At 34.4% G+C, this 52,118-nt stretch overlaps 20 protein-coding genes across 23 annotated transcripts; 8 read left to right on the top strand and 12 right to left on the bottom strand.

The window, feature by feature from the left end:
• Positions 1-5,281: 5,281 nt before the first annotated feature.
• On the bottom strand, positions 5,282-6,054 carry LOC137830333 (SAUR-like auxin-responsive protein family). The gene has a single exon (XM_068637613.1). The coding sequence runs from the start codon at positions 5,962-5,964 to the stop codon at positions 5,650-5,652; it is 315 nt and encodes a 104-aa protein (XP_068493714.1). The 5' UTR covers positions 5,965-6,054; the 3' UTR covers positions 5,282-5,649.
• Positions 6,055-12,142: 6,088 nt separating this feature from the next.
• LOC137825093 (transcription initiation factor TFIID subunit 14b) lies at positions 12,143-15,607 on the bottom strand. Of its 4 annotated transcripts, none has more exons than XR_016517532.1 (6): positions 15,375-15,607; positions 14,970-15,058; positions 14,646-14,867; positions 13,946-14,149; positions 13,745-13,866; positions 12,143-12,468 (listed from the first exon to the last, which is right to left on the bottom strand). XR_016517532.1 is itself a non-coding variant. In XM_068630771.2 (6 exons), the coding sequence occupies exons 1-6, from the start codon at positions 15,486-15,488 to the stop codon at positions 12,379-12,381; spliced, it is 825 nt and encodes a 274-aa protein (XP_068486872.1). In that variant the 5' UTR covers positions 15,489-15,607; the 3' UTR covers positions 12,143-12,378. The 4 variants fall into 4 exon arrangements, 3 of the variants coding, with proteins under 3 accessions (XP_068486872.1, XP_090153626.1, XP_090153627.1); XM_068630771.2 differs by having other exon boundaries at positions 13,946-14,133; XM_090297500.1 differs by lacking the exon at positions 15,375-15,607 and adding an exon at positions 15,148-15,350 and having other exon boundaries at positions 13,946-14,133.
• A 4,065-nt stretch (positions 15,608-19,672) lies between these two features.
• Positions 19,673-20,270, bottom strand: LOC150022998 (auxin-induced protein 10A5-like). Its single transcript, XM_090297567.1, has one exon. The coding sequence runs from the start codon at positions 20,150-20,152 to the stop codon at positions 19,871-19,873; it is 282 nt and encodes a 93-aa protein (XP_090153693.1). The 5' UTR covers positions 20,153-20,270; the 3' UTR covers positions 19,673-19,870.
• Positions 20,271-20,924: 654 nt separating this feature from the next.
• Positions 20,925-21,565, top strand: LOC137829691 (auxin-induced protein 6B). Its single transcript, XM_068636572.2, has one exon. The coding sequence runs from the start codon at positions 21,124-21,126 to the stop codon at positions 21,400-21,402; it is 279 nt and encodes a 92-aa protein (XP_068492673.1). The 5' UTR covers positions 20,925-21,123; the 3' UTR covers positions 21,403-21,565.
• Positions 21,566-22,467: 902 nt separating this feature from the next.
• On the bottom strand, positions 22,468-23,023 carry LOC150022997 (auxin-induced protein 10A5-like). The gene has a single exon (XM_090297448.1). It carries the CDS (start codon positions 22,897-22,899, stop codon positions 22,636-22,638), a length of 264 nt encoding a protein of 87 aa, XP_090153574.1. The 5' UTR covers positions 22,900-23,023; the 3' UTR covers positions 22,468-22,635.
• Positions 23,024-23,538: 515 nt separating this feature from the next.
• On the top strand, positions 23,539-24,309 carry LOC137820839 (auxin-induced protein 6B). Its single transcript, XM_068625124.2, has one exon. The coding sequence runs from the start codon at positions 23,871-23,873 to the stop codon at positions 24,147-24,149; it is 279 nt and encodes a 92-aa protein (XP_068481225.1). The 5' UTR covers positions 23,539-23,870; the 3' UTR covers positions 24,150-24,309.
• A 247-nt stretch (positions 24,310-24,556) lies between these two features.
• Positions 24,557-25,050, bottom strand: LOC150022996 (auxin-induced protein 15A-like). The gene has a single exon (XM_090297601.1). It carries the CDS (start codon positions 24,915-24,917, stop codon positions 24,639-24,641), a length of 279 nt encoding a protein of 92 aa, XP_090153727.1. The 5' UTR covers positions 24,918-25,050; the 3' UTR covers positions 24,557-24,638.
• Positions 25,051-25,561: 511 nt separating this feature from the next.
• LOC150022995 (auxin-induced protein 15A-like) lies at positions 25,562-26,085 on the top strand. Its single transcript, XM_090297600.1, has one exon. The coding sequence runs from the start codon at positions 25,697-25,699 to the stop codon at positions 25,973-25,975; it is 279 nt and encodes a 92-aa protein (XP_090153726.1). The 5' UTR covers positions 25,562-25,696; the 3' UTR covers positions 25,976-26,085.
• Positions 26,086-27,931: 1,846 nt separating this feature from the next.
• LOC150022994 (auxin-induced protein 15A-like) lies at positions 27,932-28,501 on the bottom strand. Its single transcript, XM_090297384.1, has one exon. The coding sequence runs from the start codon at positions 28,376-28,378 to the stop codon at positions 28,100-28,102; it is 279 nt and encodes a 92-aa protein (XP_090153510.1). The 5' UTR covers positions 28,379-28,501; the 3' UTR covers positions 27,932-28,099.
• A 417-nt stretch (positions 28,502-28,918) lies between these two features.
• LOC150022993 (auxin-induced protein 6B-like) lies at positions 28,919-29,778 on the top strand. The gene has a single exon (XM_090297599.1). The coding sequence runs from the start codon at positions 29,122-29,124 to the stop codon at positions 29,398-29,400; it is 279 nt and encodes a 92-aa protein (XP_090153725.1). The 5' UTR covers positions 28,919-29,121; the 3' UTR covers positions 29,401-29,778.
• A 1,121-nt stretch (positions 29,779-30,899) lies between these two features.
• On the bottom strand, positions 30,900-31,782 carry LOC150022992 (auxin-induced protein 15A-like). The gene has a single exon (XM_090297239.1). It carries the CDS (start codon positions 31,324-31,326, stop codon positions 31,048-31,050), a length of 279 nt encoding a protein of 92 aa, XP_090153365.1. The 5' UTR covers positions 31,327-31,782; the 3' UTR covers positions 30,900-31,047.
• A 150-nt stretch (positions 31,783-31,932) lies between these two features.
• Positions 31,933-32,511, top strand: LOC150022991 (auxin-induced protein 6B-like). Its single transcript, XM_090297238.1, has one exon. The coding sequence runs from the start codon at positions 32,108-32,110 to the stop codon at positions 32,384-32,386; it is 279 nt and encodes a 92-aa protein (XP_090153364.1). The 5' UTR covers positions 31,933-32,107; the 3' UTR covers positions 32,387-32,511.
• Positions 32,512-34,500: 1,989 nt separating this feature from the next.
• LOC150022990 (auxin-induced protein X10A-like) lies at positions 34,501-34,929 on the bottom strand. Its single transcript, XM_090297233.1, has one exon. The coding sequence runs from the start codon at positions 34,927-34,929 to the stop codon at positions 34,651-34,653; it is 279 nt and encodes a 92-aa protein (XP_090153359.1). The 3' UTR covers positions 34,501-34,650.
• A 250-nt stretch (positions 34,930-35,179) lies between these two features.
• LOC150022989 (auxin-induced protein 15A-like) lies at positions 35,180-36,122 on the top strand. The gene has a single exon (XM_090297232.1). It carries the CDS (start codon positions 35,711-35,713, stop codon positions 35,987-35,989), a length of 279 nt encoding a protein of 92 aa, XP_090153358.1. The 5' UTR covers positions 35,180-35,710; the 3' UTR covers positions 35,990-36,122.
• Positions 36,123-38,237: 2,115 nt separating this feature from the next.
• Positions 38,238-38,742, bottom strand: LOC150022988 (auxin-induced protein 15A-like). The gene has a single exon (XM_090297235.1). It carries the CDS (start codon positions 38,658-38,660, stop codon positions 38,382-38,384), a length of 279 nt encoding a protein of 92 aa, XP_090153361.1. The 5' UTR covers positions 38,661-38,742; the 3' UTR covers positions 38,238-38,381.
• Positions 38,743-39,296: 554 nt separating this feature from the next.
• LOC150022987 (auxin-induced protein 15A-like) lies at positions 39,297-39,851 on the top strand. The gene has a single exon (XM_090297234.1). The coding sequence runs from the start codon at positions 39,442-39,444 to the stop codon at positions 39,718-39,720; it is 279 nt and encodes a 92-aa protein (XP_090153360.1). The 5' UTR covers positions 39,297-39,441; the 3' UTR covers positions 39,721-39,851.
• Positions 39,852-41,080: 1,229 nt separating this feature from the next.
• Positions 41,081-41,627, bottom strand: LOC150022986 (auxin-induced protein X10A-like). Its single transcript, XM_090297231.1, has one exon. The coding sequence runs from the start codon at positions 41,503-41,505 to the stop codon at positions 41,215-41,217; it is 291 nt and encodes a 96-aa protein (XP_090153357.1). The 5' UTR covers positions 41,506-41,627; the 3' UTR covers positions 41,081-41,214.
• A 4,251-nt stretch (positions 41,628-45,878) lies between these two features.
• Positions 45,879-46,338, bottom strand: LOC150022985 (auxin-induced protein 15A-like). Its single transcript, XM_090297237.1, has one exon. The coding sequence runs from the start codon at positions 46,236-46,238 to the stop codon at positions 45,960-45,962; it is 279 nt and encodes a 92-aa protein (XP_090153363.1). The 5' UTR covers positions 46,239-46,338; the 3' UTR covers positions 45,879-45,959.
• Positions 46,339-46,851: 513 nt separating this feature from the next.
• Positions 46,852-47,290, top strand: LOC150022984 (auxin-induced protein 15A-like). The gene has a single exon (XM_090297236.1). It carries the CDS (start codon positions 46,919-46,921, stop codon positions 47,195-47,197), a length of 279 nt encoding a protein of 92 aa, XP_090153362.1. The 5' UTR covers positions 46,852-46,918; the 3' UTR covers positions 47,198-47,290.
• A 1,245-nt stretch (positions 47,291-48,535) lies between these two features.
• LOC150022983 (auxin-induced protein X10A-like) lies at positions 48,536-49,014 on the bottom strand. Its single transcript, XM_090297575.1, has one exon. The coding sequence runs from the start codon at positions 48,906-48,908 to the stop codon at positions 48,651-48,653; it is 258 nt and encodes an 85-aa protein (XP_090153701.1). The 5' UTR covers positions 48,909-49,014; the 3' UTR covers positions 48,536-48,650.
• Positions 49,015-52,118: the final 3,104 nt, after the last annotated feature.

The following is a 52,118-nucleotide window of genomic DNA, read 5'->3' as shown; positions in this document are numbered from 1 at the left end:
GATGTACTGAGGTCATACATATTAGATCTGGACTATATACATTTTCCCTTCCTCTCTTAAATTCAAAAGTTATTTTGTATTATTGTCTTTTCTGTTGGACTAAACCAAGTATTAAAGACTTTATCTTTTCTAAAAAAACCAGGAACATGTATCTATCCAGAAAACTATTCTTAACTTAATTGTTTTCATTAAAATTTGAAAATATAAGAATATTATAGAAACCAACACAACACAAGAGAAGTATTATTATTATTTGATTAATAAAAAAAGATAGAGTTGTTCATGCATTCTACGTATACGATGATTGGTGTTTGATTTGTGAATGAAGAAGTATGATGATCATGTGATGGAAGGATGATGAAGAGTTTTTGTGGTGATGCCCTCCCTTGTGTTGTGGGGGCGCCAATCACGTGCTGCTCATACCTACCAAATTACGGTGGGGTCCATCACTGTGCGCACTTCGATCACAGCAACATTCGGTGGAGTCACAATCAGCGTTTTAGTTTTTCTTTCTTCGATAGGTGAGTGACGGCGGGTGAGATTACAGTTCCCCAAACCTTGTTGGACCCGATATGGGATTCGTACTTTTGATATGAGAAGACAATTTTGTCCCTTCCTTCTTCCCAACAATAATACTAACACCTGAGACCAAATGGGAAATTCCAGACCCAAAGACATCAATAACGGAATATTCCCTAGCTTTTGATAAGACATGCCACCTTCACAATAATTCTCTTTTAAGCATCTCATCACTGCATAATTATCCTATCTTCTTCAATAAACATTCATCTTAAAATAATACTTTTTTAATTTCATTTTCTAAATGCAACATTATAAAATACTAACAACACAAATCATTATAGTTAACCCGATAAACCAAGATATCAAAAAGTATTTAATATTATGTTCCTTATTTAATCTGATAAATGTTTTGATTAAACAAAATTATGACAGCCCAAATGACAGATAACATGATATTTATAATGAATCATGATATATACTCATCTAACACCTTAGTAAATTATTACTTTTAATTTTATTATATCTATATATATATATAAATAAAAAGATTTTTTCTTTATAATATTTTTGGTGTAAATAATTTTCTTTTTCAATTTTATCTTAATATATCTCATTTTATTATTTTATCTTTTAAATTTTAAAATTATGTGAAAAACATTTCATTATTTCATATAAATCACTTGAAAATCATTTTTTTTAAAATTAATGTTAACCAAAATTCTTCTTTTAATTATTTATTTTAAGATCTAAAGCATAATCTTTATGGAAAGAGTTTTTTTGAAGAAAAAGAAAAAGATAACAACAGTAAAAAAAAAGAAAGAAAAAACACAAAATTTCCAAAGTAAATTTCATTATTAGTGAGTCTTTCGTCTCTCTTTGTTATATTCCACTTCAAACAACTATTTTTTTATAAAATCATCATTATTTCGTATTTATCATCGAGTAAATCTCAATCTTAATCTGAACCCCATTATATTTTCTAATCCCAAAATCACTAGCAGAAAAAAAATAGTAAAAGTCTAAAGAAAAAAAAAGTCCAATAAAAATAATAATTGATTAATCAATTCATAACCTTTTTTTTTTCTTTTCAAATTCGGTTGAATAAAATTAATATTGGGATGTGTGTTTCCCAGTTATTATAATGAATTATGAAATGAATGTTTTTACTTTTTGAATGTGAAAGTATTTGTTTTTCTATTTATGATATAGCAGGCCATGCCGCAAATGGTGGCGATACTGTCTTAATTGGTGGCATGGCTATCTCTCTCAAATTTGTCTCAGCAGCCCAACACGCTTTCTCTATACTTACATTACACCCCACATTCCATCTCTTTCTCACAGTCATTTTCACTGTCTTTAGCTCAACCACAATAGTCATCACAATAAATAAAAACATCAAATGTAAAACAAACAAACAAAGTCTTCACCAATTCATCACCACTAGGGCTGTTTCAACTGGTTTTAGATATAAAAAACTTCACTTTTACAGCAAAAGTAAACCATTATACATTCTGATGCAATGACAAATGTACCCTGTTCCTCAGATGTTATGACACTGAGACCTAGCTAAGGGAAATGGTGTAGGGTGGTCAGTGGGAAAGGTTTGTATTTATGTTTTTATACACATGCACATGCAAGGTCTATAGACCACTGTGCACCAGTACACAAAATAAGCCCTTATGCAGGGAAAAGTCCACTTTATTGTACATATTACCATAAATAATTAAAACAATGACTTTGGTTCAACATGTCTCATTGTTCTAAAAAACTTTTTCTCCCACACAACCCTCTTCCTTTTTCTCTTTCACCATTTTCTTTAGCAATTTCACTTCCCTTTACCTTTCTTCTTCTTAGATTTCTAGTGTACTCTCTATAGTACTACTAAATATTATGAAAAAGTAGTTTGTTCCAATGTTTAACTTTTCATAATTCTATTAACAAATTGTATTGCACGAGATACAAAATAACATTTGCAAAAACTAATAATACAACAAAAACTAGCCATGTAATAATATTTGGTATGAAAAAAAGTTTTTTTTTCATTTTAAGTAGTGATAAAAACAGTATATATTTTGATTTTTTATACTGGTTTAAAAAAGATATAAGAAATGATAAAAATATCATTTTTTTATTTACATATTTGCCTTTTATAATTATTTATAAAATAAAAAAAAGAAACCCTTTTCTTTTCTTACAAACCAAATTTTATTTGCATGAGATGTTAACTCAAAACAAAAAGGTAACACTGATTGGATATTACCAATCTGATTCTTAATCTGTTTAATAGTTGAAAATGGGAAGCTTCCACGAAATAGAGAGAACACATGGGTGGGACACTCTAGTCTCCGGGGACAAATTTCCAGCATAGAAATTGCATACAGTAGATCTCAAATATCCCAGTAAAGTGAAAGATAATAACAGCTACATTATTCCATTGGGAATTTGATGTATATCAGCAAGTTAACTGTGAAGTACAGGCAAAGTGCAAATGCATTATTGGAGATAGAAACTAATGGATATAACAGAAAGAAAAACTGCATGTATGTTTGAGTAATAGAGTTTGTAAGGATGCATTAGTGAATGCAAAGTTCTGTTTTTTTATTACTTCACTATGAGACTTGCAACATCAATATACCATAATGAAAAAAAAAGGATGTAGTTCCAAGTTGCATATATTTGTTTGAAGTTGAAGGTTGTATTGAGTTATTTAAATTATATACAATCTTTTATGGTCCAGACAAATCAAAACCTCACTAGTTGTGTGAAGGACGTATAGAGAGAGAAAGAGAGAAACCAAAGGCATGGACAAGAGAGTAATGGGAGGAGATATTTTCCTTCTTTTTTTTTCTCAAGAGGGACATTGAAAATTGGATTAGTGTAGGAAGGAGAAGACACATGATCGATGTTTTGGTGCTAAGGGAGTTGCCAAGTTGGTGATGGAGGAAGGCAGTTATAAGGGAGTTGTGAATGTCAGAGGTCAGAAGTCTTTTTGTGGCTGAAACCAAAAGAAAGAAAAAGAGGCATTAATAATGCAGAGGACCATCTAAGCACAGACACACTCCTATTTTCTCTGCTGGTCCTCCTGCAAAAGGAAAACCAGAACCACTTTCAAACTTATTTTTCAGCCTTGTGTTCAGATAAAGTTTGTTTGAGGTGGATCTTGGTAGTAGATAATTTTATCCAAGTCTTGGTGTAAGTAGAAAGACTTCCTTTTTTTAAGTATGTTGATAAACATACAAAAGTTAGATGCAGTTAGTAAATGCAAAACATATTGTTTTTAATCAACTTTTACTGTAAGTTATAATAAAGTTCTGCATTAAATGTGAAACTTCAATTCTATAGAATAACACAAAAATTGCAAGTGAATGTAATAAGTTATGTGAAAGAGATTTTTTTGTTCTTTTACTTATATTGAGTGAGAGAGGACTATAGGAAAAATAACAAAGTTGATAATATGATTTTAGTGCAACAAATAATTGAGGAGGAGTTTGAGTGTAAAGTGAAGCTATTAGTATTGTCATTAATTAAATAAATGTAATACAGTTAGGCAGTTTTTTGGTCTCTATCAACTTGCAAGGGCATGTAAAAAAGTGTATGAGCTTTTGGAAAAGAGAAAGGGTTGTAAGGGTAGTACTTGCAGGGTTATTAGCTAGGTCTGCTCATGGCCACAACCATCATTTATGTTCTGTCTTCATCATTAACAACCACTTTGCTCATATTGGCTTAAAACCATGGTCCTTTCCAATCCAACCCCTTTTCTGGTTTCTCTTTATACTATTAATTAACACAATTGCTTTAATCCTAAAATCCTTTTTATTTTTTTTTCTAAAATAAGGAATCATTTATTGGGATGATCATGAAAGTGAACTTAATAATAAAAAAAAACATATTGTAAATCCATAGAATGGACTTCAGCTTAAATTTTGAATAATTTTTCTTAAAAAATTCAGCCAAGATTTAGTGTAGGAATAAGTTATAAGGCTTGAGTCAGTTACATAGGATTATACCAGCACATTTCTCAGACATTTAAACCTTATTATCTGTTTTCTCAACCAAAACAGAACTTTACTATCAATAGATTCGAACTTTGCCATCAGCATTGTGCCAAAGACATTGGAAGTTCCACTGCTATAGCCATGGAACTTGTGGGATGTTTGATAGTTAATCTTCCTTAACATGTTCTACTTTTTATTTATTTAATGTCACATTCAAACTCAGACATTGATGGTTTTAAAAAAATATTTACAGGGTACAAAAGTGAGGAAACTTGACATGATTTTGGTTGTTATTCAATTCTACAGGTGAAAAATGATGAATTAATAATTCAACAACACTTGACATGTAAATATAGTAAATAATATTCGAGATAAAAAAATAAACATAAGAACATCAATAATAAAAAAGTGTCCATAATAATCACTGTAGAAAATCTTACACTGTGATTGCGTTGTTTCATTTGCTAGCAAGTTGGGAAAATTTAAAAGTTAAGCCAAGCCGTACCGTGTTAATCCGTACAACAATGGTACTGTCCATTAACTTTTTCTGAATAATACACAGTTTTCTAACAGAAAAAACTAAATTATTCTTAGAAAATTGTGGGGAGTTTAATACTTTGATTTTCTCACTGCAACAATGAATTATTTTTCACCTTCCTCGTAATCCTTCACCACACTTGATCTTGTTTTAGTTTAAGATTTTCCTTGTACTAATAATGTAGCAGATCTTGATGGTTTCAATTTGCATTAAATGGAAGCAGGAGTGAAGAACATACATGAAGTGGCTTTCATTGACATAAAACTTCTCTCACAGGGTATATTATTTCGAAACCTCTGCGAGGAAAACTTCAAACATTTGTACAATTTCTACCCATGAAATCTTTTCATGGAAACAAAGTTAGAGTCGCATAATTGACTTCATAACAGGTTGTTCCGACAAACCCACAAAAAAAGACAAGAAAAGAATGAGATGGATGTAGAAATAGCAAATGAAGAAGAATATGAATGAGAGGCCAATGAAAACGGCAATGACGAAGGGAGAAAAAAGAAGCAAAAGGTGGGGTGCTTCATCTTGGCCATCCTCTTCAGTCAGAACCATTGTGTGAATAAACCTCGTCCCTTGTTTGTTTTTTCATCTCAACGATGATGTTAGAGACCTGAAGACAACTTCTTCGCAAGGAATGGTGAGGCCCATCTCGTGATCGAAGCCAAATTCTTCTTCAGCTTGTCGAAGGAGGGATTGGAACTCAGGGTGAGCGAGGAATGAGATTGGCACAATGTACCTACTTCTGTTTTCACCCACATAAACAGCAAAATGGCCTTTTGGGACATCACCAGGGTGGCCATCATCCTCGTACCCGTTTTTCTTTCCTAGGCTTGAACACCTCTTCAGGATCTGCTTCAAGACTGCATGTTGTGGAAGCTTGTTTGATTTTCTGATGGCCATGTTAAGTGGTTGAGATGTGATGTGATGTGATGAGATGAGATGAGAAGAGAGAGTGAAGAAGATGTTGTGGTGGATGATGAGAAAGGAGGGTGATGAAGGGGTATTTATGGAGAGGGTGGAAAGGGTTGATGTGGAGGGATTGTGGGGCCTGAGGCAAATTAAAGGACAGACCACGGGTGTTTTGGGGTTTGTGTATTTGTGCAAGGACATGGTGGGAGCCAACCCCATTGGCTATACTATTCTATGTTGGTCCTCCTCACAGCAACATGGTCCCAGTTTCACTCTATTACACCTTCAATTCTCCCCCTACCTATCTGTCTGCTTTCAACCTTCTTATTCACCCCAACTCATTTCTCTCAAATCCTCACACCCTTTCTCTTCTTTCTTTTTTGACTCAATTCTTGGACAATACTATTCTGTACTCATATTTCTAACCCTTCCTCAATTCACAATCATGAAATTGGTTACTTTTAAATTGCATATTCACACTCAAAATGTTCATCTACCAGTTAAGGAAAAAACTGAGAAAGGAGATCCGTTAATAGCAGTCAACCAGGTTTCTTAATAAAGATTAATCATCAACAACAACAGATAAGTAATTGTGGTGATAAAAAGAAAAAAACAGAAAAGAATTAGTATCCGTGAAAAAAAGTTGTGTATCACAGTTTTAAGAAACGTACAATAGTTTGATTCCGTATGGGTACTGAAGATCTGGTTAGGAAAATGTGTGGCTTATATAGACTCTCAGGAATTTGGTACATGTAAGAAAGACCCTTTTTATTTTGATTTACAAGTCTCGCTCATGAATTGTATACATAAGATTTTTGATTTTTGATTTGGTGCTGCTAAATCCATTAACACAGAGTACGTAAACACTATTTGTTATTTTAGAGTGCAAATGTTGTGTGACTGAATGAAAAAGTGAAGGGAATTTGGAAGAATTTTTTGATGGAATCCTGCACAGTCTCAATGGAATCATTGGCACACCCTGGTCCTGGTGATGGTTTGGCCTTTCTGATTGTTCGGCTAGTGATACTGACGAGTGAGGAGTGATAAGTGACTCATGCAACCGAAACCCATGTGTATGTTGCAGTGTTGTTCATACTTTACAGGATTTGGACTCTCTACCTTCAAGTTCAAGTGCAACACTTGCCTCAGCAAACTACTGAAATATTTCAAAAAATATAAGCCTAAACACTCGGGGTCCTTTTCTCAACCATTTCATCCAATTCACATGATCACCACAGATTAGGTACTTTTGTATAATAGCTTAATGTAGTATTGTTTACCTAATAAAATTTTATCACACCATAAAAACTTGTTCTTAAAATTTATTTTTCAAATAACAAACAGAACTCAAAGAAAGCAACTGCAGAAGGGTAACATATTCTGTTTACACCAAATGAGATTTAGGAAGCAGTAAGAGTAATTTGTTTTCCTGGAAGATGCTTCATCCCCTTCCAATTTTGATGATCATATATACGTATATTCATTCGACTATAGTAGCCTAATTAATCTCTATCTACTATTCTGATTAATTTAAGATCCGAATTAATTTAGAAGAAATGATGCAGAAGCAGCAGGCTAAGCTGTCGATGGAAGGTGCAGTGGTCATGCTCAACAACGTGGTTGGTTGGTTAGTTCTTTTCAGGAAGACATTGGTATTTATTAGTGGAAAGACTATATAATGTGTAATAAGAAAAGTAATTGAAAACTCAATTGTGATTGTGAATGATGAAGGGTCTCATGCAAGTGGGGAAGAGTGGTGAATTTACTAAGGTTTTGGAGTCAGGATTTGGCATCAATCCCAGAATTATAGTATCATGTTGAACCCAGTGATAGAGATGTGGTAGTATTTAGATTCCTTTGGACCATGTAATATGATATAGAATGGTTATAGCACTCAGAAATCAGTGTCTCAACAATGCAGGGCTTCCCATGTGGTCCTGCCCAAGCCATGGCCACTAGATAACTTATAAGTGTAATAAGACATAAATTATATTGAATGCGCACCACTATTTAGGTTTAACCTGCACCACCTTGCTTCCTTACCTTAGCATGTTTCCCATGCCCACAATAATAAATTCATCTTATTAATAATAATCAGTCACTACTCATATCATATACGGTAGTGTCCTGCATTTTAGTCATATGTCCTACCCTTTGTGTCTCTCTCAATGCCAAATCCCATGCCAATTTGTAGGACATCAATCATATCCATTCACAAGCACAGATTCAACCACCTAAACCAAAACTCATCATACTTAAATTCAACTAAATTCTATGGTTAAACCAATACCAACACAACTCTGTTACCACCACTCCTACATCTACATGCATTAATTGAATTCATGATGAAACTATAAAACCATACAAATAAGATGGTTGATTTTATGGATTTGCTGCACTGTATGGAGAAATTTTGAGAGAGATGAATGATGGTAATGGATGTTATTGGAAAAGTAAGGTGGAGAGAGAAGAGAGGGAAAAAATGGGATAGTTGTGTCGGTTTGTTTGTAAGGAAGTACGTAGCATGATACTAGCACCATATGAAATGTGTATAAATAAATGTATTACGGTGTGAAGGTAAGGTGTAGATGGGAAACCAGGTAAACGGATGTCGCATTCCTTGGACAGACCCTTCATGTTCTGTGAATGAGATTAATTGGAGAAAGAGTTGGAATTAAAATTAGGAAGAGAATTGAAAGGCCCACCATTTTCACCAAAATGCGGTGCTCTGAGGAGCAAATCAACGAAGGGGATGTTCTTTTAAGTTGATGGAGACTTAACCTTTACTTTGGCACATGAAGGCCATGTTACTCTTGCCCCCAAAATCCACTTGCTAAGGCCCTGTTTCTCAGATCATTCCAACCACTTGAAATTGCCCATCTTTACTCATTTGCCTAACTTCTCATTTTTTTTACCTTCCAATGCAACCAACCTCACAACCCACAACACCCCTTTTCTTCTTCTTTTACTGTCACAACAACTCTTCTTACAGTTCTGTGAAATAGTACATTCTTCTTCTGAGTTTGAGTTTGAGTTACCTTCATCATCTTTATCTATGTCTACATTCATGGTTTCCCCACTAAACTATGAGTTTTTACAAGTAACAATGCATCTAAGATAGATGATTTCTTCTAAGTGAAACATCTAACTGTCTAATTCCCATTCCCAGATGTCCTCGTCTGACAACAAACATCAATCAGAAAGCATAAAAGTGCTAACAGATGAAGTTCATGTCTTTCTTCTTATGTGACCTCCAAATGTATATATATATCTAACAGACCCTTGGTTCAAATCTTCCTCCTTATGAGGGACCTGCAGAAAACATTTTGATGGTGATCAAGTTAAAGCAATTATGTTACTAGTTTATATGTTCAGTTTCTTTTGTATAGGTGGAGTGAGATCCCTTAAGATAATATCATCTAATCAAAAGTAGATAGTTCAAATATGATGACAGTATTAAATGTTCTTTATTATCTCTTAATCTTCATTCTCTTGTTGTCATGGTTTTTTATTCACTTAGCTTTTATTTTAATAAAGAAGTATTGATGATAAAGGATGCTAGTGACATGTCAAATCCATTGATAAAACTTGTTTGTTTCTACTAATTTAAGAGTCTTATCCTATCCAAAAAGACCAAAGCTTCTGTCAATCTTAAGGACATATTGAGCGAGTTCTTGGTCTGGTTTATGATAATGACAACAAATGTTTATTACGTATGCATGAAAATAGATTGAAATGTCCTTCACAGCTGGCACAACAAAAGCAAAGGCTATGTCCATGACCATGATAGTGCGAATTGAGGTCCAACTGTCATTTTTTTGTCTTCAAATTATTATCTGTACTAACCAATGTACCAAAGGCCATTCCTTGGGTAACAATAACATGCAATACAATGTTGTACCAATGTACCTGCAAACTACCTACTTGGTAATTTTTGGTCTGCTCATAGTACCTGCTAAAAAGAACATGAATGTGGGAACCTCACTTAGAATTACAAAACCCACCAAAATAAAACAGCTGGAAGTTGGATTTTCCCATTAACGGCAATCCCTAAGGTCTACTCCTACCATATTACCCACCAAACCCACTCAAATGTGTGTATGTAATGCCAGCCTTTGCAGGGACCCTACCCCTCCCTCACTTCAATGCACTACCAATTCAAAACAGTTAGTATAATGTTTTCCTCCCACAACTCAAAGCTACACTATTTTGATCATTCACACTTACTCAACTCCACCACCAATTTTTCACTCTTTATCATGTGCCTATTTGCACACCTTTTATACCTTCCAAAAAATAGGGTTCAAACACAAGTAGGGTTTGGGTAGGCTATCATGGAACTTGTCCTCATACTTCCAATTTTAAAAAAAGAAATGATATATTGGTAATTGCTCCACTAATTAATGATATAAAAAAGAGTATTTTTGTTATTTCATATAAAAATTAAAATTTTAGATAAAGAAAAAAAAGTTATATACTTAAAGTTAAAGCAAGGTTGTCAATGTATATTATTTTAAAAAAATAAAACTTGTATTTAAACACTTATATTCATGTACAATTTGTCCAAAAGAACTCATACATTTTACTTTGATTAATTATTTATTGAGATGACAAATGATTGATAAAGTTTTAGAATACCAATAAGTTGGATAGCAAAGAAAGTTTGATAGTGTTGTCTAATATAGACTACAAACTAAAATAATTAGTTGTAATAGTAACTAAATTAGAGACCATTTTAGAAACTAAAAAAAAAATTTGGTTTCTAAATTAGTTTCTATTATTTTCTATTATTGTAAATAGTTTCTAAATTGGTATCTAATTAGCAACCAAAGTTTTTGTTACCAAATTTAGAAACTAAATAATTGGTAGTTAAAACCTTATTTGCTAATTAGATACCAATTCAGAAACTATTTAACAATAATAGAAAATAATTTAGAAACCATTTTTTTTTAGTTTCTAAAATGGTCTCTATTTTAGTTCCTATTGTAACTAATTATTTTGATCTCTAAAAATTGCCTTGATATTTACTAATTTTTTTTTATAAAAAATTAGTGAATAAATGTTATTAAAAGCATAATTGTAATTTAGTTAAAATACTACTCGGTGCTATATATATATATAAAACATCATAAATATAATTATAAAATATTACAAGCACTACAATAATAAAGTTTCTTAATGCTGAAAGTTTTTATTTAAAAAAATTTCTCAATGACAAATTTATAAATTTCCACGTCATAAATAAATTGATAAAAATTTGGAGGTTTTCGGTGTTGTACGGATTTTGATATTTTAAAATATATTAAAAAATTAATATAATTTTGTAAGAGTATATATTATATTTATTATACTGAAGTTTTTTTAAAAGACTGCAAATACTTATATGACATGCCTAAAAATCAAAGTTTATCCTAAACTCTAAATATTGTTTCATCCGTTTTTTGTTTATAAAACTAAAATTAAAATAAATGTTTCTTATCTTTTAGAAGACTCGATCATTACGTCTCTTTTATTAATTATTTTCAACTAAAATATTCCTTATTAAACAAAAGAGAGGAATACTCTTACAAAAACAAAGTATATCCACAGTAATTATTTAAAAACAAATTGTAAATCCAAGTTATATTTATTGCTATAAACTAAATTAAACTATTTCCTTCGTATTAATAAACTAGTTAATTGAGTCTTAAAATTAGGAATAGGACAGGGAAGGTATTTTATTTTACTTCAGTGATAGCAGCATAAAGTAGAACGTGAAACACAGACCAATCACAAATTTAATTAAATAAATATATTAGTGCAACATTTATGCCTTCCTTTTCCATACAACAATAAAAGAATAAACATAAACGTTTATATTATTTTCATAAAATTGAAATTTTATTTATTAAATGTGCCTCTTCAAGTATGAAATTACTAACATATCCCTCATCAAGTTTCCAAATAATTTACCTGCACATATAATTACTTTATCAATCACAAATGTTTTTTTGGATATCCATGAAATCTATTCCCATTAGTAGGATAATGTTAATTTGACAAAAACTTATTAACAAATGCTTAATTAAATTGCTTATTCATGTCTTTAATGGCTGTCAACATGATAAATCTATTTATTTATTCAGATGATGTATCTGAATTTTATAGGTATATTGAATATATGTTATAATAAATGAGAAATACTACACTTTTTTTTAATCTTTGATGGTTAAATCATACACAGTTTGCTGCTTCTGCTTATTGGCAGAGGTACACTACTCTAAAATTACAACACCGTAGACAAAAAAATGAAACAAGTTACAATACAGTTGAAGAAACCACTAGCTGGTTAGAGCACACAATCATCCCATTCTTCTGCTCTCTCAGTCATTACAAAAAAAAACTTCCAAGATCCTAATTGTACATCTACTGGTCAGAAGAAGATTTAAACTGCTGCTGATGCTGTCCATCAATCAAGTTTATCTGTCGTCTGAGTTTAGCAATATGTGCTTGAACCTAAGCCATTGGAATTTTGAAGCACAGTGAGTTTAGTCACAATTTTCTTACTACTTTAAGATGATAGAACAATAAAAATCTACAAGAAAAGCTAAAACATATTCACAAATTAATCAACAACAACAAAAGAACATTCAACCACCCTTTTTAGGTCCCCCCTTTTAATTCACTAGCATAAATGGGGATATACAAGTAACACTAAGGCAATCAACAGCTTATGAAGGTTATGCAAGAGAAAGGACTGTAATACAGACTTCAACACACTGACAAAGGTCAGTTGATTCGGATGAAGATAAAGTTAATCTACACAGTGTGCTCTCAAATTAAAAGGAGAACATGAATAGTGTCAGCATTACATACTTTAGTCTAGTTAGTTGTTCATTATTATAAAATTACTTTATGATGTTCATCCTAAATATTCATGCCCCACATAGAAAATGATTACAACATATAGAACCCACATAGAAAATGATTAGAACATATAGAACCCACATATATTGATGATAATGGATGTTAATTAATTCGTTAAATGATGAACAAGTAGGAGTGATGTAACATGATATGATAGCTATTAAATAAAATTAGAATAATGTTCATCAGCATATAGACCATCTTATCTGTCTTCTGTCCCTCCCCTCCTCCTTCCTCTCAGTTGGGCTCTGTTTTCTTTAGAAGTTGGATTAAAAAATTTAATTACAACCCAGAATCCCATACATGTACATATCAGTACACACAACAATGTAAATTTAAGAAAAATGTCTCTTCATTCTATTCTAATACTTCAAACGCACAGTTATTTTGAGTTCATCTAATCCATAAAAAAAGGCCGCAAACATCATACAAACAAAAATAACCTCCCAAGCATAGATCATTAGTCTCAGTCTCTTGAAGGATGAATCTGAAGTACATGTTCTGAAAGCAGAAAATTTCATGAAAAAAAATCCTTATACATATTTCCTTTTTTATCAAACATTAACCTTGCATCAAGATCATAAATCATGATGCTATTGCTATAACATTTCACCATACAGAAACTATCAGGTGCATATATAATTTAGATTGCTAGGGTATTTTACTATATACAAGTGACCATGTATGATGCAGACTTTTCAACTTTGTAAAGATGCAAGCGTCTGCTTGCACTATGGCTCATTTTGATCCATTATTATACCATTAAGGCATCAACAATTGAAAACCGATTTGACATCCATAAAAACGATTTGACATCCATAAATACTACGTACTTTAAATATGATAAAAGTATTGTCATACATACCTGCTGTCGAGCTGCTGCAAGCTGTAAGAGCTCATCTGCTTCTGAGAAATTCGTGAACCATTGACTTAAAGAATGGTCTTTGGTATCACCTTTCCTCCTTTTACTTGCATCCTCAACAGGTACTGCATTTACAAGTTCTTTCAACTCAAGCATGGAAAAAGAAAGCTGCAGATAACAGGGGGTAATTGCTACATAACATACTGGGAGGAGGCAACGTAATTCCAGCAGGTAATCTTGGCAAGTTCACTGCTGAATGACTCTGCACACGAGCTAAAAAAGCCTCTGAAGGATCAGGGAAAACTATCTCATCATAAAACTCCACAACAACAGGCTTCTTTGCGGACATGGAACTGTTTTCATCCTCTGGATACAACTTCAAGTGATGGTATCTGTATATATATCACTCTTCAATAGAATACAAGGTTCAGAAATTATTTTGACATTCACATAAAATGCTTTGCAATCTGCATGACTAATAACGAAGGATACAGGTTGTATTGTCATCTACTATATCATTAGACAATATTCAAGCACTTGGACCATATATAACTGAACACTCTTACCAAACTTTTCAGTTAGCAAAAATAGACGTTATTCATATAATAGTCATCCAAGCTTATCATTCATAATAATGAAGCACTCCAGCCAAATTGCTCTATCTATCTAACTAAACTTAGTAGGGAACAGAGCTGCACTCTTGCAGAATTTCAGAACCATAAGCAAGTTGTATAATTGAAACATGCTAGAAAATCAGTTGACATTTTGCATACAAATTTTCAAGCATATTTCGAACCTCTAACTGAACCAAGAAATCGGAGCATCAATAAATGGCTCAACAATACTTTTTTTCCTGGAACCAGGCTACCGGTTACTAAATCCAAAGCAGTAACCAACAACTCACAAGTTCAAAGGTTTGTCACAAACATCACTGTGGAAATAAAGTGTGATGGCAACTTCAAATTCCCCCCATCCTGCCTCTGAGAGTTCAAAAGGTGGTGACTCCACAACACGTGTTGGATTATTGAAACTAGAATGCAACTGAAAAACAACACGCTTTACTATCGCCCCAAGATCCTCATTGGTTGCTCCACGAACATATACTGTCCATTTATGCGACTGATACCTTACAATATACATAAACATGGTGACTTTCTTAACTTTAAAACCCATTTTAGAGACTTCAAGCAAAACATTAGACCAGGTAGAGGCAATGTAGGATACTTACTCGCTAGCCTTTTTGCCAAGCCAAAATGCTATGTTCCCATACACTATTGGAACGCTTATTTCCAAATCTTTGAGTTTCTTACCCATGTTCTACACAAAACCCAGAAATGGTTATACTTGTATAATGATCAATACAAAGAACCTATTTTAGTAAAGCATATAGAGGAATTAGTTTTCACTCTGTATTATATTCTAAAATCATATTTGATGTTCTGAACATTGATTTTAAGATCCTTGTAGTGCAACATAATAGCTGCAAATCAAAGTTTCGAATTTGAATCAACGACGGAAACAAGGTGCAATCTTTACGCAGTCCCAAAAGCGCAGGATTTGTGGGAAATCGTTATTTTGGCGATTGGAAAATGGGGTTGATGGTTTATCCGAATTTGAATCGAAACAAGGTTACCTTCTTATCATTGTCTTCAGATTTGCCCATTTTGGTTCGCTGGGATTTGGGGGTAGGACCACTTAATTCAGGCTGATCTTGACCGTGCTTTTTCGAAGATGAGCTGTTGGTCATATCAATCAACGACCTCCTCTCAAAACTAGAAGCTCACTCCGACCATCAACTTTTAGGGTTTGTAAGCCTCTGCCAAAATTGTGAAGAAGGCTTTTACGACGTCGTTTACGAGCCTGTACAACCACTTTACGAGCCCAACCCAATTCCTAAGTAGGCAGTATTTTTGGAATTCCTTTTTTCACCCTCATGCTTTCTTTCTGCACTTCATAAATACCAAAATCCTTACTTTACCCTTGTCTTATTAATTACAAAGAATGGGATTTGCGTTCTTGTGTTGTTGTCTTGTTGTGTTCTTTGTTGTTGTTACACACTTGCAACATTAATTTGTGGTTTTTCTTGTTCATGTTTAGGGTATTGAGTTGATTTTAACATAAGATGGAGTCGAAGTGAATATAAGAAGGATGGTAAAAGTTTACATGTTTATTTGTTTTGAAGTATTTTGAGTTTTTGATTTTTTTTTTGGATTGTGAAATCTAAAAACGATAAAAGTGATTGATTTCAGATTGTGATCTAGAACTTGGAAACAATATTTATATTATACAACCTGGAATATAATTTAGAAGTAAATTTTGACTTTCAAATTCTACAATCTAAAATACGATTTCAATTTTCATATAGTATAGTTTAAAAGTCAAAATTTTATTCCAATTCCACACTCCATGACACAATTTAGAAGTGAAATTTGACTACTAAATTGTGCAATTTGGAAGTCAATTGTGTGATGTATTTTCCATGAATTTTGTAGTAAAATATCATATAAAATTGATAAGTTGTTTGCCATGGACGAAATGTCCGATATTGTGAAATTTGAGGTAAAAAAATATTAATGGGTTGAAGAGGATTATGCTCAAGCTTTTACAATGGATGAGACAAGTAAAAATTGTTATGGTTAAGGGACATATAGTTACATTGCAATGTATTTGTGTAGACATTTGGGAGGTTAGATAACTTATTAGAATGGGTCTATGGAGTAACACTTAAACTTAGATTTGTAGTTGTGATATTAAAGTCTAATATAGCAAGGGGACAATAAAGAAGAAAAACACAATGTTGTTAGGATATGGGAAAAAAGTGATAAATGTAAGAGAAACAAACAAGAATATTATAATTTGAATAAGAAAATATGATTATCCATTTAAATTACATAGTAAACTAGTATTCAATGGATAAGAATTGAGGTAATATCTCATAATCACGAGTTGACTAATATAAAAATATGTAATTTTATTATTATATTCTTTGTTTTTTTTCTCTTTTTTAATTTACTAGAAAAAAAAGCATGAGAGACCAATTTCACACAATAGCTAACTTCATGCTTGTACTTCTAAATTAATTCAGTCATTCAACGTTTGTCTATTATATTCACCTACATCAAATCCATAAAAATATATATCATAATACAGAAAAATGACTAATTGAAAAGATGATTAATGAGAGAACCACTTGTATTTTATTAAACGTGTGGAAGTTAAACATGTCTTAATATAATATAAGAGGAAAATTTTATATATTTCATAGTTACAAAAACTTCGTTCTTTTGTATGATCTTGAAAGATAGTTAAAGGGGAACATGTAGAATTGTATTTGAACAATAATCTTATTTCTTTTAAATTCATAAATGAATTTAATCGAGCTATGAGTTTCTATAACAGCAGCTGTAATCTTACACTGTAACGTGCATAAGTGTGAGAGTATGACATAAGGAAAACTCTAATATTGGTTGAGTTTTTGAAAAGTTGAAAAGAGTGAAATAGAAGGTATCACATTCTCATTACTAACTTTGTTATATGCCTCATAAACTGCACATTCTTGGGTAGATGCCTTACTATTGAAGCCTTAAAGTTTCTGTGCAACTTTTGCAGTTCAGGTTTATACAATCACTAATCCACCGTGTGTAAAGTTTTCACTCCATGCACCCAAACAAGATTTTTTAGTTACTTGAAAGACAAATGACAGAGGTATCTGCGCAACCTCATTTAAATCAAGAAGTCATTGCAATTAAATTAATGTCTGTGATGTAAACTATCCTCCCAACATTCTTAATTGGTTGAAGTCACTACTTAAAGATGAGAGATCCATGCGATGGTTTTATTGAAGATCCTACATCGACTAGAGATACGACCAATTCATAATATATAAGTGATACAAATTTCACTTTACAAGCAGTTTTTGTAAAGTTAAGTTAAACTTAAAATGTACTTTTTAAGATGGTATTAAGCCAATTGAGCTTGATTTAAAATCCACTTTTCAAGAGGTTATGCTTAATCAGGAAAATATGAATTGATTTATTTAAAAATGCTCTGTATTTTCTTCTACTTCATTTCTATTTTCTTATTATTTCGATATTGTTGTAGGATCTTCCTGCTAAATTTTCACAATATATTCGACAAGGGAGATTCAACAAGGTTACTCTGCATGGTCTACTAATGGATGTGGAATGCAAGATCTTGAAAGGGAAGCCTCCTTTTAGACGGATTAAACTTGGAAAAGGGTGGAAGAATTTCTGTAGTCTTCATTCTTTTCGTGAAGGAGACAAGATTATCTTTGAATGTGATACGGGAAATCCTTCTTCTCATATCAGGGTTTTGTTACTTACTTCTATTCACAGTTTAAGTTATCCTGCATAATTTCGTTTATTATTCTCATAGCATAATAGTTACCAGTGACTAAGAAAGCTCATACATATTTATGTTTCTGCTTGGACTTTTTGGAAAACTGAACAATTAGGTACTCTTTATGTTTATATTATATTCACTATATGTTTTTGTTTAGAAGTGTTCATATTCTATTTGTTCATCTCTTTATTACAAATTTGTTTCATTATCTGGTATATTTATAATAGGTTGACATTATTACATATGCTTAACACTATAACAATTGCTAGTATATTAAAGTCAGAAAAATCTTTTATCATATTTTTTATTATATATATTTTGTGTTAATATTAGAGAATGCTTATATTCGTTTTATTCTTTGTATATTGTCTATTATTAATTAGTCATTCAAGTATTAATTGTTGTTTTTTTTTATATAAAAACCTGATGATGTATATATGTTTATTATTGTTGTATGGTTTTTAAGATCTTTAGTTATTTATATAATAGTATTTCATTATGTTTTAGTTGTATTATATTACATTACATTTTAATTTAATTTAGATAATAAAAAGTGAATTCATAATTTAATATGATTTTGCCTACAATCTGTTTTTTTGAAGAAACACACATTTACTGAGAGTTTTTTTTTGTAATAATTGTACTTGGTATAATCTCCTGAATTCTATTTTTTAATTGCAAAGATTTTTTGGAGAGTTTATTCTATTTTTTAATTGCAAAGATTTTTTGGAGAGTTTTTTTTGCAGATTAAATTACAGGTTGAAGATAGCATGAGGTTGGTGAAGAGGACTTCAAAATGGATACATAGTATTAGATAATTGTTTATATAATAATGTATTTGTTCAAATTATTTTATTATATTAATATTGTAATGTATTTATTATGGCCAAAATATATTCATGAATTTTTAATTATTTATGTTATATTATATTAAATTCATTAATATACTAAAATTATATAAATTTATACTATTGCAATATATTTAATTTCATTTCATCATATTAATAATTTATATATATCTAAATAAATCTATTATTTTTAATATTAATATTTAAATATAAAAAATCGAAAAAGTCACGTGCGTTGCACGGGTCAACCTACTAGTTCATAATATATAAGTGATACAAATTTCACTTTACAAGCAGTTTTTGTAAATTAAGTTAAACTTAAAATGTACTTTTTTAAGATGGTATTAAGCCAATTGAGTTTGATTTAAAATCCACTTTTCAAGAGGTCATGCTTAATCAGGAAAATATGAATTGATAGCCTTGGGAAATGAAGATTATCTTGCAGGGATGATAGCTTTGGAGGGTGCACCAAATTAGCTTGAGATATTTATTCTGTGATGCTGAAAGCAGAATGTCAAGAACTGAGTACACCACATATTACTGAAAAATCTAGCAACAAGTGGCAAAAGCTGTTTCAGGACAGAAGAGTTGTGTGTTCCTTGTTCGGCTTAAAGGATGAACACTGAAATACTGTAAGGGTCAGGATTGGTAAATATCTCTAACAGAATTGGTGCAATTGATCACTATTAAAAGCTAATAATCTGATGTATATGGACTGAACTTTGATAATGATACTGTTGTGTATACTAGAGTTCATTGAGATTTCGCAAAAGCAAAAAGTGTCCAAAACAATGTTGTGTTGCACTTTAATTCAGGCAACAGGTTTCAACTATTCAAGATAACAAAATAGAAATCTAACAAAAGTGCCTTCTGTACAAATATGCCTCATCTAATCTATCTCTGTCTCCATCAGCTTGTTTTACATATCATTCAAGCAAGAGGTGATGTTTAGGAACTCATCCTCCTGACATGGGATTGTGAGACCACCTGCTGGATGATCATACCCAAATTCTTCTTCTGTCCGACTTAGTAATTCTTGAAATGAAGGTTGGTTCAAGTATGATACAGGAATCACAAACCGCTTCATCTTGTCTCCAACATAGACTGCAAGATAGCCTCTAGGTACCTCAACCCCCTTGGACGATGCTTGGGTTGTAGAAGGTGATGCCCATCTGATAATACCTGCTATGCGGAAACCCATTGTTTTCTATTGCTCCACACCACAAATGACAAACTGAAGTCAAAGAACTAGTATAAGAAAAAAATATTTGAAATCTGGTACTTGAAGAATGAAATGAATTGTGTTGTTTGAGTACTGGAAAGATATTGTATATATAGTTGCCAATGGCCTATGCAATTCAATGCCACAATAAATGGTTTTTGGTGGGGCTATGATGGATTCGACCAAGAGACAAGGGATCACATGGTTTTGTCTTAGATATCACTTTCAAGGATTAGGAAGTTAATTGAGTAAATACCCCACCACCTTCTGAGATATTGGCCAACAAATTACAGGTGAAAACTAATGCTTGTTCATTCATATCGACATGCTATAGACATCTCACATGTTTCTTTAATAAATGACAACGCTATTGATATATATGTACCATTCACCAACTAATATCAAAGTCTGAGTAAGCAACTTGTAAACCATGAGAGGTCTCAGTTGGAATTAGAGGCAAGAAGAGGACTGAACACATGATCATGAGGCACTAGGAACCACAATTTTTCTGTGTACTTCAAATATACAACAATACCATGTGAACTTACATACATGAAGTTGGTCCCCTCCACTCCAAATCAGTGTCAACACCATCCTAATAGACTTTTCTTTACATACTGGGGTAGTTGATGGCTCTCACTCCAGAAGGTTGGCTTGCATTATATGTCACAACATGTTAGGTTGATTCATGGGAAAGTCCTAAAGACATTGCCATATGACCTTGTCTCTCAGTTGGTCCCAGTCCCATGACTACTATCTCACAACCTTTCTTCAACAATAATTCAAGTATCCTACTTACACAACCTTTTATCTATATATATTCATGGTTGAAAGCATGCTACAACCAACACCATCCTTCACATTCTGAAGCATTCTAACTTCACAAGCCTAAACTTTCAAGTTGCTTTTAGATCAAATTCTTCTTAAGTCTCTGCAAATACAAAACAACAATGGGTTTTCGTCTACCTGGTATTAGAAGGTCATCATTTGCTGCAAACCAAGCATCTTCAAAAGCTGTGGAGGTGCCAAAGGGCTATCTTGCAGTCTATGTTGGAGAAAAAGTGAAGCGGTTTGTGATCCCAATATCATACTTGACCCAACCATCATTCCAAGACATGTTGAGTCAAGCTGAGGAAGAGTTTGGATATGATCATCCCATGGGTGGTCTTACAATTCCCTGCAGTGAAGATGTCTTCCAAAATATAACTTCACGCTTGAATAAGCTATAACTTTGTACTGTTGAAGACAGACATAGATTTGTAGATACATTTTGTACAATATTAGGCATTTGTTGATTTTGTTTGGATCCCATTTTTGAGAAATTGGAGAAATGAAAGATCATTAGAATGACAAGTTTGTCCCATTTTTGTTTAATGAAAATGAATTCAACTACTCAGTCTCTCATCTGTGTTTTTTTTTACTTTAGTTACTTTGACAACGTTAACTTCACCCTGAATGAACAGAGCTGCTATAAGAAATTAGTTACTTGGTTGTCCTGATAAATTTCAAGGAATGAACATTGAATATTTTTTTTATGCAAAGAAAAACTAATTGATACAGCATTGTTTTTTTGGAGATATATCCATTGCTAAATAACATACCAAAGAATATACAAATTTATGTGATTTTTTTTATACATGATTAGAAAGATAATATGGACTGATTCAACTGTTCGAATTAATATTTTGTGTAAGTGGTATAAATGTAGAAGTTTGAATCGGGATGTCAATGATCCTATCCCAGATATATAATGTTAGTTTATATCACAAATAAAAACTTTAACGTATCAATTTGAGATAAAACTGATAACTCTCCATTTTACAATTTTATGCAGATAATTAAAACTTTGAGGTTTAAATTGGTTTAGTAGTCTACTAGAGTTGATAATGCTCGAGTTCCGTGTCCCACTAACACAGTAACCCTATGATTTTTCAGTGTCAACTTCTGCATAATTCATCTCCTCAAGTGGATGCTAGCTGGCAAACCGCGTTATCAATATTCAAGGAAACATGTGACAGTCTAAGTGTCTACAGAAGTATGAAATAGCAATCCATGAATAGACATTTGGTTTTACTTGATCAAATCTCCTTTGATTAAGTGGTTACTTTATTGGCTATTCATTTGGGTAAGTGGGTTTTGCACTCTGGTACAATTTGATCGTAGGACCATGGAGAAAGATTTCATATTTGGAACCAAGTTAATCACTATTAAAAGGTGAAAACCTGATACACACAATCTAAAATTAAATAATTGTATTGTATATATTATGATTTATTGAGATGTCGAAAAAGCAAAAAGTGTTTGTGGAAATGTCTAGTCTTAGCATTCTCATTCATGTCAAAATTTCCAACTTCAGTTGGACTATACAAGGAAAAAATATGGAAAATATTCACAACAAAGAAAGTTTTCTTCCGAACAAATTTGGCTCAACTAATCTATCCCTGTCTCCGTTTTTGCATTATTTACAGCTCATTCAAGCGAGAAGTGAGGTTCAGAAACTCATCCTCCCTGCATGGAATTGTGAGACCACCTGTTGGATGATCAAATCCAAACTGTTCTTCAGCTTGACTTAGTAATTGTTGAAATGAAGGTTGGTTCAGGAATGATACTGGAATCACAAACCGCCTCATCTTATCTCCAACATAGACTGCAAGATGGCCTTTTGGGACTTCAAGTCCCTTGCGAGTAGATGACTGTCTAATAATACCTAGTATGCGGAAACCCATTGTTTTTGTTGCTCCACAAATGAAAACTATCCCAAGTGATGCCAAAGGACTTGTATGAGAAAGAAATATTTGAATTCTGATGCTTGAGGATGCAAATGAAGCTTGTGTTGCTTGAGGATGCAAGAAATAGTGTATATATAGTGGTTAATAACTTTTGACAGGGGCATGAGGGGGTCCATTGAGGGGCAAGGGATCGCATGGTATTGTCTTAGACATCACTTTCAAGGATTAGGAAGATAAAGTGCATACCAAACCCCACCTTCTGATATAATGACCAACAGATTTACGTACATGAAAATAAATACATCACCAAAGGTTTTGAAACCTAAGCTTATGCATTTGTCATTGTTTTCTAGCTATTTCAGTTTATATATGTAGACATGCTTTAGACATAGCACATGTTTAGTCAAATAAGAGGCTAATGATGTTGATATATATCTACCATGTGCCAACTAGAATTGAGAAATCCTGATCCATAGCTTTCAAACAGTGGAGATGAGAAGACAACCTACATTGAATGCATGACCATGAGGCACTATCCACCACATTTTTATGTACGTCAAATTCTAAGCAACACACATTGAACTTTTCATAAATGAAGTTTCTGGCCCCCACCACCCTGAATTAGTGTCAAGATGAGCTATTAGACTATTTTTTCATAGAGCAAGAAGGAGAGACTGAGAGAGATCAACTATAACGTGGTGGTTGATTCTTTGAAAGTCCTCTAAGACAACACCATATGGCTTGTCTCTCATTTGGTCCCATGACTCCTACCTCATATCCTTACTTCAACAAATAATTCACTTAGCCAACACTTAATCACATATCCTTTTATCTATATATTCATGCCCTGCAAACATTTAGGACCAACTCAAATCCTTCCCATCTAAAAGAATTCAAAATTCAAAAGCTTATTTCAAGAATTTGCTAAACTGTTCTGTTGTCAAGTTTCTAATCCAGTCAAAACAACAATGGGCTTTCGTTTACCCGGTACCAGAAAGACATTATTTGCAGCAAATCAAGCATCTTCAAAAGTGGTGGATGTGCCCAAGGGCTATCTTGCTGTCTATGTTGGAGAGAAAATGAAGCGTTCCATGATCCCCGTGTCATACTTGAACCAACCTTCATTCCAAGATTTGTTGAGTCAAGCTGAGGAAGAGTTTGGATATGATCATCCCATGGGTGGCCTTACAATTCCTTGCAGCGAAGATGTATTCCAACGTATAATTTCTGGCTTGAATGGACAATAAATCTCACATAGGTGGATGACATAGATTAGAAGTGACATTTTTGTATGTTAGGCATCTTCTCAACTTGTAAATTTCTCTCTTCCTCAAGAATTAGGGTGAAGAAAGATCATCAGATTGATAAAATCAAAGTATATCATTTTTTTGTTCAAGAAGAATTTAACTGCTCAAGCTTGAAGCATCTCCTCTGAGTTTTCTATTTATTAGTTACAGTGCTCCCTTGCTCCTCTATGAGCTTTGATCCTCCAATATCCGTTTTAGTATACTTTACCAATACTCATCGATGAAATATCCAATCTATGAAACATTAATACTTTTATGATGACAATGATTTACCATTTTTTATTTTGATGTCTAAGAAATGTGATTTTAATTTGGATCTGCACAATTGCAATTATATATTCATTCTGCACAATTGCAATTTGATGTCTATGATACAAAAATGTGTCAGAGTATATAGTCTACATCTAAGTCAGTTCCATCTTCATGCACTTAGCACCTATTCAAGCGAGAAGTGATATCTAAGAACACATCTTCTCCACAAGGAATTGTGAGACAACCCAGTGGATGATCATACCCAAATTCTTCCTCAGATTGACTCAACAAATCTTGAAATGAAGGTTGGTTCAAGTATGATACAGGAATCATGAAGCGCTTCATTTTCTCTCCAACATAGACTGCAAGGTAGCCTTTTGGCACGTCCACAACTTTTGAAGATGCTTGGATTGTAGAAAGGGATGCCTTCCTGATACCACGTAATAGAAAACCCATGTTTTATGTGTTGATAATTGGGAAGAGAAAGTTGAGAAAACAGAGTTGTAGATGAGATGCTCGTTTTTGAAGTTAAAATGCCTTAGGATGTGAATGATTTTTGTTGGTCTGAATGCTTGCTCGTGAATATATATAGATGAAAAATGCTGTAGGATATCATCGGCTACTTGAATGATTGAGGGTGAAGAGCTATGAGATATGAGTCATGGGACTGATAGGACAGCAAAGGCACATGGTGTTGTCCTGGAAATGTTTCTTTGGGAGTAATGGGTGATGTTAAAGTCGATAGTACACTGTCCCAAGCCAATCCACTTGAAATAGAGAAGACTTATGATTTCAAGTCTGATGAATATAATGGTTTATGATCTCTCGCTGTCCATTGCCTTATAATTTCATCTATCCAGCTGTTCTTCAACATTAGGCAATGTCAAGAAAACATGTCCAAAGCATGTTTGACATAATATGTAATACCAATTAATGCATGAAGAGACTTAGGCCTTCACTTAGCCACGTCTCATTGGGTGCATGTGGAGGCTTAATGTTGCCTGTTGTTGAACAAAGTGGGGTTACACACCTGTACTCTTCTTTATGCTTCATAGAAGTACTGAAGACAACACCACGCGATATCTCATCTGAATGCCGTCCTTCTTTTAACAGCTATATATACACTATCCTATACCTTCAAAAACAACACAAGCCTTTGAATCCTCAAGCATCAAAATTTGGTTCACTCTCTGTAAATTTGAGATTGTTCTTCTTTCTTCAAACAAACTCAAAAAATGGGTTTCCGTTTACCTACCATCCGACGGGCATCATTCACAGCAAGACAAGCAACTTCAAAATCTGAAGACATACCAAAGGGCTATTGTGCCGTGTATGTTGGAGAGAAACAAAATCGGTTTGTGATTCCCATCTCATACTTGAGCCAAGCTTCATTCCAGGACTTACTGAGTCAGGCTGAGGAAGAGTTTGGATATGATCATCCCATGGGTGGCCTCACAATTCCTTGCAGCGAAGATGTCTTCCAACATACAATTTCTTGCTTCAAGAGACAATAGATCTCACTTTAGAAGACTGACATAGATTATTAGAGACATTTTGTATCGTCTCAAACTTGTAACTATTATTACAATTTTTTTGAGTAATGATAACGAATTCAAATGCTAAATCTTTCTATTTATCTATTTCAATGTTTAGTTCTCCCAGCAATGAATGGTATACAGCACTAAAAAGACTCCACTATTCTCATAAATCCAGTGTAAGAAAATCAAGTGCTTCGCAATCTGGGCAGGGCAGGGAGGGGGCGGAGATAATAGTATTTTATAGGGCCGAGATGAAGCATCAATTTCTATAGATCGGGTTTTAAAGGTTTTTAAGTTTTTTATACACACTTGAGGATTTTTCCCCAGCCAAGACAATAATGGACTTAAATTAAGTTGTGTTGTTCCCATTAATTTCAATGGATAAAATCCCTTATTATAGAAATTTCATATGCATTTAATGTAAGGTTTCTTTGATCTATATATAGATTCTAGGAACACAGTTTTCATTTGTAAGATGATGAGATTGTTTATTTTGGTTGTTTGAATTGTTAAACAAACTTTTGAAAAGAAAGAAAGAAAGGTAGAAATTACTTCATCCCATCCATCACCATGTGATTCCACCCACTTAAAAATCCTCGTTGGGGAAAACCTCACTTTTTATTCCATTTTCCTTTCTCAATTTTACCTAATACCAAAAGTGGGGCATTTATTTGTCCTTGCATCATCTTGAGATCCAGATTACAAACTGGGGCAATAATCCCCATACCAGGAGCAAGATATAATTAATTTCTATTTTCCTAATATCTTAAAATAGTTCAAGGTTTGAAGAATATTCAGTTAATAGAGAACTCGTCACAACCATAACCTGTTGTGGCCGTAAAACCACCTAACATGATCAAGTGAAGATGGTGTTGCCGCTTGAGTCACATATATGAAGACTTGTTTATCATAAAGAATTAAGTCCTCATATGTGAATCACATAGACTTGTATGGATGGATTTGATGTCGTGTCACACCATATTTCAGATTTTCAGTGACCAGAATGATTCAGTAAAATCTTGAAGCAAGATGAAATCAAAGCAGTTCAGGTTCATAAAGACTTAAACAAGAGGTTGTAGCTCAGTCAACAGCTGAAGCTGAGTTTATTGCAGCTGTACTAGCAGTTGTGAATCAAGTTTTTTGGTTGAAGAGTATTTTAATAGATTTGGATCCTCTCTATTTTCTTATCTGTTAACTATTGCCTTTGTTTCTAAAAGATCTACATTTTCCTTCAAATTCCTGTTTCTAGGGAGTCTTTAAAACTATATACACTATCTTTATTGGCATCCTCAAGCATGAAATTTTAGGTCCATTCATTTAAATCTCAGATTGTTCTTCTTTCTTCTCATGACAAGCACAAAAAATGGGTTTCCATTTTCTTGCTATTCGACAGTCATCATCCACAGGTAGGCATGCAGCTTCAAAATCTGTAGAAGTCCCAAAGCGATGTCTTGCAGTGTATGCTGGAGAGAAACATAAGCAATTTTAGCTTTTCATATCATATTTGAACCAACTTTCCCTCCAAGATTTATTGAGTCAAGCTGAGTTTGGATATGATCATCCCATGGGTGGCCTCATAATTCCTTGCAGTGAAGATATCTTTGAACATATGACTTCCTGCTTGAATGGACAATAAATCTCACACTTTAGGATACTGACATACATTAGTCGAGACATTTTGTACAATAGGAATCTTCTCCATCATGTAAAAATGCTTCGTTTTATTTCTCTATTACATTAGTCATTTTATTTTAAACTTATCTTCCTATCTCTTCTGTTACATCAGTCATTTTTCAATTAATTTTGTTATAAAATGTGGAGTTATTAGTTTAGTTTAAATCTGGTTGATAGATGAAGAGAAAATGTGATATAGATAAGATTTTTAACGAATTTCTTATTCAGTAATTATATTGATCAGATTCATAGAAAATGTGAGAAAAAACTTCGTGCAGAAAACTTCTCATTCAGATTAACATTCTTTTACACTTGTCTAAACAAGATAACAAAAATGGCAAGAGGGGATATTTTCAAGGTTAGAAACTAAGATACAAAAATGTGTCAAGTATAGTCTACATCTAAGTCAACTTCATCTTCATGCAATTAGCACCTATGGAAACGAGAAGTGATATCTACGAACACATCTTCTCCACAAGGAATTGTGAGACCACCCATGGGATGGTCATACCCAAATTCTTCCTCAGCTTGACTCAACAAATCTTGAAATGAAGGTTGGTTCAGGTATGATACAGGGATCATGAACCGCTTCATTTTGTCTCCAACATATACTGCAATGTAACCCTTTGGCACGTCCACAGCTTTTGAAAATGCTTGAAGTGAAGGAAGGGACGCCTTTCTGATAGCACGTAAACTAAAACCCATGTTTTATAAGTTGATACTTGGGAAGAGAAAGTTGAGAAAACAGAGTTGTAAAGAAGATGCTAGTTTTTGAAGTTAAAATGCTTTAGGATGTGAATGATTTTTGTTGCCCTGAATGCTTGCAGCCGTGTAATATATATAGATGAAAATTGCTGTAGGATATCGTCGGCTACTTGAATGATTAAGAGTCATGAGACCGATAGGACAGAAAAGGCACATGGTGTTGCCTTGGAAGTGTTTCTTAGGAATTAATGGGAGATGTTATAGACGATAGTACACTATACCAAGCCAATCCACTTGATATAGATTAGACTTAAGATTTCAAATCTTATGAATATAATGGTTTATCATCTCTCGTTCTCCATTGCCTTATAATTTGATCTATCCAGCTGTTCTTCAACATTAGGTGATGTGAAGAAAACATGTCCAAAACATGTTTGAAAAAATATGAAATACCAATTAATGCATGAAGAGACTTAGGCCTTCACTTAGCCACGTCTCATTAATGTTGCCTGTTGTTGAACAAGGTGGGGTTACACACCTGTACTCTTCTTTATGCTTCACAGAAGTACTGAAGACAACACCACGCGATATCTCATCTGTATGCCCTCCTTCTTTTAACACCTATATATACACTATCCAATACCTTCAAAAACAACACAAGCCTTTGAATCCTCAAGCATCAAAATTTGGATCACTCTCTATAAATTTGAGATTGTTCTTCTACTTTCAAACAAACTAAAAAAATGGGTTTCCGTTTACCTACCATCCGACGGGCATCATTCACAGCAAGACAAGCAACTTCAAAATCTGAAGAGATACCAAAGGGCTATTGTGCCGTGTATGTTGGAGAGAAACAAAATCGGTTTGTGATTCCCATCTCATACTTGAGCCAAACTTCATTCCAAGACTTACTGAGTCAAGCTGAGGAAGAGTTTGGATATGATCATCCCATGGGTGGCCTCACAATTCCTTGCAGCGAAGATGTCTTCCAACATACAATTTCTTGCTTCAAGAGACAATAGATCTCACTTTAGAAGACTGACATATATTATTAGAGACATTTTGTATCGTCTCAAAATTGTAACTATTATTACAAATTTTTTGAGTAATGATAACGAATTCAAATGCTAAGTCTTTCTATTTATCTATTTCAATATTTACTCTCCCAACCATTGGAATGGTATACAGCACTAGAAGGACTCGACTATATATTCTCATATGTTCCACAGCATAAGAAAACTAAGTTCTTCGCAATCTGGGCAAGCCAGGGAAGGGGCGGAGATATTAGTATTTTTATAGGGCCTAGGAGAAGCATCAATTTCTTTAGAACGGATTTGAAAGCGTTTTAAGTTTTTACACTAGCGGATTTTGGCCTAGCCAAGACAGTATGATGGACTTAAAATTAAGTTGTGTTGTTCCCATTCATTTCAATGGATAAGATCCCTTGTTGTAGAAATTTCATATGCACTACTTTCCGTACTAAGCAGCTTTTCCAGAGTATTCCCAACCTGCTCCTGATTTTTTTCTCTTTAGCATCATAGATACTTCACTATGACCTTTATTTGATTTTCTTTCCTTGCAAAACAGAACTACAAGAAAAAAAAAAAAAAAAACCACTGGAAGACATAGCAAAAGCATCCCATCACTCTTTTCTTCTACTAACTATTGAATATACTTTATGCATATTAAAGGGCACAAAATCCAATCTGATAAGGAAAAAGTTGCCTTCTTGAACCTATACATCACCCATGCCCACACTTTAATTTGTGCCAACTTAAAAATTTCTTCCGCATCCACTCTTGCATTTTTGAAGATCATTCTGTTTCTCATATTCCATATACCCCTATGATTGCTATCCACATGCACTTCCACACTATGTTACCTTTGGTGTTAAGCTGTAAAATGGTTGAAGTGCTTTTCTGCCTGGTTATGCGAAACAGAGGTTATCCCAACTCACTTATTACACAAATTCCATAATTCAATTGCATACTTACAACTAAAAAATAAGTGGATCACTGTTTGGGTTAGCTCCCCACACGTTACACACAAATCTCTCTCAACCTCCACACCCATACTACTCAAGTTTTGTTTAGTTACCACTCTCAACCTCCACACCCCTACTACTTTTCAATCAGTGAGCCATAAACCAAAATATCATATGTTTTGACCGTAAAACAAAGAAACTTCATCATGGAAAGATGGCGATGCTGCCTAGGTCGGTGACAGAATTTTGTGAATGAAATTTAAGCTCATGTCAGGAAATATTCAAGTGACCAGAGATGTTTGCAAAGAAGTTCAGGTTAACAAAAGCTTATAATTTTCGTAAATGCTTCGCTTTATTTCTCTGTTACATCACTCATTTATTTTAAACTTATCTTCGTATCTCTTGTAAGTAGTTTTTATAACTAATTTTGTTATAAAATGTGGAGATAATAGTTTAATTTAAATCTGATTGATAGATAAAGAGAAAATGTGATATATAGATCAGATTCATAGAAAATGTGAGAAGAAACATCAGGTAGTAAACATCTCATTCAGATTAACATTTTTTACACTTTCCAAAACAAGATAACAAAAATGCAGAGAGGAGATATTTTCATGGTAAGAAACTAAGATACAAAAATGTGTCAAGTATAGTCTACATCTAAGTCAGTCTCATCTTCATGCAATTAGCACCTATTGAAACGAGAAGTGATATCTAAGAACACATCTTCTCCACAAGGAATAGTGAGACCACCCATTGGATGTTCATACCCAAATTCTTCCTCAGCTTTACTCAACAAATCTTGAAATGAAGGTTGGTTCAAGTATGATACAGGGATCATGAAGCGCTTCATTTTATCTCCAACATAGACTGCAATGTAACCCTTTGGCACGTTCAGAACTTTTGAAAATGCTGGGATTGCAGGAAGGGATGCCTTTCTGATACCACGTAAATGAAAGCCCATGTTTTATATGTTGATACTTGGAAAGAGAAGAGAAAGTTGAGAAAAGAAGAAAGTTGCAAGTAAGATGCTAGTTTGTGAAGTTAAAATGCTTTAGGAAATGATTTTTGTTGTCCCAAAGGCTTGCAGCCTAGAATATATATATATAGATGAAAGTTTTTGTAGGATATCGTCGGCTACTTGAATGATTGAGGGTGGAAGGCTATGGGATAAGAGTCATGGGACCGATAAGACAGAAAGGGCACATGGTGTTGCCTTGGAAGTGTTTCTTAGGGATTAATGTGAGATGTTACAGTCGATAGTACACTATCCCAAGCCATTTCACCTGAAATAGATTAGACGTATGATTTCAAATCTCATGAATATAATGGTCTATCATCTCTCGCTGTCCATTGCCTTATAATTTCATCTATCCAGCTGTTCTTCAACTTTAGTTAATGTCAAGAAAACATGTCCAAAACATGTTTTACATAATATATATTACCAATTAATGCATGAAGAGAATTAGGCCTTCACTTAGCCACGTCTCATTGGGTACATGTGGAGGCTTAATGTTGCCCGTTGTTGAACAAGGTGGGGTTACACACCTGTACCCTTCATTCTGCTTCATAGAAGTACTGAAGACAACACCACGCGATATCTCATCTGTATGCCCTCCTTCTTTTAACAGCTATATATACACAATCCTATACCTTCAAAAACAAAACAAGCCACAAGCATCAAAATTTGGGTTCACTCTCTGTAAATTTGAGATTGTTCTTCTTCCTTCAAACAAACTCCAAAAATGGGTTTCCGTTTACCTGCCATCCGACGGGCATCATTCACAGCAAGACAAGCAACTTCAAAATCTGAAGACATACCAAAGGGCTATTTTGCCGTGTACGTTGGAGAGAAACAAAATCGGTTTGTGATTCCCATCTCATACTTGAACCAACCTTCATTCCAAGACTTACTGAGTCGAGCAGAGGAAGAGTTTGGATATGATCATCCCATGGGTGGCATCACAATTCCTTGCAGTGAAGATGTCTTCCAATATACAATTTCTTTCTTCAAGGAACAATAGATCTCACTTTAGGAGACTGACATAGATTATTAGAGACATTTTGTACAATAGGCATCTTCTCGAACTTGTAACTATTACTACCAAATTTTTGAGTAATGATAACAAATTCAAATGCTACGTCTTTCTACTTATCTATTACAATGTTTACTTCTCCCTGCCATCGAATGGTATACATCACTATATATTCTCATAAGTTCCACAGCCTAAGAAAACCAAGTGCTTTGCAATCTGATAAGTTCCACAGCATAAAAAAACCAAGTGCTTCGCAATCTGGGCAAGGCAGGGAAGGGGCGGAGATATTAGTATTTTTATAGGGCCGAGGAGAAGCATCAATTTCTTTAGAACGGATGTGAAAGGTTTTTAAGTTTTTACACAAGCGGATTTTGGCCTAGCCAAGTCAGTTATAATGGACTTAAAATTATGTTGTGTTGTTCCCATTCATTTCAATGGATAAGATCTCCTGTTATAGAAATTTAATATGTATTTGATGTAAGGTTTCTTTTATCTATAAATGGATTCTAGGAACACAGTTTCCATTTTGTAAGAGGATGAGATTGTTTATTTTGGTTGTTTGAATTGTTAAACAAACAATAGAAAAGAAAGAAAAGAAAAGGTAGAAATTACTTCATCCCATCCATCACCATGTGATTTCGCCCACTTAAAAATCTTCATTGGGAAAAACCTAACTTTTTATTCCATTTTCCTTTCTCAATTTTACCCCATACATAAAGTAGGGCAATTGCTTGTCTTTGCATCATCTTAAGATCACAGAATACAAAATGGGGCAATAATGGCAGGTACTCTAACCCACTTACAATTATCTTCTCTGTTCCCTTGGGAGACGTTACCTCCCCTATCTAGCAGCTTTTCCAGAGTATTCCCAACCTGCTCTTGATATTTTTCTCCTTAGCATCAAAGGTACTGCACTATGACCTAGTGGATTTTCTTAACCTGCAAAACACAACTACTAGAATAAAAAAACAAACCACTGGAAGATATAGTCCCCTGCCCTTAAGGGTGTTTGGTCATCCCCAAAAGTTTACAAATGTGCTATGTTTAACTACCCATCTCATGATTTAGATTGTTGCACAGGGAACCTATGGTCGTCTCTTATACATAATGTTCACTCTAAGGTCCTTTGCTTCCCACCAAGGTGTGTGCACCTATTTTGTCATGATCTTAAGGCTCCACCTATAGCCATATTATATTACACCCTTAAGCATTATTGTCTTTCAAATTCACCTGCACACAGTTACCACTGTAGGATTATTGAATATACTTGATGCATATTAAAGGGCACAAAATCCAATCTGAAAAGGAAAAAGTTGCCTTCTTGAACCTATACATCACCCATGCCCACACTTTAATTTGTGGCAACTTAAAAATTTCTTCCCCATCCACTCTTGCATTTTTAAGATAATTCTGTTTCTCATATTCCATATACCTCTATGATTGCTATCCACATGCACTTCCACACTGTGTTACCTTTGGTGTTAAGCTGTAAAGTACAAAAAAATGGTTGAAGTGCTTTTCTGCCTGATTATGTGAAACAGAGGTTATCCCAGTCCACTTATTACACAAATTCCATACTTGAATTGCATATTTACAACTAAAATAAGTGGCTCACTGTTTCGGTTAGCTCCCCACACGTTACACACAAATCACTCTCAAACTCCACTGCTATTCAATTACTGAGCCAAAAACCAGCATATCATATATTGAGGCCGTAAGACCAACAAACTTCATCTTGGAAAGATGGTGATGCTGCCTAATTGGGCCTCCTTCATAGGTTGGTGACAGAATTTTATGAATTTAATCTCCTGTCAGGCAATATTCAAGTGACCAGAGATGTTCACAAATCACTTGGAGCCAGGTCAAACCAAAGCAGTTCAGGTTAACAAAAGCATATAATTTTCATCAATGCTTAGCTTTATTTCTCTGTTACATCACTCATTTTATTTTAAACTTATCTTTCTATCTCTTCTAAGTAGTTTTTCTAATTAATTTTGTAAGAAAATGTGGAGTTAATAGTTTAATTTAAATCTGATTGATAGAAAAAGAGAAAATGGGATATGTAGATCAGATTCATAGAACATTTGGGAAGAAACATCGTGTAGAAAACTTCTCATTCAGATTAACATTTTTTTACACTTGCCTAAACAAGATAACAAAAATTGAGAGAGAGGAGATATTTTGATGGTCAGAAACTAAGATACAAAAATGTGTCAAGTAGAGTCTACATCTAAGTCAGTCTCTTCATGCAACTAGCACCTATTGAAACGAGAAGTGATATCTAAGAACACATCTTCTCCACAAGGAATAGTGAGACCACCCATTGGATGGTCATACCCAAATTCTTCCTCAGCTTGACTCAACAAATCTTGAAATGAAGGTTGGTTCAAGTATGATACAGGGATCATGAACCGCTTCATTTTATCTCCAACATAGACTGCAATGTAACCCTTTGGCACGTTCACAACTTTTGAAAAGGCTTGGATTGCAGGAAGGGATGCCTTTCTGATACCACGTAAATGAAAACCCATGTTTTATATGTTGATACTTGGGAAGAGAAAATTGAGAAAAGAGAACTGCAAATAAGATGCAAGTTTGAGAAGTTAAAATGGTTTAGGAAATGATTTTTGTTGTCCCAAAGGCTTAGAGCCTTGAATATATATAGATGAAATGTTTTGTAGGATATCATCGGCTACTTGAATGATTGAGGGTGGAAGGCTATGAGATAAGAGTCATGGGATCGATAAGACAGAAAGGGCACATGGTGTTGTCTTGGAAGTGTTTCTTAGGGATTAATATGAGATGTTACAGTCGATAGTACACTATCCCAAGCCAATTCACCTGAAATAGATTAGACGTATGATTTCAAATCTCATGAATATAATGGTCTATCATCTCTCGCTGTCCATTGCCTTATAATTTCATCTATCCAGCTGTTCTTCAATTTTAGGTAGTGTGAAGAAAACATGTCCAAAACATGTTTTACAAAATATGTAATACCAATTAATGCATGAAGAGACTTAGGCCTTCATTTAGCCACATCTCATTGGGTGCATGTGGAGGCTTAATGTTGTTCGTTGTTCAACAAGGTGGGGTTACACACTTGTACCCTTCTTTATGCTTGATAGAAGTACTGAAGACAACACCACGCGATATCTCATCTGTATGCTCTCCTTCTTCTAACAGCTATATATACACTATCCTATATACCTTCAAAAACAACACAAGCCTTTGTAATCCTCAAGTATCAAAATTTAGGTTCATTCTCTGTAAATTTGAGATTGTTCTTCTTCCTTCAAACAAACTCAAAAAATGGGTTTCCGTTTACCTGCCATCCGACGGGCATCATTCACAGCAAGACAAGCAACTTCAAAATCTGAAGACATACCAAAGGGCTATTTTGCCGTGTATGTTGGAGAGAAACAAAATCGGTTTGTAATTCCCATCTCATACTTGAACCAACCTTCATTCCAGGACTTACTGAGTCAAGCGGAGGAAGAGTTTGGATATGATCATCCCATGGGTGGCCTCACAATTCCTTGTAGTGAAGATGTCTTCCAACATACAATTTCTTGCTTCAAGGGACAATAGATCTCACTTTAGGAGACTGACATAGATTATTAGAGACATTTTTGTACAATAGGCATCTTCTCGAACTTGTAACTATTATTACCAATTTTTTGAGTAATGATAACGAATTCAAATGCTAAGTCTTTCTATTTATGTATTTCAATGTTTACTACTCCCAGCAATTGGAATGGTATACAACACCTAAAAGACTCCACTATACTCATAACGGGTTTGAAAGGTTTTTTAGTTTTTTACACTAGCGGATTTTTCCCCAGCCGAGACAGTTATAATATGCTTAAAATTAAGCCGTGTTGTACCCATTGATTTCAATGGATAAGATCCTTTGTTATAAAAATTTCATATGCAGTTGATGTAAGGTTTCTTTTGTCCATATATAGATTCTACAAATCACAGTTTCCATTTTGTAAGAGGATGAGATTGTTGGTTTTTTTTAAGAATAAATTAGAGGAAGATATTTTATTATCTGTGCTAACAATTACATTTACAGTATCTGGAGTACTGACTCTTAAATGATTTTATGACCAGATACCTAGAAATATTAAATCAGCAATTAAAACATAATTAAAACAGAAGAATAAAATATCACGTGCACTTATGTGCATTTATATGCAGTTAAAAAACACAACATTCAACACTCCTCTTTGATTTTTTGAACTGCAAATTTCAATCTTCTGTATTGAGAACTCAAACTTGTTGGCTGGAAGTGACTTGGTAAACAAATATGCAATTTTTTTTTTCATCCTCACTTTGCTTAATCTCCATTCAACACCTTTTAAAAGACTTTTATCAAAGCCTAAGCCTGATAAGATAATACCATGCTCTGGGAACATCTTTTAAGCCATAAATGGTTTTAGACAACTTATAAACTTTGTCTTCTCTTCCTTCCCCAATGAAACCTGAAATTTCTTGTTCAAGAAATCCATTTAGAAATATTGACTTGACATCCATTTGATGTACCTTTCAATCTCGAGGTATGTCAACAAGCTTCCAAGTTTTGTTCTTCTCAATCATATACACCTCTTCCTCCATTACCTTTTTCGACTTTGGGTCATTAATAACTTCCAGATACAACGGAGTATCGGGCTTTAGCCTCCACCTACAGTAAGATAGAGTGGCTCGTCTACTTGCTTGAAGATCTGCACATTGCACCTTGCAACGCAGCTAGCCTGTTCTATGACAGTCAATCTGCAAGAAATATAGCACAATTAGCAGCTTCCATAAACATACTAAACACATTGACATTGGTTGTCATGTGGTTAGAGAGAAACTTCAACAACAATTGTTTCATCTCCCGTGGACTCCAATGTTAATTTGCACTGTGTGTTCAATACAGATGCATACCTGAGCACTAAAAAGAAACACATAAACAAAGCAAATAGAAGGTCATAACATGCAGACTTACTCCTTGTATATTGATGTAACAATTACTGAGAATTTGCAGGTATCCCTGTACCAATATCTAAACACTTAATTTCAACCCTTTTTAACAGACTAGCCCTTTTTGACAGACTGCAGGCATCCAATTGGATTTAGGCACCAATCAGAATATGAAAAACAACTGTTGTCATGCCCATGTCATGATCTGTGCCAATGCAAAACCTCTTCTGAATCTAAAATTCCACCTCTAAAGATTATGTTATTTCTACGAGTCCATATCCTCCAAACAATAGCCATCCACATGTTCCTCCAAATCTTATTAACAGTGTTGTTCATACCAATAATTTCATATTGGTTAAAGTGTACATAAGCCCTATTATGATAAACTGAGAATCTTCCTACCCTTGCCAGATCCTACCAGCCACCCTACAGCTAAAGAAAAATGTTTTGCTATGGTCAACGAAAAGCATCAATTTATGACGGACAAATTTATAATATATTTTGCGAAACAGAGGTTATCCCAACCCACTTATTACACAAATTCCATACTTGAATTGCATACTTACAACTAAATAATAAGTGGCTCACTGTTTCGGTTAGCTCCCCACACGTTACACACAAATCTCTCTCAACCTCCTCACCCCAACTACTATTGAATTAGTCAGCCATATGCTTAGCTTTATTTCTCTGCTGTTACATCACTCGTTTTGTTTTAAACTTATCTTCTTATCTCTTCTAAGTAGTTTTTTTAATTAATTTTGTTATAAAATGTGGAGTTAATAGTTTAATTTAAATCTTATCGATAGATAAAGAGAAAATGTGATATATAAATCAGATTTATAGAAAATGTGCTAAGAAACATCATGTAGAAAACTTCTCATTCAGATTAACATTCTTTTACACTTGTCTAAACAAATAACAAAAATGGCAAGAGGGGATATTTTCAAGGCTAAAACTACGATACAAAACTGTGTCAAGTATAGTCTACATCTAAGTCAGTCTCATCTTCACGCAATTAGCACCTATTGAAACGAGAAGTTATATCTAAGAACACATCTTCTCCACAAGGAATAGTGAGACCACCCATTGGATGTTCATACCCAAATTCTTCCTCAGCTTGACTCAACAAATCTTGAAATGAAGGTTGGTTCAAGTATGATACAGGAATGATGAACCGCTTCATTTTATCTCCAACATAAACTGCAATGTAACCCTTTGGCACGTTCACAACTTTTGAAAAGGCTTGGATTGCAGGAAGGGATGCCTTTCTGATACCACGTAAATGAAAACCCATGTTTTATATGTTGATACTTGGGAAGAGAAAGTTGAGAAAAGAGAGTTGCAAATAAGATGATAGTTTGTGAAGTTAAAATGGTTTAGGAAATGATTTTTGTTGTCCCAAACGCTTGCAGCCTAGAATATATATATAGATGAAAGTTTTTGTAGGATATCGTCGGCTACTTGAATGATTGAGAGTGAAGGGCTATGTGATAAGAGTCATGGGACCGATAGAACAGAAAGGGCACATGGTGTTGCCTTGAATGTGTTTCTTAGGGAGTAATGGGAGATGTTACAGTCGATAGTACACTATCTCAAGCCAATTCACCTGAAATAGATTAGACTTATGATTTCAAATCTCATGAATATAATGGTCTATCATCTCTCGCTGTCCATTTCCTTATAATTTCATCTATCCAGCTGTTCTTCAACATTAGGTGAAGTGAAGAAAACATGTCCAAAGCATGTTTTGCAAAATATGTAATACCAATTAATGCATGAAGAAATTTAGGCCTTCACTTAGCCACGTTTCATTGGGTACATGTGGAGGCTTAATGTTGCCTGTTGTTGAACAAGGTGGGGTTACACTCCTGTACCCTTCTTTATGCTTTATAGAAATACTGAAAACATCACCACGTGATATCTCATCTCTATGCCCTCCTTCTTTTAACAGCTATATATACACTATCCTATACCTTCAAAAACAACACAAGCCTTTGTAATCCTCAAGCATCAAAATTTAGGTTCATTCTCTGTAAATTTGAGATTGTTCTTCTTTCTTCAAACAAACTCAAAAAATGGGTTTCCGTTTACCTTCCATCCGACGGGCATCAGTGACAGCAAGACAAGCATCTTCAAAATCTGAAGACATACCGAAGGGCTATTTTGCTGTGTATGTTGGAGAGAAACAAAAACGGTTTGTGATTTCCATTTCATACTTGAACCAACCTTCATTCCAAGACTTATTGAGTCAAGCTGAGGAAGAGTTTGGACATGATCATCCGATGGGTGGCCTCACAATTCCTTGCAGTGAAGATGTTTTCCAACATACAATTTCTTGCTTCAAGGGACAATAGATCTCACTTTAGGAGTCTAACATAGATTATTAGAGACATTTTTGTACAATGGGCATCTTCTCGATCTTGTAACTATTATTACTAAATTTTTGAGTAATGATAACGAATTCAAATGCTAAGTCTTTATAAGAGATCTATTTCAATGTTTACTTCTCCCAGCAATGGGAATGGTATAAACCACTAAAAAGACTCCACTATTCTCATAAGTTCCGCAGCATAAGAAAACCATCTGCTTCACAATCAGGGCAAGGTGGGGAAGGGTGGAGATATTAGTATTTTTATAGTGCCGAGGAGAAGCATCAACTTCTTTAGAATGGTTTGAAATGTTATAATGAACTTAAAATTAAGTTGTGTTGTTCCCATTCATTTCAATGGATAAGATCCTTCTTATAAAAATTTCATATGCATTTGATGCAAGGTTTCTTTTTATCTATATGTAGATTCTACGAATACAGTTTCCATTCTTTAAGAGGATTAGATTGTTTGAATTGTTAAACAAACATTACAAAATAAAGAAAGAAAGAAAAGGGAGAAATTACTTCATCCCATCAATCACCAGGTGATTCCACACACTTTAAATTCCTCATTGGAGATAACCTCACTTTTTATTCCTATGTCCTTTCTCAATTCAACCCAATAAAAAAAGGAGGGCAATTGCTTGTCCTTGCATCATCTTGAGATCCCACATTACGAACTGGGTCAATAATCCCCTATACCAGGAGTATGGTACTTAAGCTTCTACATCATGTAGAAGCTGATACACCTTCATTTATGTATTCAGAATAATACACTCTTCTAAAAAAAACTTAACTCCTCACAGTAAGATACCTAATTTCTATTTTCTTCCCAAATAGATGGTAATCTCTTAAAATAGTTCACTACCATAACCTGTTGTGGCCCTAAAACCAACTAACACGATCAAGCGAAGATGGTGTTGGCACTTGACACACATATGTGAAGACTTGTTTATCATAAAGAATTAGGTCCTCCCTCATATGTGAATCACAGAGACTTTTATGGATGGATTTGATCTCGTGTCAAGCAATATTTTAGATTTTCATTGACCATGGATGGCTTACAAAAATCTTGAAGCAATATGAAATCAAAGCACTTCAGATTCATCAAGGCTTAAATTTCGATGAGTTTTTCTATTTGTCTATTGGATCCATGATCTTGTTTTAAACTTATCTTATTTTCCTCTCGGTTATAACGCAGTTATTTTTTTATTGAACTAAGTTACAAAATGTAGAGATAATAGCTGAATTTTAATCGGATACATTAAGAATTATTTGGTTAGAGACGAGTAGCTAATTTCTTATTCGACAACTAGGTAGATCAGAATGACAGATGAAGAAATATGTGAGAAAACTCGTCTTGTAGGAAATTTCTGATAACAATTTTGTACTTTCCCAATATAGAATAAAAATGGACAGAGAATATTGTCAAAGTAAGAAACTATGCTACAAAAATTGTGTCTATACATTTACATCTCTGTCATCTATATGGATTAACACCTATCAAGCGAGAAGTGATATCCAAAAACAAATCTTCTCTGCAAGGAATTGTGAGACCACCCATTGGGTGATCATACCCAAATTCTTCCACAGCTTGACTCAACAAGTTTTGAAATGATGGTTGGTTCAAGTATGATACAGGGATTACAAACCGCTTCATTTTCTCTCCTACATAGACTGCAAGGTAGCCCTTTGCCACATCCATACCCTTTGAAGATGCTTGGTTGGTAGCAAATGATGTCTTTCTCATACCAGGTAAACGAAACCCCATTGTTATATGTGTTGAGACTTCGGAAAAAAAGTTATGAAAAATGATTCTGTAAGATGCAAGTTTATGAACTTCAAATACTTTTGGGAAGTGAATGATTTTTGTTGTGTTAAAGGCTTGTAGAGTTGAAGATATATATAGAGATGAAAGAACAGTGTGTAATTGTTGTCCACATAAATAGTTGAGTGAAAGAGCGATGAGATATGATTCACGGGACCAACAGTGAGACAGGGGCATGTGTTGTTGCCTTGTAGGACTTTCTCAAGGATGAATAATGTAACATGTTACAGTGGAGAGTGTGGGCCCCACCTTATCAAGTGAATCCACTTGAAATAAAACGGACGTATGATCTAAACCTCTAAAATATTATGGTCTAAAATCTCTTGCTATCCGTAGCCTTATAATTCAATAGTCGGAAATTACTTTCCATCTGTACATTACTTAGACATTAGGCTGCATTATCAACCTGAAGAAAACATGTCCCAAGCATATGTACACAATCATGAAATACCAATTAATGCATGAATAAACAACTTTATCCTAGAGAAAGACATTGAGGATAGAACCACATGATATCTCATGTGTATGCCCTTCATCTTTTAACAGTCTTTTCTATTGAGAACGTGTCTTTGGGTGTTTCATATATTCAGGAACTTGTCAGAATTGTTTCATTCTTGAATAAGTGAAATTTATTCTGTTGAATTAGCTGTTAGTGGATTAACTATTTTCATGATCAATGTAGTGTCTAGAATCATGAAACCTAATATCTTAGTCTGTTATTATCTGAGTGTATTTAATTTAGTTGCCTTAAAATAATAGTTTGCAGCAGTTAGCAATCCCAGTCTTTAATCAGATTTGCATACTCTCCATTTTCTTCTCTGTTAACTATTGCCTTTGTTCCTAAAAAATCTACATTTTCCTTCAAATTCAGTTTCCAGGGAGTCTTTAAAACTATATATACACTATCTTTATTGTCATCCACAAACATGAAATTTTAGGTCCATTCAATGTTAATCTCATATTGTTCTTCTTTCTTCTCATAACAAGCACAAAAATTGTGTTTCCGCTTACTTGCTATTGACAGTCATCCCACAGGTAGGCATGCAGCTTCAAAATCTGTAAAAGTTGCAAACCAATATCTTGCAGTGTATGCTGGAGAGAAACAGAAGCTGTTTGTTCTTTTCATATCATATTTGAACCAACCTTCCCTCTAATATTTATTGAGTCAAGCTGAGGAAGAGTTTGGATAGATCATCCCATAGTGGCCTCACAATTCCTTGTACTGAAGATGTCTTTGAACATATAACTTCCTGCTTGAATGGACAATAAATCTCACACTTTAGGATACTGACATTCTGTTGGATATTGGATATTGTGTTTTCTAATTGCATATAAATGCACATAAGTGCACGTGATATTATATTCTTCTGTTTTAATTGTTGATTTAATATTTCTAGGTAAGTGTTCATAAAATCATTTAAGAGTTAGTTACTGCAAGTACTATAAATGTAATTGTTAGCAAAAATAATAAAAATATCTTCATCTGATTTATTCTAAAAAAACCAAGGTTAGTAGGGGGCATCAATGGAAGGAGGTTCCAATTTTTCAGCAATGACACCACCTGTCTTTCATAGAGACAATTATCAAATATGGGTTGTTCGTATGGAGACCTACCTAGAAGCATTTGATTTATGAAATTTAGTCCCTTCCAGAAAACCCTACTGTGGCACAAATAAAATCACAGAAGAAAAAGAAGATGAAAAGATCAAAGGAAAAAGCATGTCTATTTGCAGTTGTATCTCCTATGGTATTCACAAGGATAATGTCTTTGAAGTTAGCAAAAGAAATATGGGATTGCCTCAAGGAAGAATATGAAGGCGATGAGAGGATTCGTGGAATGCAAGTGTTGAATCTAATCAGGGAGTTTGAAATGCAGATAATGAAGGAGTCAGAATCCGTAAAAGAGTACCCTGAGAGACTTCTAAGCATTGCCAACAAAGTGAGGTTGCTTGGATTTGTGTTAAAAGATTCAAGAATTGTGAAAAAACTGCTTGTAACTGTTCTAGAGAAGTTTGAAGCCACCGTAACAACCCTAGAGAACACAAAGGACCTATCAAAAATTTCTCTTGCAGAGCTCTTAAATGCTTTACAAGCACAAGAACAAAGAAAAGTCATGAGAAAAGATGGAGCAATAGAAGGAGCCTTAACAGCCAAACATGAAGGTGGCTGGAGAAACAAAAAAAATCAAGCATAACCAGCAAATGGAGAAGTTGCTGCACACAATAACAACAAAAGGAGAAATTACCCTCCTTGTAAGCATTGCAATTTGCAACAAGTTAGGTCATCCACCATTTAAGTCCTGGAGAAGACCTGATGCTAAGTGCAACAAGTGCAATCAAAAGCAGTCATTTGTAGAAACCAAAGTGAGCAACAAGATGGAAACCAAAGTGAGCACAAGACGTAGATGTAGATGCTCAATTTGCAAATGAGGAGGAGGATGTACTTTTCTTTGCAACTGGTTTCTCCAGCAATATTTCAAGTGCATCTTGGCTAATTGATAGTGGATGCACAAATCACATGACTTATGACAAAAAAAAATTCAATGAGTTGAAGCCTTCAAAAATTTCAAAGGTCAAGATAGGTCATGGGGGTCACATTTCAATAAAAGGAATAGGAACCAATGTTTTTTGAAGATAACTATTGTTTGATCAAGGATGCTACAGGGCAAGATTTGTTCAAGGTACAAATGAGAGGCAAAAGTTTCTCATTAGATCTATTTCAAGAGGAGCTGACTAGTCAATGGCTTCTCAAGATGCAAAAATCTGAAATGGAAGATGATCCACCAATTAAAGGCAATCGATCATTCTCTGACATATATCATAAATGTAACGTTGCAGTATGTGAACCTGCTGATCACAAAGAACTTGTGCTGATCACAAAGAACTTGTGCTGATCACAAAGAAGTTATCAATGACCCAAAGTTGAAAAAGGCAATGGAGAAAGATGTGTATATGATTGAGAAGAACAAAATTCGGGAGCTTGTTGACATACCTCGAGATAGAAAGGTACATCAAATGGATGTCAAGTCAACATTCCTTAATGGATTTATTGAAGAAGAAATTTCTGTTGAGCAACCTAAAGGTTTCATTGTGGAAGGAAAAGAAGACAAAGTTTATAAGTTATCTAAAGCTATTTATAGCTTAAAAGATGTTCCCAGAACATGGTATAACCGAATTGATGATTATCTTATCAGCTTAGACTTTAACAAAAGTCTTTTAGAATTTGCACCTTATGTCAAATCAAAAGGTGTTGAATGGAGATTAAGCAAAGCGATGATGAAAAAAAAAATTACAGATTTGTTTATCAAGCCACTCCCAGCCAACAAGTTTGAGTTCTCAAGACCGAAGATTGGAATTTGCAGTTCAAAAAATCAAGGAGAGTGTTGGATATTGTGTTTTTTAACTGCATATAAATGCACACGTGATATTTTATTATTCCTCTGTTGTTTTAATTATGTTTTAATTATTGATTTAATATTTCTAGTAACTGCTCATAAAATCATTTAAGAGCCACATTTATTATGTTCCACAAAAAAGACTTTTGTTCTCACAAATTCGTCAGCCTAGAAAACCAAGATCTGCACAGTCAGCCCAGGGCAGAGTAAGAGTGTTTTGCTATGGTAAACGAAAAGCATCAATTTGTGAGGGACGAATTTAAATATATTTTTGAAGTTTTATTCACACGTGTTAAATTAAAATTCATGGTTCCAATCATACGTGAGATTTTGCCCCAGCCATGGCAGTTATAATGGACTTCAAATGAAGTTTTGTTGTTCCTATTAATTTCAGTGGATAACATATATATCTATTATATAAAATAGGGCAGTCACTTTATCCCCCGTTCCAGGATTAAGATTTTTAATCTCTGTTTTCATCCAAAACAAGGTGATTAAAATTTCTTCAACTGCTTCAAGTAAAACTAACAAACTCCATCATGAAAACATGGTGAGATGCTGCTTAATGAGGCCTCCTTCATAGGTGGGTGAAAGAATTTTATGAATGAAATATGATCTCATGTCAGGAAATATTCAAGTGACCAGAGATGTTCGCATAGCACTTGGAGCCAGGTGAACCAAAGCAGTTCAGGTTAACAAAAGCTTATAATTTTCATGAATGCTTCGTTTTATTTCTCTGTTACATCACTCATGATAGATGAAGCGAAAATGTGATACAGATAAGATTTTTAACAAATTTCTTATTCAGTAATTATATAGGTCAGATTCACAAAAAATGTGAGAAAAAACATTGTGTAGAAATCTTCTCATTCAGATTAATATTTTTTACACTTGCCTAAACAAGATAAGAAAAATAGAGAGGGGATATTTTCAAGGTAAGAAACTAAGATACAAAAATGTGTCAAGTATAGTCTACATCTAAGTCAGTTTCATCTTCATGCAATTAGCACCTATTGAAACGAGAAGTGATATCTAAGAACACATCCTCTCCACAAGGAATTGTGAGACCACCCATTGGATGGTCATACCCAAATTCTTCCTCAGCTTGACTCAACAAATCTTGAAATGAAGGTTGGTTTAAGTAGGATACAGGAATCATGAAGCGCTTCAATTTATCCCCAACATAGACTGCAATGTAACCCTTTGGCACGTTCACAACTTTTGAAAATGCTTGGATTGCAGGAAGGGATGCCTTTTTGATACCACGTAAATGAAAACCCATGTTTTATATGTTGATACTTGGGAAGAGAAAGTTGAGAAAAGAGAGTTGCAAATAAGATGCTAGTTTGTGAAGTTAAAATGGTTTAGGAAATGATTTTTGTTGTCCCAAAGGCTTGCAGCCTAGAATATATATATAGATGAAATTTTTTGTAGGATATCGTCGGCTACTTGAATGGGAGATGTTACAGTCGATAGTACACTATCTCAAGCCAATTCACCTGAAATAGATTAGACTTATGATTTCAAATCTCATGAATATAATGGTCTATCATCTCTCGCTGTCCATTTCCTTATAATTTCATCTATCCAGCTGTTCTTCAACATTAGGTGAAGTGAAGAAAACATGTCCAAAGCATGTTTTGCAAAATATGTAATACCAATTAATGCATGAAGAAATTTAGGTCTTCACTTAGCCACGTTTCATTGGGTACATGTGGAGGCTTAATGTTGCCTGTTGTTCAACAAGGTGGGGTTACACTCCTGTACCCTTCATTATGCTTCATAGAAGTATTGAAGACAACACCACGTGATATCTCATCTGTATGCCCTCCTTCTTTTCACAGCTATATATACACTATCCTATACCTTCAAAAACAACACAAGCCTTCGACAAGCATAAAAATTTGGGTTCACTCTTTGTAAATTTGAGATTTCTCTTCATCCTTCAAACTAGCTCAAAAAATGGGTTTCCGTTTACCTGCCATCCGAAGGGCATCATTGACAGCAAGACAAGCAACTTCAAAATCTGAGGACATACCGAAGGGCTATTTTGTCGTGTATGTTGGAGAGAAACAAAAACGGTTTGTGATTTCCATCTCATACTTGAACCAACCTTCATTCCAAGACTTACTGAGTCAAGCTGAGGAAGAGTTTGGATATGATCATCCCATGGGTGGCCTCACAATTCCTTGCAGTGAGGATGTCTTCCAACATACAGTTTCTTGTTTCAAGGGACAATAGATCTCACTTTAGGAGACTAACATAGATTATTAGAGACATTTTTGTACAATGGGCATCTTCTCGAACTTGTAACTATTATTACCAAATTTTGAGTAATGATAACGAATTCAAATGCTAAGTCTTTCTATTTACATCTTTCAATGTTTACTTCTCCAGTAGTTGGAATGGTATACAACACTAGAAATCGACTATATATTTTCTTAAGTTCCACAGCATAAGAAAACCAGTGCTTCGCGATCAGGGGAAGGCAGGGAGGGGGTGGAGATATTAGTACTTTTATAGTGCTGAGGACAAGAATCAATCTTTTTAGAATGGATTTGAAAGTTTTTTAAGTGTTTTATACACACTAGTGGTTTTTGCCTAGCAAGACAGTTTAATGGACTTCAAGTTAAGTTGTGTTAAGTTGTGTTCTTCGCATTCATTTTAATGGATAGGATTATAAAAATTACATATGATTTTGAGGTATGGTTTCTTTTATCTGTATATAGATTCTACATACACAGTTTCCATTTTGTAAGAGGATGATATTGTTTATTTTTTTTTTTTTGAATTGTTAAACAAACATTACAGAAGAAAGAAGAAAATGGAGAAATTACTTCATCCCATCCATCACCATGTTATTCCACCCTCTTAAAATCCTCATTGGGGAAAACTTCACTTTTTATTCCATTTTCTTTTCTCAATTTTACCCAATAAAAAAGCAGGGCAGTTGCTTATGCTTCCATCATCTTAAGATCCCAGATTACAAACTGGGGCAATTATCCCCCATTTCAGGAGTAAGATACTACTTATAATAGTTCAAGGTTTGAAGAATATTCAATCAATGGAGAACTCGTCATTACAATAACCTGTTGTGGCCGTAAAACCATCTAACATGATTAAGCAAAGATGGTGTTGGCGCTTAACACACATATATGAAGACTTGTTTATAATAAAGAATTAGGTCCTCCCTCATATGTGAATCACAGAGACTTCTATGAATGGATTTGAACTCGTGTCACGCCATATTTCGGATTTTCAGTGACCATGGATGTTTCACAAAAATCTTTAAGCAAGATGAAAACCACTTCAGGTTCATAAAGGCTTAAATTTCGATGAGTTTTTTTCTCTATTTCTCTATTGCATCCGTGATCTTGTTTTAAAGTTATCTCCTTTTCCTCTCTCTCATAATGTAGTTATTTTTTATATTGAACTAAGTTACAAAATGTAGAGATAATAGCTGAATTTTAATCGGATACATTAAGAATTATTTGGTTAGAGAGACGAGTAGCTAATTTCATATTCAACAACTACGTAGATCAGTATGACAGATGGAAGAAATATGTGAGAAAACTCGTCTTGTAGGAAATTTCTGATAACATTTTTTGTACTGTCCCAATATAGAATAAATTGAGTAAGAAACTATGCTACAAAAATTGTGTCTGTACATATACATCTATGTCATCTATATGGACTAGCACCTCATCAAGCGAGAAGTGATATCCAAGAACAAATCTTCTCCGCAAGGAATTGTGAGACCACCCATTGGGTGATCATACCCAAATTCTTCCACAGCTTGACTCAACAAGTTTTGAAATGATGGTTGGTTCAACCTCTTCATTTTCTCTCCTACATAGACTGCAAGGTAGCCCTTTGCCACATCCATGCCCTTCGAAGATGCTTGGTTTGTAGCAAATGATGTCTTTCTCATACCAGGTAAACGAAACCCCATTGTTGTATGTGTTGAGACTTCGGAAAAAAAGTTATGAAAAATGATTCTGTAAGATGCAAGTTTATGAACTTCAAATACTTTTGGGAAGTGAATGATTTTTGTTGTGTTAAAGGCTTGTAGAGTTGCAGATATATATAGAGATGAAAGAACAGTGTATAATTGTTGTCCACATAAATAGTTGAGTGAAAGAGCGATGAGATATGATTCACGGGACCAACAGTGAGACAGGGGCATGTGTTGTTGCCTTGTAGGACTTTCTCAAGGATGAATAATGTAACATGTTACAGTGGAGAGTATGGGCCCCACCTTCTCAAGTGAATCCACTTGAAATAAAACGGACGTATGATCTAAACCTCTAAAATATTATGGTCTAAAATCTCTTGCTATCCGTAGCCTTATAATTCAATAGTCGGAAATTACTTTCCATCTGTACATTACTTAAACATTAGGCTGCATTATCAACCTGAAGAAAACATGTCCCAAACATATTTACACCATTATGAAATTCCAATTAATGCATGAATGAGCGTTTAACATCACTTGTGTACTTCTCGTGTGTTTGATAAGGTGGTGGAGTTACACATGTCTACACCACTTTATCCTTGATAGAGGCCTTGAAGACAGAACCACATGATATTTCATGTATATGCCCTCCATCCTATTAACAGTCTTTTCCTTCAAATTCAATTTCTAGGTAGTCTTTAAAACTATATATACACTATCTTTGTTATGCAGGTTGCAACGCCAAAAAGTTATGCAGATCAAGAGCACAAAGACAAATTGGGAAAGGATAACCTATTTTGCAGCTTATTAATCGCAGCTTTATGAGTGTCTGGTGGAGGTCTGTGCTATTTAGATAGCACCTGTGTTTCGGAGAGCTGTGTAGCAAACTACATAGGCAACACAATGCACATATGTATAGGACTTGTGGTATCACAACTGATCGAGAGTGCAGCTCAGAAGTTATGCAAAATGCATTTTCGGTTCTGATTGCAAACCTTAGAGAAAGGCTCAGATTATATGCAAAACTGGACCTTAATGGTTCATCAGAAATGCAGCTTAAAAGCTGAAGACAAACTTCGACAGAGTTTGGGGGATGCAGGAATCTTGGTCAGGGCTTCCATTCTGAAGCTGCTGGAAGGCTTGTCAACTCACTTGAACCTGATTGATAATGGGCTTGCTTAGCAGCATATGCAAAAAATGTTTTGTTACATTTAGTCAAAAGCCCGCCAAAAGTGGTTAAAACAAGGCGATTTAAATTCAAAATTCTTTCATTCGGTAGTTAAGTGGAGAAGAGCGAGAAATGGGATTAACAGGGTCTTTGAGAATGGTCTTTGGTGCGAAGACAAGGATGTGGTTAAAAATAAGGTCAGAGATTTTTACAAAGCCAGATTTGATGGGAATGTTGGGCCGCAGGTCAGATTGAATAATATAGGTTTTAATAGAATTTCTAGCGACGACAACGAGATGCTAGTAGGTGCGTTTTCTGAAGAGGAAGTTACGGATGCAGTTTGGAGTTGTGACAGCTCGAAAAGCCCTGGCCCAGATGGTTTCAACTTTGGTTTCATTAAGTTCTATTGGGAATGTTTAAAGGAGGATATCCTCTCGGCAGTGAATGAATTTGCATTTAGAGGAATATAGGCAAGGAGGTCAAACACGCCGTTCATCTGTCTCATCCCGAAAATCGACAATTCACAACAATTGAGTGATTTCAGACCAATTTCGTTAGTGGGGTGCATATACAAGATTATTTCTAAGTGCTGAATAAATTCATTAATCTTAGGTAATATGCTTTCCTCGAAGGAAGATGTTTACTTGATAGTGTTTTAGTGGGTAATGAAGTGTTGGAGGAGGTGAAGCAGAAAAAGAAAAGTTGTGTCTTTTTAAGGTGGATTATGAGAAGGCATATGACTCTGTGCGTTGGGAATTTATCTTTTACATGATAGACAAACTTGGGTTTTGCGAGAAGTGGATTTCCTAGATTAAATCTTGTTTGGAATCCGCGACGGTGTTTGTACTAGTAAATGGTAGCCCGACTAAGGAGTTTACTCCGAAGAAAGGCTTGAGGCAAGGAGATCCGTTAGCACCATTTTTGTTTCTTATTGCAACTGAAGGACTTGTCGGGGTGTCTAGGAATGTTGTTGACAAAAACTTGTTTGAGAGCCTTGAGGTTGGGTACAAGAAGGTTAAGGTTAATATGCTTCAATATGCATATGACACCTTGTTTTTTTGCGCTGCCAGCATTAAAAGTGTGTACAACCTTAGGGTTATGTTGAATTGCTTTGAGCTAGCTTTTGGTCTGAAGGTGAATTTCTCGAAGAGCAGAATTGGTGGGGTGGGGGTCAATCAGAAAGCTATTCTCTGATTTGCGTCTATTCTGAATTGCGAAGTGACGAAAACCCCTTTCAAGTACTTGGGGTTGCCAATTGGGGGGTGTCAGAAGAGGAGCGCATTTTGGGACGGTGTAGTTGACAGAATCAATACTAGATTGAGTTCTTGGAAAGGGAGATTTCTCTCAATGGCTGGGAGGATTTGCTTGATCAAGTTTGTTCTTTCGTCTATATCATTGTTCTATTTATCTTTGTTCAAGATGTCTGCCACTGTTGTGAAGAAGATTGTGAAGCTACAAAGGAACTTTTTGTGGGACTAGGGATCCGAGGGGAGGAAAATTGACTGAGCGTCTTGGGACAAGGTGTGTGAGTCTCAGGAAGCAGGCGGTCTTCGCATCCTTAATATTAGGCTCTTTAATTTGGCCTTACTGGGAAAATGTATATGGCGTCCGAGTCAGATTAAGGGAAGACTCTGGAAGGACATTCTAGAGTCTAAATATGGTGGGTGGGGAAACCTCAAAGAGCAACGACTTTGCAATTATGAGTCACTCTGGTGGAGAGATTTGAAAGCGGTCTGGAAGTAGGAAGTTTGGAGAATGTCCTTTGAAAATCGTTTTAGGTGGAAGCTTGCAAACGGGAAGGAGTTACCTTTTTGGGAAGATAGTTGGTTGGGTCCTGGCAGCTTGAAAAGATCTTTCCTAAGGCTTTTTTTCATTGTCAATGATCAAAGACGCTAAGCTTTCTCTTTGTGGGGATTGGGTTAATAATGTTTGGGTGTGAGACTTGGCTTGGAGAAGAGGTCTTTTTGCTTGGGAAATGGAACAGGTTAGTCAGCTTCTGGGGGTTGTGCAATTTTCGAGTCCCTTTCTTGATATCGAGG

This window comes from Phaseolus vulgaris, chromosome 11 (assembly GCF_051622355.1).
Source record: "Phaseolus vulgaris cultivar YP4 chromosome 11, ASM5162235v1, whole genome shotgun sequence".
Classification (NCBI taxonomy): Eukaryota; Viridiplantae; Streptophyta; class Magnoliopsida; order Fabales; family Fabaceae; genus Phaseolus; species Phaseolus vulgaris.
Note: the sequence above shows the minus strand (reverse complement) of the source record. Positions and strands in the feature narration are given on the sequence as shown.

What these genes read in the sequence shown, in the direction of transcription:
- LOC137820839 (XM_068625124.2), top strand. Translation starts at nt 23,871, where the DNA reads ATGGGCTTTCGTTTACCCGGTACCAGAAAGACATTATTTGCAGCAAAT.
- LOC150022996 (XM_090297601.1), bottom strand. Translation starts at nt 24,917, where the DNA reads ATGGGTTTTCTATTACGTGGTATCAGGAAGGCATCCCTTTCTACAATC.
- LOC150022986 (XM_090297231.1), bottom strand. Translation starts at nt 41,505, where the DNA reads ATGGGGTTTCGTTTACCTGGTATGAGAAAGACATCATTTGCTACCAAC.
- LOC150022989 (XM_090297232.1), top strand. Translation starts at nt 35,711, where the DNA reads ATGGGTTTCCGTTTACCTGCCATCCGACGGGCATCATTCACAGCAAGA.
- LOC150022987 (XM_090297234.1), top strand. Translation starts at nt 39,442, where the DNA reads ATGGGTTTCCGTTTACCTTCCATCCGACGGGCATCAGTGACAGCAAGA.
- LOC137829691 (XM_068636572.2), top strand. Translation starts at nt 21,124, where the DNA reads ATGGGTTTTCGTCTACCTGGTATTAGAAGGTCATCATTTGCTGCAAAC.
- LOC150022997 (XM_090297448.1), bottom strand. Translation starts at nt 22,899, where the DNA reads ATGGGTTTCCGCATACTAGGTATTATTAGACAGTCATCTACTCGCAAG.
- LOC137830333 (XM_068637613.1), bottom strand. Translation starts at nt 5,964, where the DNA reads ATGGCCATCAGAAAATCAAACAAGCTTCCACAACATGCAGTCTTGAAG.
- LOC150022995 (XM_090297600.1), top strand. Translation starts at nt 25,697, where the DNA reads ATGGGTTTCCGTTTACCTACCATCCGACGGGCATCATTCACAGCAAGA.
- LOC150022998 (XM_090297567.1), bottom strand. Translation starts at nt 20,152, where the DNA reads ATGGGTTTCCGCATAGCAGGTATTATCAGATGGGCATCACCTTCTACA.
- LOC150022988 (XM_090297235.1), bottom strand. Translation starts at nt 38,660, where the DNA reads ATGGGTTTTCATTTACGTGGTATCAGAAAGGCATCCCTTCCTGCAATC.
- LOC150022991 (XM_090297238.1), top strand. Translation starts at nt 32,108, where the DNA reads ATGGGTTTCCGTTTACCTGCCATCCGACGGGCATCATTCACAGCAAGA.
- LOC150022990 (XM_090297233.1), bottom strand. Translation starts at nt 34,929, where the DNA reads ATGGGTTTTCATTTACGTGGTATCAGAAAGGCATCCCTTCCTGCAATC.
- LOC150022994 (XM_090297384.1), bottom strand. Translation starts at nt 28,378, where the DNA reads ATGGGTTTTAGTTTACGTGCTATCAGAAAGGCGTCCCTTCCTTCACTT.
- LOC150022993 (XM_090297599.1), top strand. Translation starts at nt 29,122, where the DNA reads ATGGGTTTCCGTTTACCTACCATCCGACGGGCATCATTCACAGCAAGA.
- LOC150022992 (XM_090297239.1), bottom strand. Translation starts at nt 31,326, where the DNA reads ATGGGCTTTCATTTACGTGGTATCAGAAAGGCATCCCTTCCTGCAATC.
- LOC150022985 (XM_090297237.1), bottom strand. Translation starts at nt 46,238, where the DNA reads ATGGGTTTTCATTTACGTGGTATCAAAAAGGCATCCCTTCCTGCAATC.
- LOC150022983 (XM_090297575.1), bottom strand. Translation starts at nt 48,908, where the DNA reads ATGGGGTTTCGTTTACCTGGTATGAGAAAGACATCATTTGCTACAAAC.
- LOC137825093 (XM_068630771.2), bottom strand. Translation starts at nt 15,488, where the DNA reads ATGACCAACAGCTCATCTTCGAAAAAGCACGGTCAAGATCAGCCTGAA. An exon ending in AATTACGTTGCCTCCTCCCA is followed by an intron (nt 13,867 to 13,945) that starts GTATGTTATGTA and finishes TTGTAAATGCAG; the next exon opens with TACCTGTTGAGGATGCAAGT. An exon ending in TTGCAGCAGCTCGACAGCAG is followed by an intron (nt 12,469 to 13,744) that starts GTATGTATGACA and finishes CCAATGGCTTAG; the next exon opens with GTTCAAGCACATATTGCTAA.
- LOC150022984 (XM_090297236.1), top strand. Translation starts at nt 46,919, where the DNA reads ATGGGTTTCCGTTTACCTGCCATCCGAAGGGCATCATTGACAGCAAGA.